Source organism: Polypterus senegalus, chromosome 12, assembly GCF_016835505.1.
Source record: "Polypterus senegalus isolate Bchr_013 chromosome 12, ASM1683550v1, whole genome shotgun sequence".
Lineage (NCBI taxonomy): Eukaryota > Metazoa > Chordata > Cladistia > Polypteriformes > Polypteridae > Polypterus > Polypterus senegalus.
In genome coordinates this window covers 72427099-72494205 of record NC_053165.1, presented here as the reverse complement: position 1 = coordinate 72494205, position 67107 = coordinate 72427099, and the positions used below count along the sequence as shown (strand labels likewise).

Sequence of the window (67107 nt, the reverse complement as noted above, 5' to 3'; positions counted from 1 at the left end):
AGGCCTTCCTCTCCTCCTCTTACCTGGCAGCTCTATCCTTAGTACCCGTCGCTCATTATACCCAGCATCTCTCCTCTGCACATGTCCAAACCAATGCAATCTTGCCTCTCAGACTTTGTCTCTCAACCGTCCAACCTCAGCTGACCCTCCAGTGTCTTCATTTCTAATCCTGTCCATCCTCGTCACACCCAATGCAAATCTTAGCATCTTTAACTCTGCCACCTCGAGCTCTGTCTCCTGTGCCACCGTCTCCAGCCCATATACCATAGCTGGTCTCACTACCGTCCTGTAGTCCTTCCCTTTCACTCTTGCTGATACCTGCCTGTCACCAATCACTCCTCGTCTGCCACTCTCTTCTTCACCTCTCTTCCACACTGCCTGTTACTCTGTTCTGTTGATCCCAAGTATTTAAACTCACTATTTCCAATTTTGCCCAAATGAACTGTTTTAAACTATAAAGAGTAATTTACCATCATGGAAGAAGCACAAAAAACAAGGAGAAAAAGGTCCAGGGTTCCACCCCGTATATTAACAATACGATCTTCAAAAATTAATGTTGGCTCCAGAGAGTGGTATCCAAAGACGGAGACCAAGACTTGACCGACTGGAAGGGAGGTAAGTGGTTGGCTTTATTTGTGCCAGGCAGTAAGAGGAGGGTCCATTGGGATTAGGCAGAAATGAGGTCAGTAGTAGGGTGTGGTCTGGAGGTGGAAGTGGAGCCCAGTTGGGTTTTAAGTGGTCCTTCCTTCCTGTGATCTGCAGAGGTGGCAGAAAAGATGTTAGTACACTTTGTCACCCTCTGAGTCAACATTTTACCCTTAGTCAAGCCTTCTGATTGCCTCCCTGTGCCGGTAAGTACAAGGATCAGAAGCTTTTGGGCAGACCCAGCCATCACCAGGATCACTCGCCAGTGGTACGTGTGTAACGTCAAGAGGTTTGGACACACTCGTTCATTTTCGATATAAATAATGGTGTGTCCAAGGGACTGTGGGATTTGAGGCATTCTGACAAAGGCTACACAATAAAGAATACAAAAGGGGAAAGGAAAGTCATAGGAGAGTCCCATGTGCACGTGTGGGACACCATACTACATCTTTATTCTTTCTCTATCATGACCAATAATTTATCAAGATGATTTTAACGCATCTGTACATTCTTCCTTTCTTGTTACCTAAGACATTTATGGTACTCTTAGTTTAAAATCATCAGGCAATTTACAAGTTCATAGTAAAGGAATTGGAGACAGCAAGAGACTACGCCGGTAAGTACAAGGATCAGAAGCTTTTGGACAGAGCCGTCCATCACCGGGTACGTATGTAACATCAAGAGGCTTGGACACGCACGTTCATTTTTGATAGAAATAATGGTGTGTCCAAGGGACCAGAAAAGGTATAAATACCTCAAAGAAAGAGACACCATTTCACGTGGACGTGAAAGAACACACCTCATGCATTTGCCAGACAGTAGAACCTAAAAGCAACCCACGACAACATACTTTCTTGAAAAGGCTGATCATTTTGCGTACGTTTTTCTGTGTATTTTCTTCTACTGATATTACTGTATTTTAATAAATACCACTTTGCTTTTTAAATTTTTATATCTGGAGTGATTGAAGTAATAAAGTAAATACAGGGCACGGAGTGTGAGGAGATTGCCATTACTACGCTACCAGGGTTTAGCAGGCTGAGGGGGATGCCCCAATACAGTGGTCCATCGGGAGGTGGTTTTAACCAAGCTGGGTGTAGGTTATTCCTGGGGATACCCAGGCAGGCTTGGGTTTAGGGCTCACCTGGTGCTGTCGAGGTGAAACTTCAGTCTTCACAAGTCAATCGAAGAGCGGGGAGTGAGGGGTTCCCCAGTATCTAGCACTGGTAAACGTAAAAATGACATCGTCGATCGTGTTGGGGCTGTGAGGATGTGGGTAATGGTGCTGGTTCCTGCCCACTTCAAGCACCGCGTAGACCCTTAATTGCTCCTCTTTAATGTATGCTTCCATTTTAGCTGGGCCGCAATGCACTATTGTTGTTAACCGTTGTTTGAGTGTCTGGGAGGATTATTTTTCATCTTCAAGCTGTAGTGGCAAGAAAAGTGATAAGTAATTCTGCAAAAAGCTTCTGAATATTATTCAAATATCTTCTTCAATTTGCATTATTTTTCAGGACTACCAGCTCTACTATGGTCTCTGTACCGAGCCAGATATCAATGGACATGTTGGATTAAACAGATTTGAGTGGTGACGGTAAAATGATTTCACTTCTTCCTTCTATAACAAACTAGTAAGTCTCCTTGTATACAATTTGGAATCATTCATTAATTATTTGGAATCCTCTTCTTCCAATGCAAGATCCTATGGTACAGGGTGGAAGAAAATTTGAAGGCAAATGCCTATTAAAAACAACCTTACCGCAAAATTCTCTTTGTAAATAACTAGCGGCTCAGGCCATGAAAAAATAAAAAAGAACAGGGAGGAGGATCCTGCTCGGCTTCCCACTGCTGACGTCACACTTCCTCGTCCCCTCGGCCCGCAGCCTCTGTCTCAGATTAGCGTGAATATATCACTCCTGCAAGCAAACTACAAATCTTAGCGCGATGAGAGAAGTCACAAAATCAACCAGAATGTTCAAGCAAATTCTAGGAAAAAAAAAGATTTAAATCCGTGAAGGAGTTCCATTGTGAAAAGCGGACAGACACACAGATAGACGCTGGATGATTTTATATACAGTAGAGTCTCGCTTATCCGACATAAACGGGCCGGCAGAACGTCGGATAAGCGAAAATTTTGGATAATGGCAGGTGTTAAGAAAAAGCCAATTAAACGTCAAACTATGTTATATTTTTACACATTACGAACCTAATAATCATGTTTTACAACAAAACAACAGAATAAATTAACTGAAAAAATGAACTTACAGTTACAGAATTGTCTGAAGCTAAATACCGTAAAAAAGTTCAGTCGTGTGATGATTTAAAGACATTTTTGATTGTAGTCTGCTTTCCTGATGAGTGCCGTTTCTTCACTGTGAAGTCTTGCCATCTTTGCAGCATCATTATGTCGATTCCTGTAGCTTCTTCTTGGTGCTCAATATAATTAATGGCAGTTTCTAGAGCCTTAACTCCATCACTCATATAGTCAACATCCGTACGAGCGTATACTGTGTGTGTGTGTTTGTGCTGTGATATGCGAGTCCCCGTCTTGCATCCGAAAACACGAAGCCGAGTCTATCAGTACTTTAGCAACACCAGCTTTATTCAGCTTGAAACAGCAACAGCACGGTTATTTATTGTAGAGCGATCTGCCATTCTCCTATACACAGACAGCAGTCAGGCAGGGTCGTGGCCAACACTGTGCCACTTCTGCCAGCACTTCCGCCCACATGGGCTCAGGAACAGCTGCAGGGCTGTGTCCAACTCCATCTCCCATAATGCCCTGCAGCAGTCCAAGGCACGGCTGCCATCTAGTGTTCTGGGGGAGGTAATGCTCTGTCTACACTTGCTCTCCCGGTTCTTCTAAGGTGGTGGTGTCCTTAGTGGGCAAGGGCCCCGGCTTTCCATGACAATAGAGACTATCCATCCACCGACCCATCCATTTTCTGACCCAGTTTAGTGTTGCATTGGCTGCACTTCAATTGTTTAGGGTTACAAAAAAAGAAAGGATGAAAGCTACAGTAATCCTTCACCATCTACCATATAATAAAACACTAAGGTCCGTGTGTCCAGTCTCTCTGAGCAATCTGATTGGTCCATTTGACTTTGATATACTTTGTTAATCCCTTTTCACATGACTTTTGTGTTGGGGTCACAGTGCAGGGTCAGCCATTTTGCAGCGTCTGCCCCACAGCAATTTTCAAGTTAAGGACCCAACGTAGTAGGATCCCTTCTTGCTGTTAATGGGATTTGAGTCGGCAGCCTTCCAGATACCAGTGCAGATCCTTAGCCACAGAGCCACCACTCCACCCTTCGATGCAATTGGTCAGTTTGCCTTTGGTGATGTGACGAAAGAGTAAATGGGAGTGTGAGACGCCCGAGGGGAGCATGATGAGGGAGTCACCTTCAAAGACCGCCAAGTGTAAAACCGGACAGGAGGGGAGAAAGGCGCCTAAAAGTAATGACAGAGTCTGAGAGGCAGACTTTACAGGAAAAGGAGTGCCAGTCAAGACATCCGCACGCCAAGGAAAAGTACGCATAGGCCAAGAGATAGCAAATCTTTTTTAATTATTCTATCAGCTGTCTTCGACAGGTGCCTTGGTGGGTCGTTTATAATACTCTTCTCAATTCTTCAGTGCACAAATAATTTCCAAAGTACCGCTGGTGTTTACATCCCAAAACTGTGTGTGTTAGCTGAGCGGGCGCCCTATACGTAAACGCGTACCGTAATTAGAACAATCTAGTCGAGAGCAGGCCGCTCAGCCAAATGGACTGGCAAGCTTTGTGGGCGCAGGATTGTGCCTTGGTCTGGTTTCTTTTCCAGTGCCCATTTCTGCCTTGTACTGAATGGTGGCTCTGAGGCTTGGGATCTGCACTGGCAATCAGAAGGCTACCAGTATGAATCCCGTAAATGCCAATAGGGACTCTGCTCTGTTGGGCCCTTAACCTGCAATTGCTGAGCGTTTTGAGTAGTGAGAAAAGCGTTATATAAATGCAAAGAATAATTATTACCCGATGCTGCCTTGGTAGGCCCCAGCTTGCCAACTACAATACGAGTGGACAGGTGATTCGTAAGGAAATGAATTTGGCAGACGGCTTTTGCAACTGCTGTCTCTCGATGTTAAACTAAGAGCGGTCCGTAGGTGGAAGCGGAACCGGGTTAGGTTGATTTGAATTTCGCTTTGACTTGTTTGTATGGAATGTTATTTGCTTTTAATAAATTCAATAAAACAGAGCGGTCAAACACTTGGGGCCTCTCCCAATAAAACTCAAAACCCCCACGCGGGGCAGGCACATGAATGTCCGGAATCCGTTTAATGCCCAGAAAAAATCTGCTTGATCATTTCCAATTGTGTACGTCAAAGCAGCGCATTGTCCACAGCAGCCAAAGAGACTTTGGTTCACGGCAGATCAGTTTCCTCTTTATTAACACAGCCATACGTGGGGTGTCATATGGACTCTGCAATGAATAATAGAGAAGGTCACGCACAGTATGACAAGCAGCTGTTCTCAGGCCTAGCAGGAGTTGCGTCGAGGCGTGCAAACACGCCACGCAGCTGGAATACACCGAGGACCTGCACAACGCCTAAAGCCACTTCAGCGAGGCCATAAATGATTTAGTGTCAGCGATAGGAGTTGTCTAAATTCAGGCGCTGCTAAACAAAGTGGAAATGGAGTTCACTCTGAGCTCTGTTCACCACAGTCCTGCACGGTTCTGGAAGACGGGTGAATGATGGGATTATTTTTATTGAGACTGCCACGATACCTACTGATAGTCGGAGCAATCATTTTCATCTATACTAATAAAAGGCAAAGCCCTCACTGACTGACTGACTGACTGACTGACTCACTGACTCATCACTAATTCTCCAACTTCCTGTGTAGGTAGAAGGCTGAAATTTGGCAGGCTTATTCCTCACAGCTTACTTACAAAAGCTGGGCAGGTTTCATTTCAAAATTCTACACGTAACGGTCATAACGGTCGACAACGTCCGCCATTTTGAACTTTCTTATTTATGGCCCCATCTTCACGAAATTTGGTAGGTGGCTTCCCTGCGCTAACCGAAACCAATGTACGTACTTATTTCAGTGGTATGATGCCACTGTTGGCCGCCATATTGAAGTTTCCAATGTCACTAATTCTCCAACTTCCCGTTTAGGTAGAAGGCTGAAATTTGGTACTTATTGAACTTTCCAACTGTCTTTGTTAATTATGGGCCCATCTTCAAGAAATTTGGTACGCGGGTTCCCAATGTTAACTGAATCCTACTTACGTACATATATATGTCCATAGCCTGCAGCTCGGTTGCCGTGTGAGGTGGCGTTGGGTCCCCCATCCCAACGCCTCCCACGTTGTTGGCTGCCTGCCTATATAAGGCCGTCTGTCGCTCCAGTCTCTACATTCCCTTCCTTGCTTCGCCACGGGATTCACGTCTCCCTGCTGATAACTACAGCCTTTTTGTTTAATCCACAGCTGTTTTATTGTTCATTTATTACGATTATAGTTATTGTGTAGGTATTTTAGACTTACTTTACATTGTTCAGGTACCCATTTCCTTTATCGTTCCAACCGTAACCCCATTAACATGTCTATCGAGGTGATCACTATCGATCAAAGAACTGTCACTTACCGAGTGGTTTCCATGCCCGGAGATGGCACCTACCTTTTCCATTCTCTGTGTTACATATTGCACGGCCATATCAGGCTCACTCTTGATATCCGGAGAAACATTCTGTCTTATGTATTGAATGACTGGCACAGGTTCAAGGTGTGGACTGATGACGGTACAGGAGATAATTAGACTACACAGGAGCACTAGAAGAGTGAAATGCTTAAGCCCTTCACCTATGGATCTGCATGTGAGTTGATGGCTGCCGCTGAATTATTCGGTTTTCGCTTTCAAGTGTACCGAAATGGCCAAATATTTTACACCTTTCGACAACCGCCAATGCCTCTTAAACATCTTAGATTGACAGGTGACAATTTCAGTAGTGGACACTTTGATGTTTATGAATGTTTAACTCTCAAAAGCTGGATGTGAAGTTATCAATGAAACTGGTGTATACTTACAACGCTTGACAGATGCTGAATGTCTCTTCAACACAACTCCTACAAATACTGTCGTAATTGAAACAAACCATGAAACTCAAACCGATTATGACAGCAGCAATCCAAGCTGTGAGATTTGAAACAAGATTACTGTTCACATGGCCAACTGTACGTTACATGCTCAAGAGTAAGCTCAGCGCACAGCTTGGTCATATTACAACCGGAGGGCCGAACTCACAATGTGGTATACAAAGAGATCCTTAACAAATAATTATTGGTATATTTTCCCTCAGTTAAAAAAGGTTTAATTTTCTTCTTAATAAAAATTTTAAGGCAGTACTTCGCCGCTGCGAAGCGCAGGTATTTTGCTAGTTACAAATAATTGGACAAGGCACGAACGAATGACTGATGTGGCATCAGACCAGTAATGTCTTCTCTTTTCTACGTATGTAGACACAGCAGCTGTGGTACGATATTTTCTTTACTGAAAGGGAAGCCAAGCACCACCCAGCTGCAGGGGCCAGACGTCACCAACCGATGACAATTTATATGTGTCATATACAGTACTAGCTGTCCCCCATGGCCCCCACATAGTAGTGAAACAAGACAAACTTTAAAAATCAATAAAAAATTTAATAGTTTGTATTGAGAAGAATTTATATTGGTAGCTTTTGCATCCGAGGGCCTCTTTTTAGGCAATATTTTTGGTTTTGCTATCGGGGGGGGCGAGAATGTCGTTTTCATCTCTATTCCAAAAATGTCAAAAGTTGGAAGCAGAAGGTGGGTACGTACGCTCCAACATCAAACATCGTCACTGTGTCGGATCGTGTTCAGCTGTGACGGGAGGGCGTCCCCTGCGTGGGGAGAAGAGCACGTGGCCGTGATATCTCTGCCAATATTGTAAAAAAAAAAAAACAATATTTTCCGTTCTAGTTCTCATTTTTCTTATGAAAATATCATTGTTTGAGACCACTGGCTTTACTATTACCTAAAGAAACAGGCCAGATGGACTGAATGGTCTCCTCTCGTTTGTCGGTTTGTGTCAGTGTCCTGCTGGAAGACCCGTGACCCTAGGGACTTACTGTTTTCCTCTAGGGGGCGCTAGCTCTCTGGTTGGAATAAGTTCTTTTTGAATTGCGGCATCTTAAGTAACTCGAACCTCTATAGATATAATATTAAGAGGCGATACCCCTCCCATAGTGATACAGCGGTAAGAAATCACATAGGAGAAAATAACTTTAATGACGATTTACGCAGCATTACAGACGAGGAAGCCAATGACAAGACTATTACCGAGGTGGGATCTCGATGTATCGAGTCTGCCGTTTTCGTCGCTGCATTTGAAGGATTTTCAGGATCGGATGACGTTATCTCTTATCCGTCTGTCGGCTTCAAAGGTGTACCGGGCAATGTGCCAAGGTTTTATACCCTCTCTCCATGTGCAGGCACCCCACTTAGGTAAATCATGCCATTCCAAACAAGAAAAAAGAAGATCCAATGTTATGCTGACCCTGTCACACATAAATAGTACACATTGCCCATTTTTGTAGTTGTCTTCTAATGCTTGCCTAGCAGTTCTAAGTGATGAGCCCCTGTGTGCTAAATCTGGCCTTGTGTTAGCTGTACATGTGAGAAGAAGCAGATTTATAAAATGTTTTTGTACAGATCACAGTGACATATTAAACATATAAACTTATTATATCTGCACTGCGTTCCAAACTTCTTGGATAGTCTTCAGGTCTCATGATGCACATGGTCAAGGCATCCAGCGCCAGAAGCAGTAAGGCAAACCGCAAAGTAACTGTGAACCTCCACCATGTTGTACTTAGGGCGTGTGTTCTTTTCACGATGTGCTTTATGAAACTCTGTGCACAGGATGCTCTCCCACAACTCCAGTCTAGCTTATTTAGGTCTCTTGTGTCAGCAGTGGGGTCCTTCCTGGGTCTCCATCTCATTCAGATGGCAATGGATGGCGCGAGCTGAACCTGGTGTGCCCTATGTCTCCGGGTCAGCTCAAATTTCTCTGGAAGTCGATTGCGGTTCTCTATCCACCATTTCAACAATTCTTTGCCCTAACCTTCCATTTTCCGTCCACTTTCAAGAAGGTTTGCCACAATGCCACGGGCTGTAAAACTTCTTAATGATGTTAAGCAAAGTGACCAACATTAAGGTCTCTGGAGATGGACTTGTAGCCTTGAGACTACAATTTTTGGTTGTTGAACAATTCATTGCTCTTTTTACTTTGTCATATGAAGTATAGGGAAAGTATTGTAATCGCCCAAAAATTCGATTTTCAAGATTTTGATGAATCTCAACGTTTTAGACCTCCTTGAGTCTGAAACTATCATTTTTGGAATTATGTATGTCTGTCTATGTGTGTATTTTTGTGTGTGTGTGTGTGAACACAATAACTTGAGTACACTTTCACTTCGGTCAACCAAATTTTGCTTACAAGTATTAGGTACGAAAATTAATTTTTTTAACTTTTGGGCTATTTCCACTAACCGGAAGTGGTACTTTTACCTTTTATTCATGAAGCTGCTGAGTCCGATTTACTCAGCTTTACTTTATTAATAATTGTTCAGTATATTATTAATTAGATTTTGTGTTGATGGTTCTTTAATGTACATGATATAAAAATATAATCCTTGACTTGCAGTTTACTCCTCAAATATCCATCCCCATATCTGAGTATACGAGAAAGTCCAGGGGAGACCACTCCTGATTCTTTTTCTTTGTAAGGGTGGTCCACACAGACACAAAGGTTCAGCCAACTTTCCTCCATTTAAATTGATTGCAAGTGGGAAGCAGCGCTCGTTGTTAGATGTCACATGATAACTGGCTCTTTTTGCCAATTTCGGATCAGATTTACCACACTCTTCCTGCTAATGAATCCAAAGCCGGCTTGATCTAATGGAGCTCAAACATTGAAAGAAATACAGCTTGACCTCGTGTAAAAATCCCTACAAAATGATTTATTACACAAATCTATTGGCTGTCTCCATTTATCTTTTAGTTTCCAAGTCCCACTACTTCCTTCTGACCTGCAATGTGGTCACTGGCTGGCTTCTCCCTGAAGTTTCTTTGAGTCGCATGGAGCTGCCGCTGCCAGTGTGAGGCCTCGGCTTAGGAATTGACACCACAGGGATGGGCGCATAGCTGTATCCAGTCACAGGGGGTGACCTCTTCTCCCAGGGTCCTATTGAGCCTCTCGAGGACTTGGAGGTCTTCACACTATGCTCTGAGTCGCTGTCTCTGTCTTTCAACCAGCTGTGTGTAGTGCAACTGTGAATGGAAATAAAGCTACATTAAGAAACTTGCAAATCTGCAGGAATCCACCCTAATGTGACAGCGTGTGGACATATTTAAACGCGTAGTCTTGTTATGGACAGATTATAAGACTAGTAGACACCCAGGCCAGTAGCCATTGAGGAAGAGTTGCTTAGCACACAGCTCTGTCCTTACCTTCCATTAAGGCCATGTCACGTTAGATGACTTTGCCTGCAATTCCCAGTCATAGCTTTCAGTTACATTGGTGGCACGCTCCCATGAAGCCAGTAGTGTAAAGTTAGCAAGAGTATAGTAAAGTAATTAACAGTTAAGTAAGCATTTAGAAAACTAATTAGCAGTTAAGTAAGTAAGCATATAGTAAAGTAACAGTTAAGAAAGTGTATAGTAAAGTAAATAACAGTTAAGTAAGCGTTTAGTAAACTAATTAACAGTTTAGTAAGTGTATAGTATAGTAATTAACAGTTAAGTAAGTGTATAGTAATGTAATTAACAGTTAAGTAAGCATTTAGTAAAGTAATTAACAGTTAAGTAAGTAAGCATATAGTATAGTGATTAACAGTTAAGTAAGCGTTTAGTAAAGTAATTAACCATAAAGTAAGTGTATAGTAAAGTAATTAACAGTATAGATGGTGGCTCTGTGTGCATGAGGGCTGACAACCAATGAATGCTCATCCGGAAGCTCAATACATATAATGCAGCGATAAGGAATAAGGAACTTGGGTGTAAATCGATGAGAAGCGAGTGTGTCTGAAGTCACACGATAGAATTAAAAAAACATGGCAGCTGAATTCTCTGTACCCGTTAACCCTTAGTAGAGTGCCGGCTCTGTCAGACAGCACACTATTGGCTGTCACAAAAAGGTACAAGCATGACAGTCAGCATCCAAATCGCTAAATGTGATGGGCTCATCGATTTTCAGTTGTTTAAACTGAGAAGGTCCAGTGAGGAGATCGGCTCCTGTCGTCGGCAAGTCCGATGTAATGCTGTATTCAGAATCCTGGACAGCACAATGCCTGCTGACTCAAAGATCCAAAGTTCTGGGGTGTGAAGGGTCGGGCCTCGAGCTGAGCAACCCCACACGGAGCCGGTTACGTCAAACGCTGTTACCAGTATGTGTGGACTGTATAAACTTAAATAATGTTACCATACGCCGGATTTTCTCATTACAGTATTCAGCTTAATTTTTACAAGATAACACATGGACTTTATCAAAAAATAACTGGAGAATAACGGGACACGTGGACCTCAAAAGCGGGGCCTGGGGCAGTCGCCTCACTTGCCACCCCCAAACGCCACTCTTGACTTGAGGTCGTGTGTGTTTTCGTATATTGTTCCCATGTCTGTATGGGTTTTCAGGTCTCTCACATCCCACGGAGCCATAGGAACAGTGACAGGATATCTTCTTCACTACAAAGAGACCACCCACCTATAGGCATGTCTAATCAAAACATCTGGTGGGGCTAGACATCACCAACCAATGCCAATTTGCGTGCGTCATAAACAAGAGCATTGTGGGCACATTCACTCAAAGTAGGCCAATTTTCAGCCACCAATCAGACTAACATTTAGGAAGAACGCAGAGCCAGTCAGTCAGTCATTTCCCAACCCGCTATATCCTAACACAGGGTCACGGCAGTCTGCTGGAGCCAATCCCAGTCAGCACAGGGCGCAAGGCAGAAACAAATCCCTGGCAGGACACCAGCCCACCGCAGGGCGCACACACACCCACACACTAGGGACAATTTAGAATCGCCAATCCACCCAACCTGCATGTCTTTGGACTGTGGGAGGAAACCCATGCAGACACAGGGAGAACATGCAAACTCCACACAGGGAGGACCCAAGAAGTGAACCCAGACGGGTCTTCTTACTGCGAAGCAGCAGCACTACCCACTGTGCCACCGTGCTGCCCCAGAACGCAGAACACTCAGATAAAACCCACACAGACCCTTTTGCAAATTGCTAGTAAGAAAAGGTGCACAGAATTGGGAAACGATTCGCTGAGGAAAACGCCGGTGGGTATCCAGTACCTATCCAGCGTACTTCCTGCCTGGATGCTCATGTTGCTAGCACAGGCCTCAAACTCCTGACCTTGAATTGCGCTATGTGGGCAGGAGTGTGTGGATTTGGGCATATTAAGAATCCTCAAAAACAAAAATTACGATTACACGACGAGTTGAATGGCGACTCTGACTTGACTGGGTCACGGTTAATTCACTATTTTACTTTTTGTCAGACAAGTGCAGAATCTGTCCTAGCCTGTGAAGGTGGGCTTGAGCTCGAGCAAATTTCAAACCAATCTCAATGGAATGGATTCCGCAAGTTACTAGAAACGCAAACCTCCAATTATTTTTGATATACCGTATTTACTCGCAGATAAGTTCTCCCGCGGATAAGTCGAGACTTGATTTTACCGTATAATGTTGGTCGTATAAGTCGAATATGGAAAACTCACGCTATTGGTCCAAGAAATTGCGATATGCTAATGCCCGCCTGAGAGAGTAGCCACAGGGCACACTGCCTTTTTTTCTAAGTGGGTGCGGCGTGCGCTGTATCGCATGCGCTCCTAACGTCTCTGTCTCTCTCTATTGTGCCAATGTGACCACATGGTGATTACGTTTGCACTGTTTTCTGTTTTTTGTACCTCACCCCCTCATACGCCTTTATCGTAAGAGCATCACTTATCTATGTTCAATCAGAAGAGAATATTAAACGTTGTTGAAGTATCGAAAGAAATTGGTAACTGCGCTGCTGCAACAAAATTTGATGCGTCTGAGAAACTGATGTGAGATTGGAGGAGGCAAAAAGATGTAAAATAACAAAAATTAAGTGTCGCATTTTTGAACGGGCGTATAAGTTGGGGTCTGATTTTTATGATCGATTTTTCCGCTTTCAAGACCCGACTTACACGTGAGTACTTTGTTAATCCCCAAGGATTTCACACGACTTTTGGGTAAACAGAAAGCATGCAAGTCGCAGCAGATTTCAGTGGCATGAGAGAAGTAGTAAAGGCTAAAATGAACAAAATGTCAGTTTGTTATTCTCTAACCCGCTTTGTCTTGAACAGGGACGTGGGGGGTACTGGAGCCTATCCCAGCTAGCATAGGGTGCAGTGCAGGCACAAACTCTGGGCATGGCGCCCAGTCCATCACAGGGCAAAATTAACAAAATAGAAATTCTATCAGTCTAGAGGTATAACTTACTCTGTGAGGTGAACGTCATCCTTAAACGGCGAATTTTGTGAGGCTTCGTCCTTATGGCTGAGCGCGGAATCTGACCAGAGCTGCATCTGAGGAATTATCTAGACAAATAAAGAATTTTTTGAGATTCAAACAGTAACAACAATTGTTTTTCTTGCATAGCCCTAAGCAAAATCACACGAGGAATAGGCCCTGTGTTTTTTTTGACAGCCACCCCAACACCAGCCTTCAGCCTTGACTCCCTAAGAAGACAAGAAAAACAAAATGGAAGAAATTTCGGGAAGGGCAATTCAGAGAGAGAGAGAGAAAGAAAGAGAGAGAGAGAGACCCCCTTCTAGGTAGGATGGGCATGCAGTGTGTGTCAAAAATGGGGTAAATATCCATCCATCCATTATCCAACCCCCTATATCCTAACACAGGGTCATGGGGGTCTGCTGGAGCCAATCCCAGCCAACACAGGGTGCAAGGCAGGAAACAAACCCCGGGCAGGGTGCCAGCTCACTGCAGGGCACACACCAAGCACACACCAAGCACACATTGGGGAAAATTTAGGATCGCCGATGCATCTAAACCTGCATGTCTTTGGACTGCGGGAGGAAACCCACGCAGACATGGGGAGAACATGCAAACTCCACGCAGGGAGGACCCGGGAAGCAAACCCAGCAGCGCTACCCACTGCGCCACTGTGCCGCCCAGGGTAAATATTAATACACAAAACAGGACTCAAGAAATCCTCTTCAAAGAGCAAGATGGCCAATCTATCATTGCCACCTGAGACACACAATACAACGGTATTGGGGTGAAGTCTTTATTTGCTAGCAGGCTTAGATGATTTCAGTAATTCAAGAAAAAGGGGACACCAAGAAACCCCACGTCCAATAGTATCGGAAAAGTAATAGTTATAAAGTACGGGCTCTGGGACAATAGATCAAGCGCTGAAACATTACAGAATGTAGCAAGCAAAATTTAGCAACCGAAAAAAAGCACCATCCAAAATGAGTCCATGCCAGAACTGACCCCGTTTTTAGGGTCTTCTTTACTAGTAGGGTGTCGTACCGTGTTAGCCACTATGGATGTAGTGAGAAGTCAAACAACAAGGCGCCTGAGTTGCCTCGAAAGCTTGCATATTGGCATCTTTCTAGTTAGCCAATAAAAGGTGTCGTTTTGCTTGACGTCTCTCTAGATCAGGGGTCTCCAACTTTCCCTCCCCCAGAGAGCTACTTTTACAAAATGAAAACGGCCAAGAGCTCCTCATGTGTCCTAACGTTTATTCTCATCGCTTACTTCGACCCAAACAAACTGAATGCGCTTCTTTTGCCTGAACGTTTACAAAATGTTGGTGTCCACAACTCACATTTTGCATTAAAACATCACAACGAAATATTGAGTTCACCTGCAAGTGCATTTTGTCTGTCTGGCGTATCTCACACTATTGAATTAAAACATGCCTCCATCATTTGTCATTTTGTCACATGTCACTGTGTCACTTAATTCACAGGTCAAGTCACCTGTGTGATGTGTTGTTTAGTTAGTCAGATGACTGGCACGGAGGTGGATGGTGGAGTGGAGCCACTGAGGTTCACTCTGATGGAGTCATTGAGATGTTCGTCTGTCCTTCGTGTTCTGAACTTTGACTTCATGACATTCACGTCAGACTCACAGAGGTATGGAGACCCAAACAAAGCAGACATTTTCAGAGCTGCCTGGTGAAGATTCTTATAGTCATCTCGCTCTACTGAGCTCCAGAAATGCTGTTGAGACTTTAACTGCACATTAGTTTGAAGGTTTACTGATATTTAATATAGAAAATCCAATGTCTGTCTGTCTGTCTGTCCGCTTTCATGTGAAAACTACTTAACAGATTTAGATTGAGTTTTTTTCTAGAATTTGCTTGAACGTTCCGGTTGATTTTGCGACTTCTCTCATTGCGCTAAGTATCAGAGTTTGATTTATTTGTGCGAATCCGAGATCCACACAGCGGGCAGAGGGGGACAGGGCCTTCCTCACTCACTCACCAACTTCAGGGCATGGTCCTTAACTCCGCTTAGCTAGCGAACGAGAGAACAATTGAATTCAACTTTGCTTGATATTTAAAACAAAGTGTCACTTAGCTCTTGATGAGATTGAGTCCGGATATTCTTAAGTGTTTGCCACATTGAAAAGATTCAGATTGTGGATCGTGATTTTGTGTTAGGATTGTGATAAGATTTTTTTTTGGAAATATTGCCCTCCCCTAATTTGACTAATCAAGTTTTCAGATTTATGTGGGATTCATTAACCCTTTAACAAGCTACTTGGAAAGGGGTGGCGAGGTACCGGCAGCTTACAAGCAACGTGTTGGAGACCCCTGCTCGAGGCCATTCTTTAAAGAAATAAGCACAAATCCAATCCAACGCAGATTCTCACTGCTAGTAATGGCTGCAGATGCCCACAAGCCTTTAGTGGACTGTAAGTGTAATGGCTGCACTTTGTAAAGAAACCAAATGAAGTTACCTTAAAGTTTTTCAAGGAGAGCACTTCACTGTACGAGTTAAGCGCGGCTGTGTGTTCACGTCAAGGCTCAACAAATGCTTACCTTGAGGTCCGAGGGATGAACGCTCTCCTTCAGCTTCTGCAGGCTGTTTCTTAGACGGGAGTTCTGCTCCTCCAGGATGCCGATCCTTACAGAATTGGCCTGCATTTGTTTCTCCATGTCCGTAATGATATCGCCTGTACCTGTTTGGGTGGACAAGGGCAATGACTTTTAACGTGACAGCATTTATTACAATGGGCGATGAGGAATTTCCAAATCCGTAAAAAAACATATAAACAGCCTGATGAGGTTTATCCTGTAGTCAAATTTTTATGGGCTATTAAGAAACCATAAAGACAAGGTAGAATGGACAAACAAAGAAAGAAATAAGAACCCCAGCAACTGGCTTGGACGAAGAGAGCTTAGACAAGTGTGACGGTCAGGTGTCCACAAGCTTTTCGCCACATAGTGTATGTGCATATGCATGCTTCTCAATCTACAAATACTTAATATACATTTATACCTTAATATATAAATCCTCTTCTTCTTCTTCTTCTTTCGGCTGCTCCCATTTAGGGGTTGCCAGAGCTGATCCTCTGTCTCCATGTACCCCTGTCATTCACATGCCACCCTGACTGCCTCACCACATCCATAAACCTCCTCTTTGGCCTTCTTCTTTTCCTCTGGCAGTTTCCAGATGTACCCCTCATCTCTCCACCACATGTGCCCAAACCCTCTCAATCGAGCCACGCTCACGGGGTCACCAGACTGTTGTACCATTGTTGCCACCATTAAGGCAAATTAGGCCTTAAGCCTGGGGTACAGATAAAAAGTGGTGGGGTTGAGGACCCGATCAGTTGTTTGGCACACTGATAAGCTTGGCCTAGGGAGCAACATAACCTAACACTGGCACTGCCTCTTATGTACTCACTGCTAACTGTGTCTGCCCTCTCTCCAACTCCGCCATTTCCAGCTCTCCCTACAGTCCTTTCGTCAGCACCACCGTCTCCAAACCATACAATCATCCATCCATCCATTATCCAACTCGTTATATCCTAACTACAGGGTCACGGCCAATCCCAGCCAACACAGGGTGCAACAACAACATTTACTTATATTGCACATTTTCATAAAAATAATGTAGCTCAAAGTGGAGGCAGGGAATAAACCCTGGGCAGGGCGCCAGCCCACCGCAGGGCACACACACACACACCCACACACCAAGGACACACACAGGACAATTTAGAATCGCCAATGTACCTAACCTGCATGTCTTTGGACTGTGAGAGGAAACCCAGGCAGACACGAGGAGAACATGCAAACTCCACGCAGGGAGGACCCGGGAAGTGAACCCTAGCCTCCTAACTGCGAGGCAGCAGCGCTACCTACTGCAGCACTGTGCCTTCCCTACTATACAATCGGTGTTTGAATATTTAAAAAGATAAAATCTCAAAGGCACTTCGTCTAGTTCAGGGTGACAGAGGGGCTCCAACGGCAGAAGGTTCAAGGCAGGACACCAGCACAAGCAGGGTGCCAGTTCTCTGCAGAGGCCACTCACTGACTCGCATGCAAGACGACAGGATTCAAACTTAGGATACTAACCACACAAATCTGTGCCAGCCTTTCCAACTGAAAACACTCATCAAAAATAAAATTGAACTGGATAGATGAAATATTGTCTACAGCAACTGGCATAATCAGGACATTGTTGCAAGTTTAGCCCAAACATTTCTTTTCTGTCTCCTCAGGGCCCTTACTTTTACTTCTCTTTAAATATTGTTCTGCTATACAGTGCAGCCATTTTCTAAAATGAATAAACGGGCGCACATGATATGGGCTCCTAACACTTTTATGAATTGGCCGCCAGTCCTCATAATTAAGGAAAGTGCCTCTGATGACGATCACAAGACGCTGAATACAGTTTCTCCCCAGCGGACTCATAAATGACATCAGGGCCAATTTCTAATAAACGAAGTGCAAAGGTGGCACGAATCTGTGCAGATAAATCTATCAGATGTGTGACTGAGGCCCTGTTAAAAGAGTGGGGTTGGGATGAAACCCAAAAGATTTTGAGGTTCTCAAAGGGACAAAGCGTGATGGCCTTGCTTTAAACACTAAATACAAAATTAGATAGATAGATAACAACAACAACAACAACAACAACAACATTTATTTATATAGCACATTTTCATACAAACAGTAGCTCAAAGTGCTTTACATATTAAAGAATAGAAAAATGAAAGACATAATTATAAAAAAATAAATCAACATTAACATCGAATAAGAGTAAGGTTCAATGGCCAGGGGACAGAAAAACAAAAACTCCAGACGGCTGGAGAAAAATAAAATCTGTAGGGATTCCAGACCATGATACCGCCCAGTCCCCTCTGGGCATTCTACCTAACATAAATGAAACAGTCCTCTTTGGATTTAAATAGGATACTTTATTAATCCCAAGGTATAATTCACACACTCCAGCAGCAGCATACTGATTAAAAAAAACAATATTAAATTAAAGAGTGATAACAATGCAGGTATAACAGACAATAATTTTGTATAATGTTAACGTTTACACGCCGGGTGGAATTGAAGAGTCGCATAGTGTGGGGTCTCCTCAGTCTGTCAGTGGAGCAGGATGGTGACAGCAGTCTGTCTCTGAAACTGCTCCTCTGTCTGGAGATGATCTTGTTCAGTGAATGCAGTGGATTCTCCATGATTGACAGGAGTCTGCTCAGCGCCCGTCGCTCTGCCACGGATGTCAAACTGTCCAGCTCCGTGCCTACAATAGAGCCTGCCTTCCTCACCAGTTTGTCCAGGTGTGAGGCGTCCCTCTTTATGCTGCCTCCCCAGCACACCACCGCGTAGAAGAGGGCGCCACAACCGTCTGATAGAACATCTGCAGCATCTTATTGCAGATGTTGAAGGATGCCAGCCTTCTAATGAAGTATAGTCGGCTCTGTCCTCTCTTACACAGAGCATCAGTATTGGCAGTCCAGTCCAATTTATCATCCAGCTGCACTCCCAGGTCTGCACCCTCTGCACACAGTCACCTCTGATGATCACGGGGTCCATGAGGGGCCTGGGTCTCCTAAAATCTATCACCAGCTCCTTGGTTTTGTTGGTGTTCAGTTGTAGGTGGTTTGAGTCACATCATTTAACAAAGTTCTTGATTAGGTTCCTATACTCCTCCTCTTGCCCACTCCTGATGCAGCCCACGATAGCAGTGTCGTCAGCGAACTTTTACACGTGGCAGGACTCCGAGTCCGATGTATGTTGGCTGAACAGGACCGGAGAAAGTCCAGTCTCCTGCGGCGTTCCTGTGCTGCTGACCACAATGTCAGACCTGCAGTTCCCGAGACACACATACTGAGGTCTGTCTGTAAGATAGTCCACAATCCATGGCACCAGGTATGAATCTACTTCCATCTTAGTCAGCTTGTCTCTAAGGAGCAGAGGTTGGATGGTGTTGAAGGTGCTAGAGAAGTCCAGAAACAATTCTTACAGCACCACTGCCTCTGTCCAGGTGGGAGAGGGATTGGTGTAGCATATATAAATCATATATATAATAATTCAAACGCGGTGAAGCAAGAAGCAGAATTCAGAAGGCATTTCAGCGCAAAGATGTTGAAACGTTTATATTAAATTATTAGCAGCAACCAATGCTGTGATGAGGACTGCAGGCACACCACCTGCCCTTCAGAACAGGCCATCCACCTGACGCTAAGCATGTTCAGGCCCAGCATGTATTTGGATGGGAGACCCTCTAGGACAACTTGGGTTGTTGCTGGAAGAGATGTTAGTGAGGCCAGCAGGGGGCGCATCCCCTGTGGTCTGTGTGTGGATCCCAGTGTAGTGACAGGGACACTGTGCTGTAAAAATAGTTCTGTCCTTCAGATGAGATGTAAAACCGAGGTGCTGACTCTGAGGGGTCATTAACTCTTTGAGGGCTGAATATCCTCCACGCATGGAGGACCCAGTAGGTTAGGTAGTATGATATGGTGTAGCCCAGCACAAGGGCTTTATGTTATTTGTGCATCTTTATTTTGTAAAGATGTTATTTATTTTTACTCATTTTTCATCTGATTATTTGGAAATAGCAGACGTTTGCACATCTATATATATAAAATTCTTTTCGCGTTTGAAACAGAAATTACGTATGACCACAACAGACAAGTTACAAAGAGAAAGTGAGACAGAAGCAGATCGAGAGAGGAGGCTCGCAGGCTCGCTGATCAGCATATACGACAATCACAATTGACGGCCTCATAAACACCCGAACAACGTGCTGAACAGAATCGAATTCGACGGATGCAGTATTCACAGGCTACCATGTCACACAGGTGTCAGGGTCTGTATATGGAGGGATTCAATTCTAACATTGAAAAAGATTATTGCCTACTTCCAAAAGTTACAATAGGAGAAGCGGACATCATGTGTGAGTACTGCCAAGCACAGAGGGTTACATTTGAATCACGTGGGATGTGTTGTTCAGGCGGGAAGGTGAAATTAACACTTAGCTGAACCGTTGTTATCTCTTATTTCTAGCGCAAATCCACATTCAACTCATTTTCTACAGAACATTAGGAAATACAATTCGTGTTTTCAGATGACATCGTTTGGCACAATGGCTGCTACCGAGGAGTCTGGCTTTATGCCGACATTTAAAATGCGGGGGTAAATCCATCATAGAATTGGATTATTAATGCTGTTGCCTCATGAGAGCCACACATTTTTCCCTTCCACTCAGTGAACGAAGCCATTGGGTAATCTGACTTATTACAACATTTCAAAAAAATAAATCATTCATTATGATCAAACAGTTACTCACTTGAGTAGTCTTTTCACCAAATACTTTTTTCCTCTTACTCGAGTCATTCTTTGGATGACTGCTTTTTACTTCTACTTGAGTAATATTATTTTGAAGTAACGCTACTCTTACTCGAGTACAATTTCTGGCTGCTCTACCCACCTCTGGTCCTTACCGATTACCGCTGAGCAAACATCAGCTAAGTGAACAGAAGTATAGCTGCGTACGAATGGCCTTGGTCATTGCAAAGTGAGAAATAAGCCTCGACTCACTGTCAAGTTGACACTGGGAGGGTGGGCACAGATCTGGGTAGTCCATTAGCAGCTTCTCCCTCTGCTTCTGCTCCTGGACCTGCTTCTCCAGTTGACAAATTGAATCTTTTAGCTCTGAAACAGACCCTTCCAATTTCTGTTTTTCCTCTTGCAATTGCTCTGTCACCACCTGCAGAGATAGGAAGAGTCCTTCAGGTTCTTTTCATCTGTGACTCGTCTGTTATACTACATTTTTCTTTAATATTAATGTCACTGTCTCTATGCTCACTGGTATGGATTTATTCACATGTGCATGTTAAATTTGGCACACAGGGGCTCAGCAGTTAGAATTGCTAGCCAAGCTTTGGATTAGATAGCCAAAGACAACTGGAGGATTGTATAGTCAGCTTAAACACAGGATAGTGTATTTCTGTCCTCTGTCAGCACAAAATCTTCTTTCCTTATTGGGAGAATGAGAACCGGCATGTAAGCACTATGATATTTCTGTGTATTTTGTGGAGGAGGAATTCAGCCCTTGTTTGGAGACAGAGAAGACCAGCAAGTGAAGCAAGACATTATTTAAAGGCTTGGACAGCAGCCAGACCCTTTGGAGGCACGAGTCGGCAAAGTTCCGAAAAACCTCCCAGCGTGGGGAAGAGAAATGGCAGCCTGTGTTGATCCAGATTCCCACCTGGATAAAGTCTGTCCATATGCCTCCTGTCTGTAACCGCGTTAACCGTCAGTAAATGTAAGCTAAAGTATATTTTTTCTCATGTGATTCTTGTACCGCCGTAATCACAATGGGAGGGATATCGTCTTTTCTGGTATATTACTATATTGTTTAGTTACTTAATATGCCGCAATTTCAAAAGAACTCATTTCCAAGAGAGCTAATGCCTCTTCAGGAAACAGTCCGCTATGGCAGGTGTCACCAGCTCCAGTGCTGGAGGACCACCGTGGCTGCAGGTTTTCATTCTAACCCTTTTTTAATGAGTGACCTGTTTGTGCTGCTAATTAACTTCTTGTCAATTAATTTTAATTGAATTGCTTTTAAAGATTTGCTCCCCTGAATTTCTTCACCGTTCCCCTGAATTGCTTCATTTCTTTCCATAAATGGCACCCAAACAGAAATGAAATGTGAAGTGAGGGAGCCAACAGAAGACCAACTAAGTCAGGGCCTCAACTCCAACCAACTTTACTCCAACCAGTTGCTTTAATTGGTGCACATTCTTGTTGTTAATTAAACTCGTGCTTTAATGCTGTTGCTTGTTGCTGCTCTCATTGTGCTTTAGCAGACATTTCTGAAATTGTTGATTTTCTCTTTTCTAAGAGCACTGGGGACCTGAGCAGATTGACATTCCTGAGACCTTCACCTTTCTTTATTTTCAGATAGTCTATGATGGACACCAGTTGTTTTGGCTCGTTTTGTATCTCATTATTGTTTGGCTGCTAATTAAGGAAAAAGAAACAATTAAGGGGTCTGAGTCTTCAAGAACAAGTCAATTCAAATGAGTTCAAAAGAAGTGAATTAGCAGCAAAAACAGGTCACTCATTAAGAAAAGGGTTAGAATGAAAACCCGCAGGACCGGAGTTGGCAACCCCTGTGCTATGGTGTTGAAATAATTTCAGGGTCTGAACTTTAGCATGACCCTGAGGTGAAGCCAGCAACTTAAATATCCGGTCTGCCACAGTACAACATTTTCAAGAATCCAGTAACCCTAAAGATCCTCACCTTAATAAAGGCACATGGGATTGACAAAAGCGGCTTCATGTTTTAGTACAATGCATGATGACTTCAGGTTAGAGCCTTGCTGCTCCTTCTTCTCCAGCCCTTGATGTCTAATGCAGTGCATTTCAACCAGTGTGCCGTGGCAGAGTGCTGTACCGTGACAGCTACCCAGGTGTGCCACGGAAATAATAGTTGCGGGTATCCCGGCCAGAAGAGGGGATGGTTCCTCACCCGGAACGGGAGGCTCCTAACAGGCATATAGGCATCCCAGCCAGGGAGGAAGAAGGGATCAGACCTTGAAGGAGGACCAAAAGAGATGGACGGACAGCTCAATGAAAAGAGATGTCACTAGGGGGGTTACTCTCCTAGCACGCTAGATGGCAGCAGCCCTGGATATCAGTGCCCAGTGGGAAGGCAGCAGATGTAGTCCATCAGAGAAGTCCTGGGTGCCACAAGAGGGCGCTGCAGGGAGACTTTCACATGACCCGGAAGTGCTTCCTTCGGTAATTCACCCTGGTACTCCTAAGTCCAGAATAAAGAGACCGCACTCCCTTTTCCAGTGGAGTCAGAGCTGGGAGGATGTGGAGAAATACTCGACTGGAGGAGGGCAGTGCGGTGATGACAGAAAGGTATTGTGGAGAGAGAAGACTTGTGTCTTTGTACTTTTTTGCAAACTTTGTGGAAGAATTGGTTTAATAAATCTTCCATTATTTGAACCCGGGACTCACTGTGTGTTCGTGTTTGGGGGTTTGGGCTCGCTGACACCCCCGCTTCCATCAAACAGTGTAGTGCATCTGACCTGAGAAGTTCCAGCTCTGCAGGTGGTCGACACCTACCTGGAGAAGCTGGCATGAAAGAAGCACCGCAGTTGCTATAATGCAGAAACAGCAGTCGTGTCTGTTGGCTGCTAGAGTCCATCTCTCTGTGCGTGGCCTCACAGGGCTGGTGGATAGTGGGCCTAGGAGTTGCCTGTGAGGCCCTGAGAGAAGCGGGCAAAGGAGTGAAGCACCTGGGATATGCGCCCAAAGTGCTCACTAAGTGCTGTGTCTGTGAACGCTAATCTCAGAGCCGCTTTTTTACTGGCTTTTCCAATAGTCCTGCTCCTTTTGGAGAGTTGGGCTATCGTATGAGATACAAGTCTGTGGTTAGTACAATAGCGGTGGGCCTTGAGATGTTTTCGGTTACAACAAAGTGTGCCACCATGGTAAAAAGGCTGGGGAACACCGGTCTGATGTGTCATCACAGTCCTCTCACCTTCTGCTCCTGAAGCTGACACCGCAATGAAGCCGTCTCCGACGTGAGCTGGGAAAGCTCTTCTTGGAGCTGTGCTCGTTTTTCGTCACTCTCCTCCAAACTCTGACGCACTCCCTCGCACTCTTGGTCCAGGGAGTCTACTTGCTGCAGCAAGGCTCTGTGTTTAACCTGCAGGGACTGAATGAGAATGGAGAACAAGCTTTTAAGAAGCCATAGGAGTATTTAGGAAAAAGACCTGTCACCATGGTGCTGAACAAGAGTGGCACAAGGCTGGCAATAGAAGTGTGAGTCTGCATGCCAGGTGGAGGACAGTCACACTTTCTGTGGGTTCAAGTCCTGGTAAAGTCCGAGTATGGCCAGATACACAGGGACACGAGGGATCACAAGAAGGTTCTAGAAAGTTGATTCTGTTCATCTGGACATAGTCCCAACCCCCGATACGTTTCATCACTCAGCCAAGAGACCTCGTCAGTCTCAGTTGACTGCAGGTTTCTCCAACCTTATAAACAGGACCTTTGCATAATGACCGAACTATCACCGTTGACTAACAATGGGCCATGTGATCAATGATATGCAAATTGTCTATTGATCAATGGCCATGAGTACCATTCACAGAGAGTTGGGGAATGAGTGCAATCACCGCATTGCCAGATGGTGAGAGATGTACCCTTATGCTCCCTCCTCGGTTCAGAGATGGTCGTTCCTTTTTCACGTAAATGGCCTCCTTGACTCCTCGCTCAAACCAGCATTCCTCCCTGTCCAGGATGTGCACCTCTTCATCACTGAAAGAGTGACTACTATCCTGTAGGTGTAAATAGACTGCAGGGTCCTGGCCTGACGAGGTAGCTCTTCTGTGTTGTGCCATCCGCTTCGCCAGTGGTTGTTTGGTTTCCCCGATGTATGATTCACGGCAATCCTCTTGGCACTTCACTTCATAAACTATATTACTCTGTCTGTGCCGGGGCACCAGGTCCTTGGGATGAACCAATTTTTGCCGTAGCGTGTTTTTGGGGTTTGAAAGCCACTGAGCTGTTCCGATACTCCTCACACATAAGGGATCAACAAAGGTTTTCGCTTAGGCAGCGGTTGTCCTTCCCCTCTCCTGGATCGCTTAGAGCATTCTTTAGGTGTCTTCCCTGCTTTGACAAAAGTCCAGCTGGGATAACCACATTTACTCAGGGCCTTTTTGATATGATGTTCTCCTGCTTCCCTGGCCACTGTGTCTGTGGGTATGGTGTTTGAGTCCTGATGACACCTTTTTTGTGCTCTAGTAGATGATTCTTTCGCCATCTTACAACGCGGTGATTGCAGCCACTCTCTGTGAATGGTACTCTTGGCCATTGATCAATGGACTATTTGCATATCATTGATCACACGGCCCGTTGTTAGTCAATGGTGCTAGTTCGGTCATTAGGCCAAGGTGCAGTTTATAAGGTTGGAGAAACCTGCAGTCAACTGGGACTGAGGAAGTAACTTGGATGAGTGATGAAACGTATCTCCCTTGGGAAAAACTATGTCCAGATGAACAGAATCAAATTCTAGAATTTCCTTACCTGGATTATTGAGCATACATCGAGACATCACAAGAAGGTGCACTGATGTGGCAGCACTCTACTTTCAGGTAGGTCTTTGGCACGGCACTCAAGTAACTCAGGAGGAAACTTATTGGGCACCACTAGCAAGAGGTTCTCCAAGGGTGTGACGAAAACACACCCAGATATGAAGGCATTGAAGGATAAAGTAGATCCAGCAACATTCTTTCGGCCTAAGGGTGAATCACGTACTCAAGGACATTGGTGGAATTCAAAGGGAAGTGCATTTAAGACTGAAGCCAAGAAGCACTTCTTTATGCAAAGAGTTGTGGGACTCGGGGGACAAAACTACCAAGACATGGAGTTGAAGTAGAAACCTGGCCAACCTTTAAGAAGAATCTGGAAGGGATACTGGAATAGCAAACAAACGGGCTTGATGGACTGAATGGTCTCCTCTCGTTTGTCACATGTCCTATTTTCTGATTCAGGGAGTGTGACGGCAGGGGAGATCTGGGGAAGCCACTTGTTCAGTTATAATACTCAAAGGAAGGCCTACTGACCTAAATTACTTTTGCATTCTCCGTACAGTTTTTCCTGTGTTTTTTTGATTTTGACTTGATTTAGTGATTCCAGACACCATGAGCCTTTTACCACAGGAATGACTGTAAGGCAAGGACTCAACCAGAACTGGACTGTGGGCTGTCCCAAGGGGCACAGATACACAATGGAAGGGGGTTCGACCTTAGAAACACGCAAGAAGAGCGTGGAATTTCCATGCAAAAGGCACTCCACGTCAGAAGTGAACCCAAGCGATGTGAGCCCCTTCAATGTTAACATTAAGACCCTGTTCTTTATTTGAGACAGGTGGGTCTCCTCTGGGTACGCTGATTAGATTGAATGGAGCGCCCAGTTTGGCCCTGTGTGTGAGTACAGTCGACTCCGTTTAAGTGCACGGCCTCCAGATATGATCGCCACATCTGCTTAAGCGGAACGTGCGATTATTTGCAGTGCAACGTGTCAGTCCTGAAAGCTGACCATTCAGTTACCCCACCTACTAGCCTAGTCAAACGCAATAAAACATTTATTAAAATAGACTACAGTGAAGAATAGAGTGGATACAACACATTAACTGTTCAGATAAACATGTACTGTACCCGTACGTCTTCAGCCTTCCCTTTTCTATACCGTTCTTCTGCCTGTCTTGCAATATCTATTCCTTATTCTTGTAAATCCGAGAAATCCGGCAAGAATGAACGCCGTAATGTTTCACAACAGGGACCTGACCCTCCTTGTTGTCAAATCTGTTTAAGACATCGACTCGTTCAGCCAGAGACAACGATTTTTGAGCACGAGACAACGAAGTCGACGCCATAGTCAAAAGTCACAACAGCTAACTTATCACAGTTGAGTTGTAAGGCCAATCCGTAATGTCATTCATTGCTAACAGACTTGTGTTTAACACGTTGGCAGTTCTGAGACGACATTTACACGTCCATAAGAACACGCTGCTAAATGGACTACAGTGTACATCTAGTAACTGCACTGTAAAATGCTAGGCCTCAATACAGTAACGGGATGGGACATCAGCACCTGAACAATCACAAGAGCCGGGCTACTTACATCGTCGCAGGCTGATGATGTCATTTCAGAGTGTCAATCAATATCATTGTTTCACTAGTGGATGTGAGGAGGCCGTGCAGTTAACCGGAGTGAATCTGACTGGAGAGAATAGCAATGGGATAAATAATGTACGTGCGCTTAAGTAGATTGTGCGCTTATCTGAAGTTATTGCCTTTTTACTTGACTTTATACAAATAGGAACCATGCAAGTCACGTGAAGCTAAGCGGAGTGTCCATTGCACTTAACCAAAGTGCAGTCGACTATAGAAGAATGGGTGGGCCCGCAGTGGACTGGCACCCTCTCCAGGGTTGTTTCCCACTTTGCACCAGTGCTGTGCTGTCAGGATAACGTCTCCCCTCCTGCAACCCTGAATTGGATTAAACAGGTTCGAGAATGTTACGTTTTTTTCTTAAACATTTTCATACGACATAACTTAAAAACAGCCACTTAAAAGAATTATACAAGTTTTACAATGGCAATCGATTTGGCAGTGTACTCTAAAAGAGGACGTGTGCTCCACAAAACAGAAAAATCTGCCTCCTACCTCCTGCTGCCTAGTCAAGCTGATGAACTTGGCCCTCTCCTTGTCCAGTTCCACAATAGTGGCAGAGAGTTCTGAGGTGTTGGTGGCCAAACGCATGTTAAGGTCTCGGACGTTACCCTCCAAGACAAGCACCACGCTCTTGTCGACCATCTGGGTTCTCATTTCTTGCAGTAGTTTTTCTCTTTGCTGCTCTGCATAAATGAAGAATTACACCATAAAACAACACATATGGACAGATCAGTAGACAGACAGATGTTTGGGACAGAATTATAAGTCATAGACACACACACACAGTCAACATAATAAGATGGATTTATTAATAATACACAGAAATGTCTCTAAGCCAATACCTACAGGACAGAATGGAGACAGACATGATGGCAATAGAGCTCAAGCAGCACCTCTTAACACACTTTGGGGGACTAAAGAGGACAAGTCTTCATGGAGTGGATGGGCAACGTTAGTCTCTCACACACCACTGTGTCCACCGAATTCGGGATCTGTCCCATAATGCTGCTGTTTACGTAGATGTTTGGTATGCACATATATCATGGTGCAGTACCTTACAAGGAGTGATAGAACATTTTAGAGAATTTGTTGCACATATCAAACTTCAAAAAATGAACCTGTTCTAGGGGATTTAGATGCAGCCGGCCTGCTTCACACATTCAAACCAGATGCATCACCAGGTAGCACCTCCACCTTCTCCTCCTCTGCCACATTCATGGAGCTCCCCAGCACACCAGACGTCTACCTCCGACTTTAGTGTTAGTAAAGTTCATTTCCAATTGGACGATTCTGCACAATATAACCAGCCCTCCTCCCAAGCCTCACTATCCTCATCATCATATCCGTGCCTAACAAAGACTCTAATGGCGGAATCTCCTGAGAACGTCTATAGAAGGCACAAAGTGGAGGTGTACATTCTGCCAAAATGAGAAAAAGGAAAAGCAAGGAGTTTGAGATGAAGAGAGATGGATTTAAATAAAAAATATTCATAGCTACTTGCACATATTTAATATCTGCACCAGAGCAGATTTAATCCCCTGTAACATGTTAACGGTGACCCAGATGATAACAGACTGACTGCAAATTAAGCTTTGTAGATCAAGACAAGAAGATTTCTGTGGTAGCAATAAGTGACGTAGTGTAAGAAAAGCCAAAAACGGCTGCACATACCCAGATCCTGAATGCTGGCCTGCTGATTTTTTAGCTTCTCCTTCAGACTGGAAGCATCTAGAAAACAGAAAGTAGTTCATTTAACTGGACAGTTGACAGTTCCTGGGTGGTCTTCTGACCGCTTAACTTGAAGTCTGCAGCAGCTTTACTGCAGACACTTCCTCTTGTGATTTTACACCTCACTTTTCTAGGTCAGGCTTGAGCAGAGTTGGCAACCATCTCTGAAACATTGGGAACAAGGCATGAACTACCAGAAGAGCGGCACGAGTGAGTTGGGATAGAAAAGTACCTGCAGAGGTTCATTTTCATACTGGTGCAATAACTTCATTCTTCCATAATGATGAAGCAATACATTTTTGAAATATGTGCAACAGACAAGTGTTATCTTCCTAGCATACAGTATGTTTTCAGCAAAAAACGGCCTCAGATTCTAACTGGCTTTGCTGCTATTTTGATATTTATATGCTTACAACAACAGCACCTATAGATGGCTGCAAGCCTGAATTGGATTTTGCAGGCCTGGAACTGGATCACTGAGCGGATAGCTGGATTTATTTTCTTGCAGGTTTATTATAATACTGTATGTTTACAACAAGAATTCAAAAACATAATCTTATTTATATTTTTGAGGCAATCACGGCATTCATATTCAAATAAAATGTCATTAATGAGTGCTAGGGAAGTTTTAAATGCAGAATGATTATTAAGTTGTAACTGCATAGTATTGATGAATTATTATTATTAATGTTTCTTGTTTTTATTATTTGTCATTCATTATCACTTTTTTGTCCACTGTTGGAATTGCAAACCATATGATGTAACCAGACTGTGGGAGACATGTAAGATGGAATTTCATTGTACTATATACACATGCCAGTAAACTTGAATTTGAACTTTAAATGGAAAAAAAAAAGAAAAGGACATGCAAGAGTGAAAGGGAAGGTCTATAAAACGGTACTGGGACCAGCCATGTTGTCTGGGTTGGACAAAAAGACAGGAGCCAGAGCTGGAAGTGGCGGAGTTGGAGATGCTACGATTTTCGCTCAAGAGTAACGACAGGGTTAGCATTGAGTTTATTAGAGGGACAACACTGGTATGACAGTCTGGTGACCAAGTGAGAAAGGCTAGACTGAGAGGGTCTGGGCACGTGCAGAGGAGAGATGAGGGGTACATCGGGGAAACCACCAGGCAAGAGAAAAAGAGGAAGGCCAAAGAAGAGGTTTATGGCTGCGGTGAGAGGGGACATGAAGGAACAGATGTAAAAAACAGGGAGAGATGGAGACGGACGATCTGCTGTGGCCACCCCTAAATTGGAGCAGCTGAAAGAAGAAGAAGAAGATTTGAGTTTTAATTGTTGCCTGATTTCTTAACCCGCCATCAGTTAATAATGAGGTGCTAATGACAAAGGAACCACCCACTCTCTGGCTTCCGTTTGAACCTGTGCATATACATCATGAATTATCCGTGTTAACAAAAATGAGAGACCAGGAGGTACAAATCTGTTTGGGACCACAAAATGTAAGGATTATGTTCTCAGGAAATGAAAAATCTACAATGCGATAAAGGTTTGCCTTGGAAGAATGAAAGCACCAACACGTCCTAGCATTGAACGATAAGTTTCATTATCTGCTAGGCTTGGCTTCTGATTATGAAACTGGTTGGAATGAAACCCTGCTTCCAGGACTGGTGTTACGTATTCAAAATCCATAAGCTTTATAATTAAATACAAAGGTGGGATTAAAAACCTGCAGCCATCCAGGGCTGTAACTTAGGATACAGTTGAAACAGATGAACAAGCAACAAGAAATGCAGTTCAGCAAATGAAAAGAAAATAAGTATGTTCATTCATCCATTTCACATATGTGAGTCTGGCATGGCAGAACCTTTAAATCTGGAGGACCACCGTGGCTGCAGGTGTTCATTCTAACCCTTTTTAATGAGTGCCTGTTTTGTTCTGCTAATTAACTTCTTGTGAATTCATTTTAATTGATTTGTTTTTTTAAGATTTGTTCCCCTGAATTTCTCCATCGTTTCTCTGAATTGCTTCATGTCTTTCCCTAAATGGCACCCAAACAGAAATGAAATGTGAAGTGAGGGAGCCAAGAGAAGACCACCAAAGTCAGGGCCTCAAACTCCAACCAGTTGCTTAATGAGGTGCTGATTCCTGTTGTTAATTAAACCCGTTCTTTAATTCCGTGGCCTGTTGCTGCTCTCGCGGTGCATCAGCAGACATTTCTGAAATTGTTGATTTTCACTTTTCTGTTAAAATGTTTTGTGGAGCTGAGCAGATCGACATTCCTGAGACCATCATTTTTTATTTTCAGATATTGTATGATGGACACCAGTTGTTTTGGCTCGTTTTGTATCTCATTATTGTTTGGCTGCTAATTAAGGAAAAAGAAACAATGAAGGGGTCTGAGTCTTCAAGATCAGGTCAATGAAAATGAGTTCAAAAGAAGTTAAATAGCAGCAAAAACAGGCAACTCATTAAGAAAAGGGTTAGAATGAAAACCTGCAGCCACGGTGGTCCTCCAGGACTGGAGCTGGCGACCCTTGCTTTAAATTTCTTTCACCTTTTGTGAATGACGGTAATAATGAGGCAACTCCTTTAACAAAAGCTGTGATTGAAGGCAGGATTTTTTTTTAGCACCGATTTATAAAACACTTGGCATGCAAACTAGCTGTAATTAACTGATAACAACATTACGAATATCTCACGCCAGGAACACACAGAGAGTGTCACGTGGTTAGAGTCAACAATGGAATCCCTACAAACCTGTCTGTGTTGTTTTTATTAAAGCAGGTGTTGCCGTGAAAGTTGGAGAGTCAGAAGCAGAACTGTTCCGATTTTGGAATTACAACGTGGCAGGGGATGATTTCAAATGTAAAACGAAGAATGTGTTTTTGGTAAAGGCAGGAACACAGCCTTTTGGCTAAAAGGAATTTGGCTTTCCATAAGTGAAACTTGTATCCCTGCATTTTTCTGTCACTACAGTTCTTCCTTACAACAAGATACATTTGTGGCAGCATTATCACTTTCTACCAATTGTCATTTTTACAGTGAAAGGCAGGGCGGCACGGTGGCACCTGTCTTGCAGTAAGGAGACCTGGTTTCGCTTCCTGGGTCCTCTCAGCGTGGAGTTTGCATGTTCTCCTTGTGTCTGTGTGGGTTTCCTCCCACAGTCCAAAGACATGCAGATTAGGTGCATTGGTGATATTAATTGTCCCTAGTGTGTGCCCTGTGGTGGGCTGGCGCCTTGCCCGGGATTTGTTCCTGCCTTGTGACCTGTGCTGGCTGGGATTAGCTCCAGCAGACCCCCGTGACCCTGTGTTAGGATATAGCGGGTTGGATAATGATTGACTGACTGACTGTCTGACAATGAAAGGCTACAGTGAATTTTAATAATTTTTTTTTGCTTATTTATTTGATGTCTTCTGTCCAAAGAAATCAGAAAATCTCAATGCAAACCATTAATTAATTATACCACTTGTGCATTAAGTGGCCTGCTTAGAATAAGACAAGAATAAAACAATCTAAAAATCTCAGTGCTATTTCAATATTTCTTCAGTGTGATCACTGGTGTACTAAGGGGCCTGCTGCGAATCAGAAATGATTTAGCCAACGGCCTTGTGCTGGGCTACACCATATCATACTACCTAACCTACTGGGTCCTCCATGCGTGGAGTTTGCATGTTCTCCCCGTGTCTGTGTGGGTTTCCTCTCACAGTCCAAAGCCATGCAGGTTAGGTGGATTGGCATCACTAAATTGTGTATTGGACCAACACCCTGCCTGGACTTCCTTCCTGCACTGCACCCTATGCTAAATGGGATAGGCTGTGGCAACCCTCGTGATCCTGTTCAGGACTAATGCCTGACATTTTCTAGCTCCCTTGATTCATTTGTCCCTTTTAGGGTGCTGGAGTCTATGCTGGCACCACCAACAGCGGGGCAGGAACGCATTCTGAATGACGTGCCAAGCTGTCATCCTATATATCTTGTGAGCAATCAGGCTGCACTTTCACTTTTTAGAGTCGATTCAATTATAAAGAACGCGCACTTTCAGACAGATGCCGGTTTTAGAAAGCTTTTTCACGGTAACAAAAACAATTTTAAAACTGATTATTTACCAGCACTAATGGTTTACTCCCCGGCTGGCTTTTCTTGCTTACAAGACTGTCTGAGGTGCTTGTGGTCCTACTGCCACCGTGGAGGAAGACGCGTTTGAACTTTTGATTTCCAGGAACTTGTGACTGGAGTCAACTCGTGAAACATATTTGCCGTGGGAGTCCTTTGAAGATCAAGCATAACGTGTTTAATGGGAGCTTACTGAACGTTATTTGTGCAATTCTAAACTAAATACACGACGATATCAATTACCTGTCATATGAGGAATGCTGCCGTGGTAGGCGGTGGACTTTCATGACCCCATTAAGAGACTTTGTGATTGTTATGTTCATTTCAGTATGTCTCGTGAGGTATTTTGCCAGTAAATGGTGCTCCGTCTTACCTTTTTTTAACTCCTCTTTTTCTACTTCTAGCTTTTTGACTGCATCTGCATTCCTCGCATGCATGGCTTGCAGTTTGTTCTCGCACTCTTGCATTTTACGTTTGCATTCCCCCTTCTCCCTGTGAAGAACCTCCTCAAAGGTCAGCACTTCCTTCTTCAAAGCTGCCTGCTCAGCCTCCGAAGCTGCCAAGCTCTTTTTGAGGGGCTTGACCTGATTCAGGAGGTCAGTGAAGTGCTTATTAATGCGGGCCAGGTCCTTGCTTTGTTCTGCGGCCCAGTAGGCCATATCTGATGCAGAGAGCTGAGTCTCGCCCAAAATCTCATCTGTCACTTCTTGAAAACGACACAGGGAAGATGGCAGGTTTTGACTTTGGCAAATGCAGATTATGGCTTTGCCAACTTCCTTCAACGAGGACTGGGAACGAGCACAAGCATCACAAGGCACCAGGGAAGACTCCACAGTTTGACTGCCTATAGTGCGGCAATCATTGGCCACCGAGAACGGGGTGCCGACTGGTGGGATGTACCGAGAAGTACCCGCAGCAGCAGCAGACTGTGAGCGCTTCTCTCTGTTCTCCCCAATGCTTTTTAATGGAGAGGCGAATTGATTTGGATTATCCTTCTGTCTCTCCTGTTCTCCGCCATTCCAGTGTAAGGCTGACATTTCTTTTTCTGGAAATTTCTACAAAAGAAAAAAAAAAAAGAAAAAGCGACATGAAATTTTAACAGATGAGTAGCATTCATTCTATAATGAATGCTTGAGAAGACTATTCCAGCAAGTCTTCACCATTAGCCCTATAGACATTGAGGGTCCAACAGACTTGGACTGCAAGGTGCTTTTAGGGTCCCCTAGCAGGATTTCATTATACCGTGTATACCAGTGGGTATGGAAAAGAATCCCCCACTTCGAAAAATATTCCTATTTTTTTTGCTTTACAGCCTTAAATGGAAACACACACAAAAAATATTTCTTCCTAGCTTTACCTGAACAATGCAATCAATAATATCCAAGTGAACGATATCACAGCTACAGTTCAGAAGAATGATAAAAAAATCAAAAAACAGAAATCCTGAGATTAATAAAGGATCCCCCCCATGTCATTTTGGTGACCCCCCTTTTGCTTTACAGACAGCCTTGAGTCTGTTGGGATTCTTCTCTATCAGCTTTGCATACCTAGATTGAATAATATTTGTCCCCCACTCTTCTTTTCAAAACTGTTCGAGTTCGGTCACATTGGATGGCGAGTGTTGGTGGTCTGCTATCTTCAAAGCCATCCATCCATCTGTTATCCAACCCGCTATATCCTAACTACAGGGTCACAGGGTCTGCTGGAGCCAATCTCAGCCAACACAGGGAACAAGGCAGGAAACAAACCCCGGGCAGGGCGCCAGCCCACCGCAGTATCTTCAGATCTTTCCACAGATTTTCAGTGTGATTTAGGTCTGGGCTCTGACTGGTCACACCAGGACATTCACTTTGTTCTCCTTCAGCCACTGTGTGCTTCGGGTCTTTGTCTGCTGGCAGAAGCCCCTTCAATTATTGTGGCCCAACCTGACACAGCACCCCGCAAAGTATAAATTAACATTCACTTTTAGTACTAGTTTTAACACATAAGTGGACTTCCAAATGGTTCAGTGGCAACTGGGTGAAAAGACAAGTCGGCGAAGAAACAACTTGGCGAAATACAACGCGGTGACATCCTTTACCAGTTAGGTTCAAAGAGATTTTTTAATGATAGTTAAGTGACAACATGATTTAAAATGTTGAAAATAAATGTATATAATTTACGAACGAACTTTATTCTGCAGATGGCACAAACTCTATCTTACATTATCTTCTGCAACCAGAATTGCTAATCCTTTATGTAAATTGTATTGGTTGTAATCGTATGATAACGATATGTAGAATACAAAAGGTGACCTCCGAGTACGGCTTAAGGAATATGTTTACTTTCAACGTATTGGGACTCTCATAAAGCAGGTGATTCTGTGGATTTTCCGGCACCCTACGTCGTCATTTAAATATCGTTATAAAATTTCTTTGAACCTAACTGGTAAAGGATGTCGCTGAGTTGTCTTTTTGCCGAGTTGTCTGTCGCCTGGTTGCCCCTGAACACTTTTGAATCTCAACTCAATGTTAATTTGGAGAATCTTGATAAATAGGATTGGTGAGACCATTGGTCTGAATGGCCTCCTTCTTGTCATAATTATTCTAAATGTTCTATTAGACTTTCTAAATATTTTGCACTCTTTTCCTATGGTATCTTCCCAATTGCATCAAATGGTACTTTCTGTTTTATGTTAATTGTATTAAATGTGTGAGTACTGTGTCCTTACCTTATTAAAAGGAAGTGTGCAGTATTTGAAATGAATATGAAACAGAATCACATGATGGTGTTCTTTGTAGAAATTTGTAGCAATTAGTAACAAAACAGTCAAATCACACACAGCAGTGCTAACTCACCTCTTTGAGGCCAGTCTGATATAAGTTGTCGAGCTTGAGAAGACTATTCCAGTAAGTCTTCACCACTAGCCCTATGGACATTGAGGGTCCAATAGACTTGGACTGCAAGGTGTTTTTATGGTCACCTAGCAGGGTTTCATTATACCGTGTAAAACACTGCAGAAGCAGCAGCAACCTGAAATAAGCCACAAGTAGAGAAAAAACAGTGACCACGGGACAACATGGAAGTAAAGGACTTTAGTTACTGTTAGAGAGGAAAAAATGATATTGTGCGAGGAACATAACATTAATAAATAACAGACTCTTAAGACAATGACTGACAAAACAATCTATGGTAGTTCTTGCTTGAATGCTACTGGAACAGGCGTTTGACTTCTACAACCCTGAACTAGATTAATGATGTAATACAAAATGCATGGATGAAAGAATTAAAGGATGGATGGTGTGCAACACTCCTGAAGCCTTTAAAGTGGTCATTGTCAAATCATTGTAAATAAGTTTTAAACGTACATAATCGTTGTTAACCAATTCCAAACATCTTCTTTCAAGCTAAACTCTACACTTTCACTTTAGCGCCAAGAACAGAAATATGATTAACTTCTATTACTAATAAAAATGCAATATCCACCGACGGAGAAAACTGTGTCATGCTTATGCCTTCATATTCAAGTACAGCTTTAGATACATAGACGGATAGACTAAAAGGCACTATATGATAGATAGATAAACAGATGTGAAAGGCACTATATAATAGATAGACTAAAAGGCAATATATGATAGATAGATAAACAGATGTGAAAGACACTATATAATAGATAGATGTTAAAGGCACTATATAATAGATAGATACATGTGAAATGCACAATATAATCAATAGATAGACATGAAGACACTATATAATAGAGAGACAGGTAGATAAATGTGAAAGGCACTATATAATCGATAGATAAATATTAATTTTAGTATAGTAGACTGGATAAGATAGATAGATAGATCGTATCAGGCTTTGACTAATTTCATTTAATGCTTCCATGTCACTAATTTATTAATTTCTCTCAGTGTTATTGAAAAATTTCCAGTCAAATTTCAATAAACAGGAATAAAAGAAAGAAAAAATCCTGTCAAGCAATGGGAAGAGATCTGAATGTCGAATTGGGCAGACGATGGCCGCCTTAACATCATGAAGGTTTGGAATAAAGGTGCACGCGTGTTCAACGTTTTTCAAGCACATCTGAAGAGATGGGACAGCAAGTTCAGCTTTGTTTGCCCCCGTGTCTCCTGTGATGGTCTTTGTCATTGTTAGATATATAGATAGATAGATAGATAGATAGATAGATAGATAGATAGATAGATAGATGTAAATTAGGAATAATGATAATGACAAAGGAAATCTTTTAAAAGCAAGATAAAAAAAATATGCAATTGTCTTCATGTAACATACATACATGCTTGCTACAGTCCAATAAAACTTTAGCAGCACACCCACTTTTGTAATTCGGGTGGTGCAGTGATTGTGTTGATACCTTACAATAAGGAGAGCAGGGTTCACATCCCGGGTCCTCTCTGTGTGGAGTCTGCATGTTCTCCCCATGTCTTTGTGGGTTTCCCCCCAACATTCAGTGACATGCAGGTTAAGTGGATTGATGGCAGTAAATTGGCCCGTGTGTGTATGTGTGTGCTCTGCGATGGACTGGCGCCCTGTCCAGGGTTTGTTCCTGCCTTGTGGCCTATGCTAGCTGGGATAGGCTCCAGCAGACCACTACAAATCCTGGGATAGAAAATGACATGACTTTTTATAATTTTCTTAGTTGACACCAAAATACTTAGAAAATGGGAAATAACAGCTTGCTTAATGAAGGAGGGAGTCCAGATATAAACAGAAATGGCTGGGATGAAAATCTGCAGCCATAGTTGGCCCACAGGAGTGGACATGAGAACCAGTGAGCTGGATGGCCCCAAATTTTACAATGTCTTATGCGCTAGACTAGGGGATGCAATTAAATTTGTATTTACCATTATGTGAGCCGCTGATAAATTCACCACTATTAACTATTCTTGACCCTTTTGCACCCTTTTTTCATCTCCACTTTCTCACATCTTGACCAGCTTCTTCTTGAGGCTATGAATTAAAACCTCTAATAATAATAATAATGATCAACGGGTAAGGAGGAGGACTTGGAACTCACCGAGCGTCTCTTACTGACTCACTTCATCATGTAATGTCTGTGTAATGTGTTTTTGGGGCTGTGCTTTTGAGGAAAACCAGTCCAAAACATAAAACATTATTGCCAGAATAATAATTTAAGCTTAAAATATTCCACTTGAAGTCATTGTTTTTTTATACACTGGGAATTTTTACTTTCACTTGTTTATGATTTTCAAATCTGTTAATCAGAGTCTAATTTTTGAATTGAACAGAATAAGCCTTTTTATGAACTAGGGCGTTTGTATGAATGTCTGTATGAAAACAAAGGACAAGTTTTTAAGGGTATTTTAAAGGAAGGAGAGAGAAATTAAAGTGGGAAACTTAAAGCTACAGTTAACATGTTGGGTTTGGTTGCTCAGGCCAGACCTTCACGTCTCTCACAGATTCTTTGCTGCAGAACTTTTAAATTTTTTTACATTTTTTTACAGTTTAACTCACGAGTCTTGTGTTAACATACTGTCTTTTCCTCAATAAAGCACATAATGTTAAATGCTGAATATGCATTACCTGTCCACCACTAACTCCAGGAGCACAATGTGGGAATGCTGACTGAATTCTTCATCTCCCTCAACAAAGTCGTAGTGATCCAGCAGGGCCACCAAATCCAGATCACAAGAGATCTTGTCCGGAAACTTCCAAGAGGGAAAGCGTGCAGGACCTGCCCGAGATGTCACATCCAGAATGGTCCCCTGTAGGTCAGTGACATCCTTCCGCAGGTTCTCGACACAGTCCTGCCTGCCCAGGAGGTAGGTCATGATTTTTGGGTGGCTGCAAAAACAAAGCATATAGCAATTCTAAATATCCAGGAGCATCACATCCTTGTACATAAAATATTTATTAATGAGAGTAAAGGGGTTAAGTGACATGTACCATTCTGAGTAATGAAAATTTATGACAAAATCTACTTGGCTAATAAGAAATCAAGAAATAGGCAGTCTGATCAGTCTTTGGCGGGACAACAAATCCACATTAGTACTCTCAGCAAGTACAGGTAATAAAGCTGTAAATTAAAGGGGACAAGGCTTCATTCACAATGTGGATTTTAACAAAAAAGTCAACATTCCCTCTGGGGAAAATTAAATTGCGATCTATCTATAGCAGCGGTTCTTAAACTAGTGGTTGACATGTTTGTGATGGGACTCCACATGACCGTATGGTAAAAATTAGACACGTTTGGCCAAGTGTGAATTCTGTGGTGACAGATGTACCTACCACCCTCTATTTAGCCTACAATTACTAATCACTTTTTCTTCTTATTCGTATTCCTTGTAGTATATGCTTTTAACTTTTCTCTCGATAAAAAGTAAAATTAGTTTGTTTGGTGCAGTGAAGTCTTCCTGCCACACGGTTCCAGGAGCTGGCTGGGTTCAAATTCTAAGCTGGTTGCTCTTTCTATGGAGTCTGCATGTTCTACCCTGGCTTTGTATTACTCCACTTTTCTTCCCACATCTCATTATTAAAAGCTTGATGCGATTGACCAGCAGCGTGGGCATAAATGTTTATTATAATGGGCTAGCATCCCAACCAAGGTCTCAGTATGGCTGGATTAAAGCAGACTTCAAAATTAATAAATGGATGAAACTGGCATGTTGCAAATATAAAACCTCCATGTGGGGAAAGCAATAAATGACCAAATATACATTTAGTTTTAACCACAGGCAATTGTGTTATTAAAAATACACCCCAAATAAAAAGACCCTAGTGAAAACCAACACGAATTATTTTTACAATTTTTTAAAGCCATAATCAGACGCAATTAACGGCACAAAAGAAATAGTGATAACAGTTGGGACTTGAAAATAGAATTGATGACAGGTATGTTTTAACCCAGGAGTTCCCACACCTTTTCAGCTTGCGAGCTACTTTTAAAATAACCAGGTCGAAATGATCTACTTACATTAAAAATTATATATATATATATTATATATATAGATATATTGAGTATACTTTATACATTAAATATATGTTGTCGTACCTTGCATAACTGAATAACCTTTATGGCACAATAACAATTCAATACATTTATGGTCACTACAGTATTTGGATTTAATAATCTTCATGTGGGAAAAGGCTGACTCGCATAAATAAGTAGAGCCGAATAAAGCAGTAAAGGAGGTAGCACATTTCTTCATGTTTGGGTACTTTTCCTCTGTAAGTTCCAAAACTGTCCATGAGACCCATACTTCAGCTGAATGTCATCCTGTAGTGTCAAAATCTCATCCTCCACTATAGATGAGTTTTAGCTGAAACAGTGTTGCAATTTCTGATGCGAGTGAATCACCCTCAACATCTTCCCTAAATGGATAGCACTTAAATGTAGCGATTGCCTCAAGTAAAGCCGGGTCTTGAAACCGTCTATCAAAGTCTGACAGGCAATTTTCAGTCTGCTCCGTGTAACATATGCTGTCAAGTTGCGCACACGCATACGCTACAGAGCAGACTGAAAATTGCGTCTCCAGCTCTGACGCGAGGTTTTGGATGTTCCCCAAATATCACCCGGAACGATACTTCGGTCTGTGTGCCTTTGCTTTTGAGTCGAGTTAAAAATGACGGCTGTCCGATTAACTGCGATTTCAGTTCCTTCTCCTTTCTCTTTCTCAGATCGCTTTTCGGAAGGAAATCAGTTTTGTAGTTTTTATGAACAGTTCGAAAGTGCCTTTCCACATTTCCTTCTTTGGAATAGCAATGATATATTGACAGATCAGACAAACTCACTTCGATTGTGACATTGTGAGAAAAAAAATCCTCTTCCAATTCCACATCCAGCCCATACCCTCCCCAAACATTTTTTAAGTCCCTTCTTTAGTCGACATAAATTGGAAGGCTAACTAGATCACTTAGATAGCCGGAGTTCTGCAGTAGCTCGCGCGTTTGATCGTGCGTGCGGGATGACCAGTGTGTTAGAAGGAAGGAGATCTTAGACTGGCCGCCCTGTATGTCAATCAAATGGCAACTGCCATAGGGAGGATATATGATAGACTAACATTAAAAAAAAGTTCTGAACGCAACGCGATCTACCTGCACTACCTTTGCGATCTACCGGTCGATCACGATTAACGCATTGGGCACCCCTGTTTTAACCTTTTGTCCTTATCGCAGGTGTGACATTAACTTTGCTTAAATTCCAGACGTTCAAGCAACTTCAGCTAGCACAGCCGGCTTAAACGCAATAACTACACAAACAAAATAAACAGCGCTAACGTGAAGCAGCCTCAATATGCGCAAGGGAAAATGTAATATCGCTGACATACTTTCTTAAAGAGCTTTCTACGTGCAGGATCAAGTTGTTCATCCACCTGAAAAGACACTTTGCCTTCTTCGCCCCGTTTTCTGTGTACTACTCGTTACCGCGGCAACGACAAGCCGTCGCAATTTAATGACGCAAACGCCACGCGCTGAAGCTGCGATACGTATTTCCGCTGGGTTTTACCACTTTTCAAAAACTAAATGCAGGATATAAATCATAGCTTAGTCATTCGTGTGCTGTTATTTTTTACTCCCATTTAATATAATTATAAAACGTTATATTCTGGGAAAATACTGAAAATTTAGTCCCATTAGTTGAACATTGATGTATTAGTTGCCCACATTTCACTAAATAGTCTCGTCCGCCGTCTGCCGCCATTTTAAGATACGAGGATGGTGGATGAGCGTGAGTGGAGTGACGTAGAAATAAGATTTTCTTGAAAAATACAGATATTTGCAGATACTAGTTAAATATACAAAACGAAGAACTTGAAGATTTTTTTTTGTCAAGGGGTCAAACTTCGTCAGAATTTCTCACAGGAACAGGTCCGCTTACTTCCGAGACGATGCCTGCCGGGCCCGTTTCCATCGTTCAGCCGGAGCCCAATAACAAGGTATTTGCTCGGTCAGTTGTCTCGTGAATATGAGGGATTGTTCATTTTGCATTTTTAAATTTCATTCACACACACACACGTAGGTCATATTCCTGTATCGTCTTGCAGACCTTAAACTTGCCCAAAGCTAGAAGGGGGCCTTGCAGGTGAAGGAGGCTGGCTTCTTTTGAAGTGGGCGTGCGTTTGTGAGTTTTGTGTTGATGTCTGCGACATGTGGAGTGACTTGGAGGTGCTGTAGTTTTCCTCGAACGTTTTCCAGACCTCTAAATTGTAATTTTATTTTTCTAAATAACCGCTTCGCTGTTCTCATTTTTGTTTTTTTCCCGTTACTTGGCGGTTAGCGCGTTCAGGATATTGTTCGTTCATTTCCCCCCCACAATCAGGGTAGCAAATAGAGCCGGTTAAGAGGAAAGTGAACAACAACTTTGATTTGCCTGTTTTGATTTAACTGCTAGGCACCGCTTGTTAGCCCTCCTTTCATGGCGAGTGGCAGCAAGAGGGGCTTTATGAAGTGTCAAATATATTAGGCAATGGTAGAGCGTGACGTTTCTTTACAGATGCCATTATAGTAAAAACGGTCACTTTAGCCTCCTTGATTGTTTTTTAACAGACTGATCCAGTATTGCTAGCGGATATATGCTGCTGCTCTTGCCAAAGAACTCCCAAACCCGCTTATTCCAATTTAGTGCCGCGGGTGGCCATAGCCATTCTGACTTGTACGAAGGCCCAACAGCGCCCCTAGTGTCCGCAAAAGCTATAGAGCAGCGGTTCTTAAACTTTTTAACCGGAGGATCCAAATAATCGGTACTATACAGAGACCCAAGAAAAGTATTAATATCATTATACATAGACACGCAAAAAACGACAGGAAAAAAGCTATTTTTTTGTTTATCTTTATTGTCACATACACTGCGAGAGCATAATGAAGTCCTTGTGCAACGGTTGTGGTGAGGTGTAAATAAAGTAGCAGACGATAAATTAATACAGTGAATAAAAGCACTCCAGCCACCATAAACAAAAAATAAAAAAAATATTGTTCCAGTGTGGTGCTGAGATATTACCCGCTGCACTGAAGTCCCAATACATGTGGTTTATTGTGTGGTGGGTGAGGCAATGCACAGGCTCCCTACAGTACAATTTCACATAAACCAGTAAGAAGGAATTAGGAATTAAGTGACTTGTTGAAGAAGCTGTTTCTGAAGCAGTTGCCAAAAAAAGAGAGAAGTGGAAACGATGAATGAGCTGGGTGGTCATCATCAGTGATGATGGATTCAGTTTTCCTCAGACAACTGGTTGAGTAGATAGTGGAAAGTCGGCCTCAATGAATTTAGAATCTGCAGGGAACAGTCCTTTGGAGGAGTTTATCCTGGCAAGTCAGGTTACCAAAAAAGACCATGATGCATCTGGTCAGGTTACTTTCAGTAGTGCAGTGCTACAGGTGCACTTGTGTTTTGGTTCTCATTCCAAAGCTCTTAAGCCTCCTCAGGAAAAAAAAAAAGAAAGATCCTTTGCTCAGCATTTTTCAGTATGCAGCTGGTCATATGGACACCCAGGAAGCAGAAGCTTCTAACTGTCTGCACAGGGGATCTGTTGATTTAGAGTGGAGCATGTCTGTCTTTGTCATTTCTGAAGTCAACAGTAATCTTCAGGGAGAGGTGATTGTTATAGCACCGTACATTCAGGTCTGGTGACTCTACTAAAAGGGAAAATGGGAAAGAAGTAGATTGTTAACCATCCTTCCATTCAGCTTCATAAGCCGTTTATCCAGGTTCTGGGATACCAATCGCTGCAGTCTTTGGGTTTGAGGCAGGAAGAATTTCTGGTCGGCACAAGTTGCCCCCACAAGCCCTTGGGTGACTTGATGAACAGAGCTTACTTTTAAAAATTCACTGTTACTTTCAGAGAAAAGCCAAGCAAACTGACACCTTTTATTGGCTAACTAAAAGCATTACAATATGCAAGCTTTCGAGGCAACCATGCCCACACTTAATTACACCCCATTTTGCATGTGGTTGCAAGGACCTTCCTGGATATGGCGCCAGACAGTTGCATGGTTAGAAAATGCCAGTCCACCTAACCTGAATGTTTTTGTACTCTGGGACAAAACTAGTGTTCCAGAGGAAATCCATGGAGACACGGGAAGAACATACAGCTTTCACACAGGGGACCACCTTTGTCAATAACACAATAATTATCCTTCAAAAAGGGAACCATTCCTGAGGTATCTCATTGCCAATGCTTAATGTAAGTGTAAAGCCTGAGAGGAATGAGTTGTTCTGTACAAAGGGTGCTGCGCCAGGTTATTTTGGAAGACTTAAGAGGATAGGGCTGGTGAGTTTTGTTGGGTTGAATGTCCTATTCTTATCTAGAAGTTTCTAATATCCTAATTTATAATAATAAAATGCATTGCATTTGTCATTTCCAATAGATGGTACATCAGAAGCATTAACACTTCTTTTATGAACCTGTACCAAATCCATTGCATTGTGCACTGCAAACGTGAGTGACGAGGTTTGTTACATAGATTTTAACCTGTCCTAGACAAGTTGCACAGCTAGTAAGAGGATTTATAGGTGGAGTGGTGGCTCTGTGGCTAAATGGGTCTGGGCTGGCAACTGTAACGTTGCCAGTTTGAATCCTGGCAGTGACAGAAGGCCTTGAGCATGGCCCTTAACCTGCAGTTGTTCCAGGGGGCTATACAAATGGCTGACTGACCCTGTGCACTGACTCTAAAATGCTGTGTGAGAAATAAATTCTATATGGAAGAAAAGTATGAGGGACGTTCAAAAAGTTAGCACACTTTTTTTTCTCTCTATTTATTAAGAATTTCACCTTTCTACAGTGTCACATTCGTTTGCAGTGCAATTTTTCCAGCATTGTACCAACTTTTTATTGCCCAATTACCTTTCCTACCACCTTCACAGTTTCCAACAAAAGTGCAGAAAGCTTTTTTTTGTAAATTATTATTATTTTCACAGTACAGGCTGTATGTCATTAGCACAGTATATTGCACACAGTGTCAATGTCTGTCAAGATGTCTACTGGACCAGCTCAGTACCATTCAGCACACAGAGAACAAGACATCCTCAGCAGAGAGGTGACTATTTATAGTTCTTGATGGCACAAGGTAGAGGCTCAATAGATAAGTATTACTATACTATGGCAAACAGCAAACCGTCCTCACATACACATCACAATGATTAAAATAAAAGGCAACTAAAAACCAAGAAAAACTCAGACTTGGTTAAAGATGAGAGCAGTCCCGTTTAGGCATTATAAAGGTGAATTACCATTGATAAAAAAGAGCACCAGTAGCATTTCTTGACACACTTTGGCCGAAAATTTTGCTAGATGAAAGTCCTTAACACTGTTGTGTCAGAGAGAGGATGTGCAGCATTGTTGATAAGGGCCCTCAGTTTTGTCTTTATTCTTTCCTTTACTACTACCTCCAGTGGGTTGAGGGTGAGGCATATGACTGCAGCTGCCATTTTAAGTAGCTTGTTGATTTGGCAGGCCTCTTTAAGGCTGATTTTAGCAGGCCACCAGACCACAATGACTATCACAGAGTTATAGAACACATAATGGGCGTCCCTGTGTGCAGTCTTCGAAGAAAAAGAGGGACTGGAATTAAAACTTGTGGCCACTGTAGCCCTTCAGGCACTGAGTTTGACACCCCTGATGTATTGAAATGCTCATTAAATGTTTTCCATGGCTGTTAAGCTGTGCACATAAAGCTCTTATGCTGAGGTACCACCTGTTAGGTTATAAGGGTGCGTATTTAACCAGTTTTGTTTGTTTGTTCTTCCTTTGGCAGATTATTCTTATTTTCTACCCTTGGCATGGAATTGGTTGTGTCTTTGTTACAGCACTAATCTGCTTATGCAGTTTACAAGCTGTTTAATCTAGTGATTAGATATGGGGTCTCATCGAACTGCATTGGTGACAGTCGGTGCTTGGGAAGGTGCCAACTTAAACAAGTGCAATTTAAATAGCTATGAACGTAAGAGCTTCCTCTTACTCATGCTTTACTTTATCAGACCCTCTTATTTTCTTTTGATATCAGTATTGTGGGTCCAAGCCATCTATGTTTTTTTTGTTGTTTTTTTTTTAATTGTGCGTTTGTGTCAATCAGCTACATTTTTATTGTGGGAATAACATCTGCCAGGCCAAAGCCTTACTTAAAGTCAGGACATTTATTTCACTCTTTCGTACTATAAGTTTCTCTGCACATATTATAAGGTGTTAACTTTTTTTTTACGTGCTACGGTGTCTTGATTGAATTTGAAACATTTTTCTTGTCATAAATTGAAAATAACTGAATAGGTATAGTCAGGTTATCATTTAGTGTTTTTAATTGGTTATTAATAGTATAGGTTTGAATTAACATCGGTGTGTGCGTGAATATGCTGGTTGCATTCAGTTCTGGTCCTGCTTCTGCAACCTTGCAGTGGATAAAGATGTTAAGATGATGGATCAGTCAGCGTCCAGTTCACCACCACTTCCAGACTAGATTTTGGACATAATCCATGTCAAGCCATACCATGAAGTCCAGTGAATAGACATCTGAGCCTTTAGAGCTACAAACCTGAAGTAGCTGAACTTGTCCACTGTTGACCAATCTCAGAATTTGGACGGTCTTGTCCAAGTTACATTCATAGCACTCGTGTCTCAGATTTAGCATCTTTTATTTGGATTAATAAAGCAGGGACTGGTGATGTACAACTGTTTACTTTAGATAAGTCCTCTTCAGTTTCAGTCCTGGGAGATTTTCTTTTTTAGGCTTGAACTTGACGTGCTAGGTTTTAGACATTAGGGCTATACAATTTGTCACAGTATGTAATGATTCTAATGAAGCCTCCATCATTTCAAGTAATTCCTTAGTAGGCCTGTCTGTCTGATAAAGTGGTTTAAAAGTTTATTAAGGTAGGGAGTAAGATCATTGCTTGTTATCTCTTAGTTAAAAGATTTAAATCTTTAACACCATATCCTGTTGACTGTGGAAATTAGGCTATGTTATTGGGTGGGCGCATAGTACTTGTGGCTGTAAGTGCAAAAAAAAAAAAAAGGTTTAGAAAATAGATAACTTGTTCACATCCATGCTGCTTATGTAATTCCTTACCAAATTAAGCAGAACATATTTTTGAGTAAACATTGTGACTTCATTGGGGATTAGTTTTCCTTGCTTTTTTAGATCAAGAAGTTTAACTTTTAATCTTCAGTGTTCTCTATCCCAATATGCTTGCCAATGTCTAAATACAAAATAAATAACAAAAATAAATGTAAAGTTGGCTGAGCAATGGAAATGGAGGAAATGGCACACCGGATTATAGTGTGTAAATGAATAAACACACATCTGCATTGGCCTTAAAATCTGTTTTATGTATGGGGGTCGTCCAAAATGAAGTTTGTTGTGTGTTTATTATTATTATGTACATGTTTGTGTCATTAATTTCCTATTGTTGCATAAGTGTATGCCATAATTTCCTTTGAGAACATACCTGAAAGATTAAAATTTGTATAATTCCATGTGCCTTACATGAGCCATTAGGATATATTTATCTATTTTACATCTCGATTTCACTTGAATTAATCAACATACAAAACTGACTTAGCTACAGACACAGGACCTCAGTCCATAAAATATTGCTCGTGTTCCTATTGGGTGCTCATTTTCCTTACTGCGCCTGCTTATTTGAAGAAGTTAATGTAAATCACATTTGAGCATCTAGCTCAGTTCAGAATTTCTGTACCCCTCTTCCAGCTTTGAAGTGTATGACTGTGCTTGAGCTGGCAAAAGCAAAATGTCATGAGATGAAAGAGTCTAATTGTCAACAGACGAAGATGTTACTCCAAAGCCACCTTCTAATATTCATCTTCCTATTATTAAATCTGCCTAATCTACTTCAGAAATGCAAGGGCCTGGGACTATCCCAGCATCTTGAGGCACAGAGAAGGAGCCAAACTTAGATGAGAAGCCAGACAGTCGCTGTTGTCATTGCTGCACACAACTACATTTTAATTTAAGATGAATGTATCTGTTTGTATTTGTGTGTGTGTGTGTGTGTGTGTGGGTATGTAAATACATTAATAATTCGTTCCTTAAAGCTAAATATGTTGTACCTTCAGTAAAAAAAAATTCACTAGATCTTTTATGTTTGATAAACTCGTCAACTTTCTAATTTTTTTTTTTTTTTTGTCTTTTAAAGGTTGAAGATGGAAAAGATGAAACTCCAGCAGCAAAGCCTATTGTGGGTATCATCTATCCTCCACCTGAGGTCCGAAATATTGTTGATAAGACTGCCAGCTTTGTGGCCAGGTGAGCGCATACTTTTTGCTTGTAACTTTCTGACCAAACTGTTACAAAAATGATGTTCAGTTTTCAATTTTAGTGTAGTATTGTGAAAGTATAGACCAATGTCTCTGAACGAAACAAGATAAAATAGTGATGGAGCCTAAAAACACAATCCAGCATATCCATAGAAGTATACCAAGAACTGAATGTATTTGTTATCACTTTTTAGATTGGGTTGTTAAAAGGGCATAGGAATACAAGACAAATAAACTGAGCTGGAATAGAAATTGAGAAGCCTAAAATGTTCATTTCCAGTGTTCTTAGCCAAGTAGTCAGCTGGCCTGTCCCTAAACATCTCAAAAGGCACCACAGAGTAACTAATATAACAACAAGGAGGATAACCTGAAAAAAAAAAAAAAAGTCATTAGTACCAGTGTTAACCCTTAAACCTGCCACATAAATAGGGGGTTAGTGCACCCCAGGACACCAAATATTTTTTTGCAACACTTTTTAAGTAAACGTCACAATTCACCAAGAAAAAGTGAAATTTTAGTGGAACACGTTCTTTTTTTCTTCATGCAAAGAGCATCAAAATTACTGCAACACTGATCATTTTACACACTGCCAATGAACTGTAAAAACTATAAAAAAAAAATACTGCAACAATCTATTATTCTATGCACAAGGTGCAACTGACGCCATTGATGAAAAAGCAGTAAATCACCGAGCCAACTGCACTTGAACTGGCTGCCTACGAGCACACAGAGGTAAACGCTGACGCTGGCAGGCTAGTCTACTGCACCGGCTGAAACCCAGGGACAGTGAGGCTGCAGTGCTGTAGGGGGCAGCAGTGGTCATAAGCTGGCTACTCAATGAATGTACGGCACAAACTGATCAGCTCCAGTGTGCTGGCCAATTGCAGTCTGAACCGACTATATCCTGCTGCGGCGTTCAACGAATGTACATTCTGGCAAATTGCATTGGGAACCGAATATAGCCGGTTATGGCGGTTTAAGAGTTAACAAATCTGGAAAATCTGCTTATTTGACTGAATGGTTAAATTGTTTTCATCAGCTATATGTAGACTTAAAGAAATGTCAGTTCTTTGAGAAAAATATCTGGTTTCCTATGTTAAATGAATTCAAATTCTGTTCTTAGTGTTTTTAGTAATGTAATAGATCTCTTTAAATGATTTTTTTTTATTTGAACTGTTTCAATACAGAAATGGGCCAGAGTTTGAGGCCAGAATCCGACAGAATGAGATCAATAACCCCAAGTTTAACTTTCTGAATCCAAATGACCCCTACCATGCTTACTACCGTCACAAGGTCAATGAGTTCAAGGAAGGCAAAGCACAGGAACCTTCTGCTGTTGTGCCAAAGGTTATGCAGCAACAAGTCCTGCAGCAAATTCCTCAGCAGCAACTACCACAGAAGGTGAGGAGCTTTGGGGGAGACCAATCCACATATGCTGTAAAATCCAGCTTGAATAGGGCATTGCTATTCTTCCATTCTTGTCTAGAAAGCTGAAACCGAGTAACTCTGGTACAGTTGTGCTTGAAAGTTTGTGAAACCTTTAGAATTTTCTGTATTTCTGCATAAATATGACCTAAAACATCATCAGATTTTCACTCAAGTCCTAAAAGTAGATAAAGAGAAACAAATGTGACAAAAATATTATACTTGGTCATTTATTTATTGAGGAAAATGATTGACTATTACATATTTGTGAGTGGCAAAAGTATGTGAACCTTTGCTTTCAGTATCTGCTGTGACCCCCTAAACGTTTCCGGTAACTTTTGATTATTCCTGCTGTGGAGCCGACCGGACACAGACAGGCGGACATGTTGTTTTCAAACCACCACACGTTTATTTTACAAATATTTACAATAATACGGTCACTCAGACCCAGTTCAAAGTGCACAAACCCCAATACAGTCCTGGCCGCTCAATGCCTTTCTTCGGGCCGCCTCCACTCTCCTCTCTGCCTTGGGTGGAAGAAGGACGACTCTAGCCCTGAATGAATTGAGATGGCCCCTTTTATCCAGTTCCCGGATGAGCCCCAGGTGTTCCCGGTATTCCTCCCTTGGCCACGCACCAGCGTGGCGGAAGTGCCGGCTGTCCTCCCGGCAGCTCTCCGGGTGCTGTCCGAAATCTTCCCCCCAGCACTTCTTGGTGTGGCGGAAGTGCTGGGGTAACAGGTCCCCAAGGCATTGGGGCGCCTCCTGGCGGTGACCACGGGCCCCTACAGGGTGGAGCTTCCATGCCCTGTACCTGTGGCCCCCAGAGCAACCAGGAAGGCGGCCTCCACGTGATCCAGGGTGGGCTTTGACCCTCTTCCGGTCCCTCATGCCGTCCCGGCCGGGTCGTTGCTCCTGGCATCCCTGACACTGCACACCGGCTTGGAGGGATTTTAGCCCATTCCTCCCTACAGAACAGCTTCAACTCTGGGATGATGGTGGGTTTCCTCACATGAACTGCTCGCTTCAGGTCCTTCGACAACATTTCGATTGGATTAAGGTCAGGACTTTGACTTGGCCATTCCAAAACATGAACTTGATTCTTCTTGAACCATTCTTTGGTAGAACGACTTGTGTGCTTTGGGTCATTGTCTTGCTGCCTGACCCACCTTCTCTTGAGATTCAGTTCATGGACAGATGTCCTGACATTTTCCTTTACAATTCTCTGATATAATTCAGAATTCATTGTTCCATCATTGAAGGCAAGCCGTCCTGGCCCAGGTACAGCACAACAGGCCCAAACCATGATACTACCACCACCACCATGTTTCACAGATGGGATAAGGTTCTTATGCTGGAATGCAGTGCTTTCCTTTCTCCAGACATAACGCTTTTCATTTAAACCAAAAAGTTCTATTTTGGTCTCATCCGTCCACAAAACATTCTTCCAATAGCCTTCTGGTTTTTTCCACGTGATCTTTAGCAAACTGCAGACGAGCAGCAATGTTTTTTTTGGAGAGCAGTGGCTTTCTCCTTGCAACCCTGCCATGCACACCATTGTTGTTCAGTGTTCTCCTGATGATGGACTCATGAACATGAACATTAGCCAATGTGAGAGAGGCCTTCAGTTGATTAGAAGTTACCCTGGGGTCCTTTTTGACCTCGCCGACTATTACACGCCTTGCTCTTGGAGTGATCTTTGTTGGTCGACCACTCCTAGGGAGGGTAACAATGGTCTTGAATTTCCTCCATTTGTACCCAATCTGTCTGACTGTGGGGTGGAGTCCAAACTCTTTAGAGATGGTTTTGTAACCTTTTCCAGCCTGATGAGCATCAACAACTCTTTTTTGTGAGGTCATCAGAAGTCTCCTTTGTTCGTGCCATGATACACTTCCACAGACATGTGTTGTGAAGAGCAGACTTTGATAGATCCTGTTCTTTAAATAACACAGGGTGTCCACTCACAGCTGATTGGCATCCCATTGATTGAAAACACCGGACTTGAATTTCACCTTCAAACTAACTGATCATCCTAGAGGTTCACATACTTTTGCCACTCGCAAATATGTAATATTCGATCATTTTCCTCAATAAATAAATGACCAAGTATAATATTTTTGTCTCATTTGTTTGACTGGTTTCTCTTTATCTACTTTTAGGACTTGAGTGAAACTCTGATGATGTTTTAGGTCATATTTATGCAGAAATAGAGAAAATTCTAAAGGGTTCACAAACTTTCAAGCACAACTGTAAGTATGTCACACACACAATACTACATCAGGACTTCATTGAAGTAGTTTCTGTTGTATAGTTTTACAAGTATAAGTTAGACAGCTATTTATGCCCAAGCGAGGACTTTAGAATTATCACTTTAGAGTGCAAATTCTCCTTAACATAGATATACACATCTAATCATAGTACCTGTGCACGATGTAAGGATTTACATTTTCCTCTTGTCTCTAGCAACTCTTGTGTATAATGGCGTTCTAGTCCTTCAAGAATAAGCAGAGATCAGAAAGCCATTGTTAAGATATTTCTTGTCATATATTTTAAGGACAGAGAGTCACTTTAAGGTTTTTATTCTACTGTATTTGTCCCTGTACCATAAACTTGTTTGTAGAAATATTTGGGCCAGTGCGAATTTTACAGGAGAAACTTAATTCATATGATCAGATTTTGGATTTGCTCAGCAGCTTATCTATGTCTCATGGTATTTTCCTCTTCCTCCTCTTTCCTGTTTGATTTGTACCCTTTCTGGAGAAATTGACTTAAAGTCAACATTCAAGACTTCTTTTCATCCATAACCTGTGTTATTTGCGTTTTTATATCTACAGGTTCAAGCACAAGTGATCCATGAGACCGTGGTACCAAAAGAACCTCCTCCTGATTATGAGTTCATTGCAGATCCCCCCTCTATTTCAGCCTTTGATCTAGATGTTGTCAAACTCACTGCCCAGTTTGTGGCCCGTAATGGCCGTCAGTTCCTTACACAGCTAATGCAGAAGGAGCAGCGGAATTATCAGTTTGATTTCCTCCGGCCACAACACAGCCTGTTCAATTACTTCACTAAGTTGGTGGAGCAATACACAAAGGTAAAAAGTAATACATGCTTTATATGCTTCTGCTTCACCTGCTATAGATAAAGCTTTATATGAATAATATCGTTGATATGTACTATCGCCATTACTGGTTCAACAGTCATATTTTGGTTTACCAGAGTTAGCTGATTACCCCTCAAATCATTTTTCTCCATTCCTCATTATAGTGGGCATCCTTTGCTGTGAGGTGCATATTTTTCATATTGTCTTGACACAACTTCCAACTATCTTTTCTTCTGCATCCCTTTTGGCTTCATCCCCACCGCTTCCATTATAGGCCAAGTATGATTGGGTGAAGTTGTGCACCATATCTTGTGGTAAATAATCAAGCCTTGAAATAACAAGGAGGTTTGGGGCAGCCTCCCGTATACTTGAGAATTGGCTGCAAATGCAGTAAGGTTGAGAAAAATGGTCTTTACAGACAAGAGTCTGAACAGGCTAGAAAACATGGCAGATATACATCTATCTATCTATCTATAAAGTTGAAAAGCAGGACGAGGAGGGATCTTGGGACTGGAACTGGAAATGGGGTCATTAGGCAGTGGGCTCTTCTGTTGGTCTGGGGCAGAACTGGAAGTGACGTCTTCTGGGGCGGAACTGGAAGTGACGTCATGGGAGCCAGGCGGAGTTTCCCGCATTTGGTCTGCAGGGAGATGAGAGAGAGGATTAAGGCACCCTGCCACTCCTTGATCTGACCGAGAATTACCTTCTTTTGAGCCATTTAGCATAAAACTTGTCATCTCCAGACCAAGCCTTGTTCTTAACTCGCCATTAGCCTTCCTCTCAGGCTGTGTCACATCAAAGATCACATCTGTTGTTCCCTTCTCAGGCATGAAACTGAAACTGTCATCTGATGCATTTTTTAAAAATTTTTCTTGTCACTAGCGTTCTCTCAACCAATGGATTTGTGTGTTAGATTTAATTTTTGTTACTTTTGTAGTTTGCTTGCTTACATTTCTGTTTTGAAACCTTGTTTAACTACAATTAAATACATTTTGTACTTTTTATCTATACAGTTCTAATGCTTTCATTAAGTCAACACAATTAAAATGTTTTATGTTTCTTTGATGCGTGTTAATTGGTAGATTGATAGTCTTTTAGTGCATATGAACGAATCATGCTATATAGTCACTGCATAATGTATTTTAAAGTGTATCACTTTTAATAAGAAGCCTTAATGTATATATTTTTTAGATTTTAATTCCTCCAAAGGGGCTACTGCAGAAAATGAAGAAGGAAGCTGAAAATACCCGTGAGGTTCTTGATCAGGTAAAGAGTGCATATAAATAAGACCATGTAAAGCACAATCTTAAAAGTTGGAGTAAAATTTGTTAACTGTCGACTCTTGCTAATATACATCTTATTAAATGTACAGTCCCTGAATTTTTTTTTTTTTTCTTTTGAACTCTAAATCACAGGTAAGGTATAGAGTGGAGTGGGCCAAGTATCAGGAACGTGAGAGGAAGAAGGAGGAGGAAGAAAGAGAAAAAGAACGTGTGGCATATGCGCAGATTGACTGGCACGACTTTGTTGTTGTGGAGACAGTGGATTTTCAACCCAATGAGCAAGGTATTCCTTAAAGAAACAAACAAAACAAACATATTTAATTCTTGCACAATATAAAATTCCAGCATGAATGGTTGCCTATGCACCTGTATGGATATCTTTTACAGATTAGCAAGCATGGGGGTATACAGTGCAGCCACTACTTATATCGGGGGTCGCTAATTCCGGTCCTGGAGGACCACTGTGGCTGTAGGTTTTCATTCTAACCCATTTTATTTAAGTGCCCTGTTTGTGCTGTTAATTAACTTCTTGTGAATTCATTAATTGAATTGCTTTTTTAAGATTTGTTCTCCAGCATTTCTTCATTGTTCTTCTGAATTGCTTCATTTCTTTCCTTAAATGGCATCCAAACAGAAGTAAAATGTGAATTGAGTGAGCCAACAGAAGACCAACTAAGTCAAGGCGTCAAACTCCAACCAATTGCTAAATTAGGCGCAGAGTTAATTAAACCCGTTCTTTAATTATATGGTTTGTTGCTGCTCTCGTGGTGCATTAGCATACATTTTGAAAAAATAGTTGATTTTCCCTTTTCTAAAAACACACTGTTAAATTGTTATGGAGTCCTGAGCAGATCGACATTCCTGAGACCTTCTTTCTTTATTTTCGGATATTGTATGATGGACACCAGTTGTTTTGGGTCATTTTATATCTCATTATTGTCTGGCTGCTAATTAAGGAAAAAAGAAAAAAAAAGAAATAATTAAGGGGTCTGAGTCTTCAAGAGCAAATCAGTTAAAATTAGACAAAAGAAGTTAATTAGCAGAAAAAACAAGTCACTCATTCAGAAAAGGGTTAGAATGAAAACCTGCAGCCACGGTGGTCCCCCAGGACTGGACTTGGCGACCCCCGACTTATATCGCTGCAATGGACAGTTCAGGAGAGGATTCATTTTGCTCTTTTGTTTATTTATTTGCTTGATTTTTTAACTAACAGGTTATGAAGTGGAGGATTTCCGCTGCAATGCCATGTTAATAAAAATCTAAAATAATATACTTAAGTTGCTATTATGAATCGGCACATTTTTTCCAGGGACCCATCTACAGTATGAGACGGAACCAGATAAAGCAGTATTGTTAGCTGAACAATTTAAAAAATCAAAAAATACTTACTGTGATTACAGCATATCATTCAGTTATAAAATGGGGGATAAACTCCGATAATCCAGCACAAAAATTTATATTTTAAAGCTACTTTAGATTGCTGAGTCAGTGCTGATTACGTACACTGAAATTACCTTTGGAGATCTGCTGTAGCAGTCCCATGGACATTTAGGCCCCTTAGAGTAACATAGGTGTTATCTTCTCTCCTCACATCTAAAGCGTATCCCTTAATGTTTTGAAAGGATTGCTTATGTAATTAGGGTTCTCTTTTATGTTTGGTGCTATATTTAAAAAAAAATAAATAGTTTTTTAATGTTTTAAAGCTTGATTACTATACTGTCTCCCATTTTTTTCACTTGAGTTCTGTTGTGTAGAAGTGTATTTGCAAACAAGCTTCTTGACAATAAATTTTGTGTTTTTTAATAAAAATACTGTATATACTCGCAGATAAGTCGGGACTAGATTTCACTTATAATTTCTGGTATTTTATAATGTCGGTTGTATAAGTCGAATGTGGAAAACTCACGCTATTGGTCCAAGAGTTTGCGATATGCCAACGCTCACCTGAGAGAGTAACCACGGAGCACACAGCCTTTTTTCTATGTGGGTGTAGCAATGTGCTGTATCAGCGGGTGCTCCTAACCTCTTTCTCTATTGTGCCTATGTGACTACACAGTAATACCCAAACTATTCTGAAGCGACGTTTGCACTGATTCGTGTTGCTTTTGTATCTCACACCCTCATACACTTCTATCGTAAAACCATCCCTTATCTACGAAGGAGCGTTTGATCAGAAGAAAATACGAAGCTGGTTTTAAATTAAAAGTCGTTAAAGTAGCGAAAGAAATTGGCAGCTGCGCTGCTGCAACAAAATTTGAGGCGTCTGAGAAATTGGAGCGAGATTAGAGGAGGCAAGAAGATGTACAAAAAAAAAAAATTAAGTGTTGCATTTTTGAACAGGTGTATATGTCAGGGTCTTTTTTTTTTTTGATCGATTTTTTTTCGGGTTTTAAGACCCAACTTGTAGGTGAATATATACGGTAATAGGAAGCCATTAGGTCAGAGTTGTCCTCTGCTGGTAATTTGTGAAGGAGGACAAATTGAATTAAAACAAATTGTGATATATTTAAGATATGATAAACACACAATCTGAGTGAATCAAATGTTTACAGAGAAAGTACAGATCTGTATGCAAGTATTTTTAACCTGGAATTGGCAATAAGTAATGTTAAATTCATACATATTAAATATTCTTTTACATATGTTGAATGTTAGTAACTTAGTGGGTTGATGTTTTAATGTTCTGGTTAGAAATGCTTCCTCCCAACTTTGACTTTTTGAATCTAAATATTAGACTACCCACTTGGTGAACTTTATACATATGCCATGCATTTTTGAACAGGGGCATATAAGTCGGGGTCTGATTTTTATGATCAATTTTTCGGGTTTCAAGACCCGACTTACACGTGAGTATATACGGTACTTCTTTATAAGTCAAATAATTACTAGTGTAATCTAATGTGGACTCAAAGGCCTATATTTACAAACATTTGTATTATTTGATTTCATTTAAGTAAATTGACGTTCTCAAACCAGCTTAGTATGGGCCGGAATTGCAGGGGTTGCAGCCTGTCAAGGCAGAAAAGACTTCAGCTCTCAACCTGCTTTCCTCACCACATTTTAAAGTACAATCCTACTGCAATTGCAGGTCATTTCCCTCCACCGACAACCCCAGAAGAGCTTGGTGCTAGAATCCTTATACAAGAGCGATATGAGAAGTTTGGTGAGAGTGAGGAAGTTGAAATGGAAGTCGAGTCTGAATCGGATGATGAAGATACTCCTAATAAAGAGGAGACGACATCTGCTCAGCCTGATCAGGACACCCAAGTCCAAGATATGGATGAGGTAAATGTAGAGTGCATATGTGTGTTAAATAGTAGGAATCTTCAGAACTTCCACTATTATTGTCCAAGTTAAGAGAATATCATTCCACTGCCAACACCACCACCACCTAAATATATGCTTTAGAATGCCATTACTTTATTTAAAATTTTTAGATACTCCAGTATTTCACAAGTTTTCAAAGTTGAAATTCTGATTTATTCAATTTGTATTTTTACTGTAGGGCTCTGATGATGATGAGGATGGCATAAAGGCCCCACCACCACCTGAAAACCCAATGCCCCCGCCGCTTCCGCCTACTCCTGACCAAGTAATCATTCGTAAGGACTATGATCCTAAAGGTAAGACACTAAAAGTTTTAAAAATAAGCAGAGTTTACATGGGGGATTGGGAAATGTTGTTTTTTTTACAATAAAATAAAAAGAGGAATAACCTTGGAGGTCAAACATACAGTAGACGTCATGCAGTATATGTTTACTAAATTTCAGGTCAATATTTCAAATGGTTTGCGAGCTACAGTTGATTTAAAATTCTGGACAGACAAATGGACAGCCACAGTAACGTATTATATATAAAGATATATAAAAGGCCCTTGAAAATCTAAGTTCTGTAGTTTTTGTGAATGTACACCGATATATGCTTCGGTTTCTCAAAACTGTTTCTGCTAATTTCATTTTAAATTCACTGCTAAGCTAACTTGACATTAACATGAGAGTGGGGAATGACATGAAGCAACCAATCTTTATAGAATTCCATTACACCCGTTCTATTTAGATTTACTAAAAGTTGAGAGTAGAGGTTGGAGTCCCTGATTAAACAAATGTTAGCACTGTGTTTGTGTCTTGGGGTTTGCCTCACATAACCACTATTGCTAAGCAAGACTGAAACGTTTCCCTGTTCTTCTCTGGAGGCCAGAAAACAACTGTTTTTTTTTTCACCTCAATTAACTGTTCTGTCCTCCACCAATGTGTGTGCCTTATCTGGCATCCAGTAATGCTGTGTAGAGATTGTAATCCAGTATTCCCCAAAATAATTTGATTTAGTTCCTTGAAAATATCTGATTCATTACTTTACTTCATTTATTCACCTGTGCAAGTTTCATCCCAGTCGCCATCTGCTTTTGATGCTGCTACATAGTTCAGAAAAAGTATCAAAGAAAGCCAAGTGGGGATAAACGGGCCATCCCTATGCTGCGTATGACCTGTGTTTCCTGGTAATGTTGCCTTTGCTCATATTGTGAAGGTGCCATTGCTTTTCAGTTTTCTCTTGGTAGCATTACAGGGTCACTAGAGGATGTGCATAGATGTTTTATGTGAATTTTTACCAAAATATAGTGATCTCTCATCACCCAGCTCAAAAAACAATTAATTGTAAACTTATTGAATACCAATGGGTATATAAACTTAAGGTTAAGGTGATGTGTGTATATATATTCATATATGCATATATATTCAGTAGAATGTTTGTTTTACCTGTGAGATTCCATGTCGAGTGAAATTATGTCAGTTAAATGAGATGGGTTATGATTTGTTACAGTACAGGTGTAGAGTTAATAACTGTTGTAGCAGATTTAATTAAATAAATGATTCAGACACATTAGTTTCTTTTGTTATAGGTGATTGTACCCATTTGGTTACTTAAGATATTTTTCCCTCTCTCTACTGTCAGCCTCCAAACCTCAGACTGTCACAAGTACCCCAGATGAATACCTCATTTCTCCTATCACTGGAGAAAAGATTCCCGCCAGCAAGATGCAAGAGCATATGCGTATTGGTCTCCTGGATCCACGATGGCTGGAGCAACGAGACCGTGTCATTCGTGAGCGGCAGATTGAAGACGAAGTGTACGCTCCTGGTCTGGACATCCAGAGCAGCTTGAAGCAGTTAGCTGAAAGGCGTACCGATATCTTTGGTGTGGAGGAAACTGCAATTGGTAAAAAGATTGGAGAGGAGGAGATACAGAAACCAGAAGAGAAGGTAAGGAGAAAGTACAATCTTTAGATGTGTTACTTAGAATTACACAATTAGGCATTGCCTCTGAAGCAATTAATCCATTAGAGAAAGAATACAGTGTTAGGTTTTTAATTTTAATATAACGTAAAATGCATCTACTTAAGCACTTCTGCCATTGGTTTGACCAATTCAGGTCACATGGGATGGTCACTCAGGCAGCATGGCACGTACACAGCAAGCAGCCCAGGCCAACATTACACTTCAGGAGCAGATTGAGGCCATCCACAAAGCCAAAGGACTGGTACCAGAGGATGATACCAAAGAGAAAATTGGGCCAAGCAAACCTGCCGATCTTCCACCTCCACCTATTCCGTCTTCTGCCCCTAGTGTACCCACTTCTGCACCTCCTGTCACATCTGTCCCTCATCTTCCTGCGGTAAGCCTTGTGTACTCACTTGTGCCATTTCAAGTTTAGTACTTGCTTTTCCTGGTCAATGAGTATTAATGTTATTGTATGTTTTTGAGGAACTGAAAAGATGTTGTGTGCTTGTAATCATCATTTGTCCTTTGATTTCTAGATGCCTCCACCTCCTCCAATTAGGACCACTCTTGTTCCTGCAGTCCCAGTAATCCCTCGGCCACAAATAGCACCCGTGGTGCGCTTAGCACCTGGTCAGGTCATTACTTCCATGCCTCCCATGATTCACCCACCACGTATCAATGTGGTGCCTATGCCTCCTACCGCACCTCACCTCATGCCACCAAGACCTCCTCCAATGGTTGTTCCAGCTGGTATGAACACTTTTTTTTTTTTTTTTTTCTTTTATAACACTTTATGTACTGTTGTTTTTCTGTTTTTTTCCTTCAGTGTCTTTTTAAGAGTCATGGCACAGATGTCAATCATCTATACTAATAAAAGGCAAAGCCCTCACTGACTCATCACTAATTCTCCAACTTCCCGTGTAGGTAGAAGGCTGAAATTTGGCAGGCTTATTCCTTACAGCTTATTTACAAAAGTTGGGCAGGTTTCATTTCGAAATTCTACGTGTGATGGTCATAACTGGAAGCTAATTTTCTCCATATAATGTAATGGAGTTGAGCTCGATGGCCGTGGGGGGCGGAGTTTCGTGTGACATCATCACGCCTCCACGTAATCACGTGAACTGACTGTCAACGCATTACGTAGAAAACCAGGAAGAGCTCCAAAAAGCGCTGAAGAAAACATGCATTATACAATTGAAAAGGCAGCGAAAAATAAGAAGCGAGCGAGTGACGCATACTGTACAAGCATATTCATGCCTGCAGCTACTTCGGAAACAAAGCACGTGTAAACCTAAAGTTTAAATTAAGATCATAGACAGGCTGCCGCTGGCGTTTGTCATGCCCACGGCTAATGCGGGATACAAGTTTAATGAGAGGACGCAGGGTATAAACGACAGTTTTGATCACTTTCTAACTTAAGTTCAAATTGCTGGTCAAAGGCTGTGCTTATGCAAATTTCCGAGAGACTGTGTTTGTGGGGGGATTGACAGTTAAGGCGGGTGGAGGAGTCACATCATCATCTCCCCTCCCATTTCGCTCTGAGCTGAGCTCCGCAGCTAACGCCGTCTTCCGAAGCAACTTCGTCACACTGCCACCAAATACTCACAGAAAAATCCACAAGTTAATAGACGCTGTCTCTAGAGTTTCTCCACACTAAAACCTCCAGGCACTACTTACAAAAGGTTACATTGACAATCAGGTTACGTTATTTTTAAAATGTTTCCTTTTCTTAGCACAAGCACAGCTGAGAAGCTTCGATGCATGTCCTCCATAATGCGTTAAAAAATAACGCATTTAATCACACTTTGCATTACAAGCAAAGGGGAACTTTTGTCAATGCATGATTTCCTGGTACACTGATTACATTGATCAGCGCTTCCCAATTCATTTTACCCTCGCACCACCTTGGTTTGGGAAGAAGTATGAAAAAATATGAGGTTAACACAGAAAAACAGATCACCAATTCAAGTTTTATGCATAATCGATTCGCAATCAATAATTGTTTTGGTAAAGCCATACTCGGTGTAATCCTCCTTCCATTTTATAATTTTTCCGCCACTAGCCATGATTAAATGAACGGTAAAAAAGTAAGAGCGAAGCGAGGGTGTGTGTGTGTGTATGTGTGTATATATATATATGTGTGTGTATGTATGTATATATATATATATATATATATATATATATATATATATATATATATATATATATATATATATATATATATATATATATATATATATATATATATATATATATATGAATGACCTCCAAAGAGCGCGGAGACTTTTGATATCGTGGGTCTCCTGCCTAGCAAAAGTCGAGCAGCCGGTGTGCGCGCATAGCTGTGCCGGTCTTTGAGACGCTGACTGCGCTTCTGCCTTAAGTCAAAGTTAGCACTTTTAATTTTTTTCATCCTCCCCCTGAGCTATAGCCCAGACAAGTGCAAACACGGGACCCTTTTTCTACACCGCGGCAAACTAATATTAAGGCGCTTCGCACTTTTTTTGCACGTATACGATTATGAGGTCCGCTCGGATTATGAAGTCACGCACAGGAGTGGAGGACTGACTGTGCCATCACAGCCGATTAATGGTAGGGGCGTCTCCCCAATCTACACAAAACCCACCGCGACTGTCCCCAAAAGGCGATCATAACGTCGGCGAACACATCTCTCAATACTATATAAAAGAAAAAGGCAACTTTCCTTCCTTTACCCCTTTTTTCCTTTTATCCCAAACCAAAGCCTTTCTCTCTTAACACTGCAGAGGACACAAAACTAATTTTCTTTAATTGCTGGTAATGCCGGTAAGGCACATTACCAGAGGCAGAAATTTGGACGTTCACATAGACGCCGTGGTACATTTTCTGATGCAGTTAGACGAAAACAACTTTGTGATGCTGCCGCCAAATGCACAAAACAATTACTTTGACAATCATGTTACGTTATTTTTAAAATGTTTCCTTTTCTTTTTCATTACTTCTTTGACACACTACTTCTCCATTGCGAAGCGCGGGTATTCTGCTAGTCATCAATATCAGAGTTAATTTCCTGTCTGTTTTAAATAGCATTAGAAATTGCTTGTTAAATGTAAAGCAACAGATAATATGGCTGAAGCATATTCTTTCAACAGGAGAGTTACATTTCCTCTTTGCTTGTATGCTTTGTGGAGTACTTTTACAACCATCAAGTGAAATCCAATGTTTTGATGTATTTTCTCTCTTTTTTTTTTTTTTTTCTCATTTTGTAGCTTTTGTACCAGCTCCTCCAGTGCCTCAGCCTCCTGCCTCTGCTCCAGCACCCATGCCACCCTCTCATCCTCCTCCCCCAATGGAAGATGAGCCCACAAGTAAGAAGATGAAGACCGAAGACAGCCTAATACCAGAAGAGGAATTCCTTCTGAGAAACAAGGTACACATGTACTGTTTGAATCCATCCAGCCATTATCCAACCGGCTATATCCTAACTACAGGGTCTTTATTTGAATACAAGTCAAATTAAATTTACAAAGTGTTTTCCACACTGTCCCAAAATTCTGGAATACTTACTTCTGCTGTATCCCATTGCATTTATTTTTGTGAATGTGTTTTGTTGTGAGTAGCCTATATTAGTTTATCTGCCTTCATTAGGTGTATACATTTGATATATGTTTATTACACATCACTTGAATATTTTTCATTTATTTTGTCTCCCTTCTCAGGCTCCTGTGACTGTAAAGGTTCAAGTCCCAAATATGCAGGACAAGACAGAATGGAAGTTGAATGGACAAGTCCTCAATTTCACCCTTCCCCTCACAGATCAGGTATATAAAAGGGACTAAAGAGATTTGCTGTTCCTCTTCTTCAAATGAATTATGTGTTTGACAGTGGGACTAAATTAAATTGTTTTTTTCATTTGACTATAACTGATTATTACCAATGTAGCTAAAAGTGTAATTTTTGCTAACTCATCTCTTTCCACGTACTTGATTGTTTTTTTTTTTCCATTACAGGTATCTGTAATAAAGGTTAAGATACATGAAGCTACAGGGATGCCTGCTGGAAAACAGAAACTGCAGTATGAGGTAATGTGGGAGAATCTGCTGTATTGTTTGTATGATCTAAATAAACCACTTGTTTCAGAGGTTTGAGGTTGTGGTAATGGAGAAAAAAGTATGCATTGCTAAGCCACTGTTTTTTTTAGAAAAGTGTAGTTTGCAAAATCACATCCCCTGCCTTTCATCATTTGTTTTGAATGGTTAGGGTGGGTTATTTAATAAATTTATTATAACTGTTGTTGTTTGTGGGAATGCAGTAGCATGTTGGGTACAGTCCACAGATTGACTCATTTTAACCTTTCAAGGATGATTCCGTTTAAGTTAATACAGGAACATGGTGGGTTGGGGCAGTTATGCAACATCAAGATGTCACGTTAAGGGCTACTGCAATAGTACAGGTTGTCCTGGTAGGATAGTTAAACAAAAAAGCTGTATTGTCACTTTAAATTAAACCAAGCAAACAATAATGACATCTGCAGGTTGGTTGTCAATAGGCACTGTCAGGCATTTTTCTATAATTGTTCAATGTTTGGAACAAGGAAAACCTGAATATAAAATACCTCTAGTGGCATATTGTCAAGAATTCAATTATTAACTGAACATATTTCTTTGTTTTAGAAGTGGTGCAGCATTAAACAGATATCAAACCATATCTCGTAAGATGTACGGTTCATGACAGGTCACTATAGGTTACTGGCTGTGTTTTTTACACCCATTTCTTATGATTTCTGAACTATTTAATCAGCATAAGTTGGCTAGGGCCATTACAGCAGAGCATCTATCTATCTAATTATAGAAAACAATCCGATCAAAATGCTTGAGGTAGTTCTCTCGTGAAAAGTGGACAGAGATACAAACGGCTGTCAAAAAACAATAAGAAATTTTTCACCTGAACCACGAAATTTTTAAAACCGTTTCTTAGCAAGCACCTATGGGCCAAGGGTAACTTACATTTCAAATTTCAAGGCCCAAGCCCCTATGGTTCGAGAAATTTTGTGATGAGTGTGTCTGTGGTATTTGGCTTTTTAATATATATATATATATATATATATATATTCAAGTAATCTCATTCTGAACAGTGGTGTGTTTGTGTGCTTACTGGATGATTTTTACATTGTATTTTGTAATTTTGTCTTTTTCTCAGCTGGATTTCATGTACCCTTTTTCAAAATGTGCTTTGTGTGACCAGATGATGTAATAGAGTTTGGTCGTGATGATATGAGATCATGTTGTTAAAAACTATTGAATTTTTTTTTATTTTTTATTTTTAGGGCATTTTCATCAAGGATTCAAATTCTTTGGCCTATTATAACATGAACAGTGGCTCAATTATCCACCTTGCCCTGAAGGAGAGAGGTGGCAGGAAGAAGTAAATGGCGGTACAGCCACACCTGGTGGAAGGTTTTGACGTAAAATGAGTTGGATAGTTGACATCACACCGTAAGAGTTATTGAGAGAAATGAGGCATTTAATTTATTCACAAATGTCACAGACCTGGGAAAAACAAATTACTGTTCAGTTCAACCTTTAATATGTTGAAACGTGGAGTTCCTGTTATAAGTTTATCTTGTAAATGCCAGCTTTTTACCCCACCCTTTGTGTATAAAGCATTTAAAGCAACAAAGATTTTTCACAAAACACTGAAGCGTTTGTGTTTTTCATATAAACCTGAGCCATTCTGCAAGTAAATGGCCTTAAATGAATAAGGATCAGTAGGGTCCCCAGATTGGTGTTACCAGAGCAGTACGTTTTTGTTGAATCATGGTTTCTTAGACTTGTTTTATTGTAAGTGCCAGAGGTTAAGTGGTGCACGTTCTTTCAAAATGCATCCATGTTGCCTATCCTGAAATTATATAATATGCTTAATTCAGGAATGTTAAATAAAAGAAGTTATTTTATGGCCGTTTCCTTTTTGTATCCTGTATGTCATCAAAGATTTTGTGCCAGAAGAGAATTGGTTACATGGTCTTGGTATATTTTTTTTGTCTTGTTTATATGAGTTAGCAAACCACTCTTTTATATAACATAGGAACATTTTTTCTCTGCTTTATTAAACATACCTGCAGTGCTGTCACGCTGCTCAGAGTGTGATTTATGGAAATGAAGGCTACAGCAGGAGGGATTGACTGGCTGAATAGTAGCACTAAGCAGTATGGTGGATGGATGACTATAGATGGGGCGACGTCCTGGACAGGACTACCAGCACTTTGTTATACGTACTGCCTCTCAAGTTGGTTATCTGTCCCATTCTGGCAACCTCCTTCTATAAAGTCACAAAGGCTTTGAAAGCACTCTTGTATGAACAACCACCTAGGGAGAGGGTGGTCTCCCATGATGTGACAAGTGCCACGAAACGTTCTCATATAACAACTTTGAACTGTGGAGTTTTAGGAGCAGCAGGTGCTTTACCAAATGGTGGAAGGTGCGATGACAGCTGTGCGTTTCTCTCAAACTGAGCAGCGTGATAACAGCTGTGCGACACCCAGAGGAAACATCGTGCAGCTTCGAAGGAACACAGATGATTATTCATTTCAGTATGCTTTCCTGTAAAATGGTGTTTTGCGATGACGATCAGCAAATGCCAAGTCACTAGGAAAAGCAGAAACTGATCTAAGGAAGGAATTTTTTAGTTGTGTGCAACTCTGTATAGCGCATTCAAGAGTAATCCGCTCCAGTGAGCTAATATTATTACTTATTTACTTGATTGATGCTTTTATCCAAAGTGACTTAGAACTTTGAGATACACTTAGTTAATGTTCCATTTATTTATTTTCAATTGGAGGAATAGCTGCTGAAGTGTTCAGGGTCACACCGTGTCGGTAGAAGGATTGGGATGTAAAGTCCAAAGCCTTAACCATTACTATACATAACCTGCCAACAATAATAAAAAAACACAAAACAACAAAGACAAATATTGTATACAGAAAAAGTACACAGCTAGTTATATAGGACTTCTGATGAACCCATTTCAGTGACAGCACTATAGCCTTACAAAATATACAGAGCAAAGCTGAGTAATTCAACTTTCTGTGTGTGTATGTATGTGTATATATACATATGTGTATTTTATTTATATATATATATATATATAATATATAATATAATGTGCACCCTGTGGTGTGCTGATGTCCTGACCAGGGTTTGTTTCCTGCCTTGCGCCCTGTGTTGGCTGAGATTGGCTCCAACAGTTAGGATATAGCAGGTTGGATAATTGATGGAGATATATATATATATATATATTTTGTCGCATGCGGCTGGGGGTGGAGACCAGCTGGGACGCCCAGGAGGACTGGTGGAGTGCTTATGCCTCCTCCAGTCCGCGAGGGGGCGACCGCCCTGGTTATGCTGGGAGCCACGGGTAGAGGGCTTGGAAGCCCAACCCTGTAGGGGCCTGTGGCCACCACCAGGCGGCGCCCCGGTGCCTGAAGAAACCTGGAGCCCAACACTTCCGCCACACCAGGAAGTGCTGGGGGGAAGAAGACTGGGGACTTCTGGATGCGCAGCCGGCACTTCCGCCACACGGGGGTGTGTCCGCAGGGGCTTGCCGGGAAAGCAGCTGGAGCCCATCCGGGTTGCTATTTAAGGGGCCGCCTACCTTCCGTTAGGGTCAAGAGCATGGTGGAATAGGACGGAGCTCGAGAGAGGAGTGGAGGCAGCCAGAAGAATGGGAATTTGTGACTGTGAGGCCTGGACTTTGGTGAATCGGTGCTGGAGGCACTGGGTTTGTGCACTAATTGTAAATATTGGGAATAAAATGAGTGTGTTGGGTGTAAAACCGTTGTCCATTTGTCTGTGTCCGGGTCCAGTTCCACTATATATATATATATATACTGCTCAAAAGAATTAAAGGAACACTTTTTAATCAGAGTATAGCATAAAGTCAATGAAACTTATGGGATATTAATCTGGTCAGTTAAGTAGCAGTGGGGGTTGTTAATCAGTTTCAGCTGCTGTGGTGTTGATGAAATTAACAACAGATGCACTAGAGGGGCAACAATGAGATGACCCCC

General features: G+C 41.8%; 2 protein-coding genes across 5 annotated transcripts; one reads left to right on the top strand and one right to left on the bottom strand.

The window, feature by feature from the left end:
• Positions 1 to 9432: 9432 nt before the first annotated feature.
• ccdc157 (coiled-coil domain containing 157) lies at positions 9433 to 41136 on the bottom strand. Of its 4 annotated transcripts, XM_039772332.1 has the most exons (11): positions 41044 to 41136; positions 38300 to 38560; positions 35587 to 35761; positions 33123 to 33804; positions 28615 to 28671; positions 27436 to 27626; positions 23739 to 23915; positions 20777 to 20945; positions 15761 to 15900; positions 13189 to 13286; positions 9433 to 9979 (listed from the first exon to the last, which is right to left on the bottom strand). In XM_039772332.1, the coding sequence occupies exons 1-11, from the start codon at positions 41082 to 41084 to the stop codon at positions 9724 to 9726; spliced, it is 2247 nt and encodes a 748-aa protein (XP_039628266.1). In that variant the 5' UTR covers positions 41085 to 41136; the 3' UTR covers positions 9433 to 9723. The 4 variants fall into 4 exon arrangements, with proteins under 4 accessions (XP_039628266.1, XP_039628267.1, XP_039628268.1 ...); XM_039772333.1 differs by lacking the exons at positions 35587 to 35761; positions 41044 to 41136 and having other exon boundaries at positions 9435 to 9979; positions 38300 to 38378; XM_039772334.1 differs by lacking the exons at positions 9433 to 9979; positions 13189 to 13286; positions 15761 to 15900; positions 20777 to 20945; positions 23739 to 23915 and having other exon boundaries at positions 27458 to 27621.
• Positions 41137 to 41412: 276 nt separating this feature from the next.
• On the top strand, positions 41413 to 64999 carry sf3a1 (splicing factor 3a, subunit 1). Its single transcript, XM_039772231.1, has 15 exons — positions 41413 to 41652; positions 47859 to 47968; positions 49167 to 49380; positions 52238 to 52495; positions 53696 to 53770; positions 53920 to 54070; positions 56876 to 57072; positions 57293 to 57410; positions 58738 to 59045; positions 59215 to 59457; positions 59600 to 59813; positions 62312 to 62472; positions 62762 to 62863; positions 63053 to 63124; positions 64369 to 64999. Exons 1-15 carry the CDS (start codon positions 41605 to 41607, stop codon positions 64468 to 64470), a joined length of 2373 nt encoding a protein of 790 aa, XP_039628165.1. The 5' UTR covers positions 41413 to 41604; the 3' UTR covers positions 64471 to 64999.
• Positions 65000 to 67107: the final 2108 nt, after the last annotated feature.

Coding starts and splice junctions, on each gene's coding strand:
- ccdc157 (XM_039772332.1), bottom strand. CDS start 41,084: ATGAACAACTTGATCCTGCACGTAGAAAGCTCTTTAAGAAA. Junction 38,561..41,043: donor GTAGAAAGCTCTTTAAGAAA/GTATGTCAGCGA, acceptor TTGTTTTTGCAG/CCACCCAAAAATCATGACCT. Junction 28,672..33,122: donor AAAAGAGGAGTTAAAAAAAG/GTAAGACGGAGC, acceptor TCTGTTTTCTAG/ATGCTTCCAGTCTGAAGGAG.
- sf3a1 (XM_039772231.1), top strand. CDS start 41,605: ATGCCTGCCGGGCCCGTTTCCATCGTTCAGCCGGAGCCCAATAACAAG. Junction 59,458..59,599: donor CTGTCCCTCATCTTCCTGCG/GTAAGCCTTGTG, acceptor TTTGATTTCTAG/ATGCCTCCACCTCCTCCAAT. Junction 63,125..64,368: donor AACAGAAACTGCAGTATGAG/GTAATGTGGGAG, acceptor TTTTATTTTTAG/GGCATTTTCATCAAGGATTC.